We start from the raw sequence: 72089 nt of genomic DNA, 5'->3' as shown, positions 1-72089 counted from the left end.
AGGGGCTATAGCCCATGTTCAAAAATGATGAAAAATGAGGATAACATTTTTTTCAAAAATTAAAAAAACGATGGGCTATAACCCATGTTTTTTGAAATTTTGAATTTTCTTCAAATCCTCAAAAATGATGAAAAACGGCGTGCTATAGTATGCCGTACGGTAGGGGCTATAGCCCATGTTCAAAAATGATGAAAAATGAGGATAACATTTTTTTCAAAAATTCAAAAAACGATGGGCTATAACCCATGTTTTTTGAAATTTTGAATTTTCTTCAAATCCTCAAAAATGATGAAAAACGGCGTGCTATAGTATGCCGTACGGTAGGGGCTATAGCCCATGTTCAAAAATGATGAAAAATGAGGATAACATTTTTTTCAAAAATTCAAAAAACGATGGGCTATAACCCATGTTTTTTGAAATTTTGAATTTTCTTCAAATCCTCAAAAATGATGAAAAACGGCGTGCTATAGTATGCCGTACGGTAGGGGCTATAGCCCATGTTCAAAAATGATGAAAAATGAGGATAACATTTTTTTCAAAAATTAAAAAAACGATGGGCTATAACCCATGTTTTTTGAAATTTTGAATTTTCTTCAAATCCTCAAAAATGATGAAAAACGGCGTGCTATAGTATGCCGTACGGTAGGGGCTATAGCCCATGTTCAAAAATGATGAAAAATAAGGATAACATTTTTTTCAAAAATTCAAAAAACGATGGGCTATAACCCATGTTTTTTGAAATTTTGAATTTTCTTCAAATCCTCAAAAATGATGAAAAACGGCGTGCTATAGTATGCCGTACGGTAGGGGCTATAGCCCATGTTCAAAAATGATGAAAAATGAGGATAACATTTTTTTCAAAAATTCAAAAAACAATGGGCTATAACCCATGTTTTTTGAAATTTTGAATTTTCTTCAAATCCTCAAAAATGATGAAAAACGGCGTGCTATAGTATGCCGTACGGTAGGGGCTATAGCCCATGTTCAAAAATGATGAAAAATGAGGATAACATTTTTTTCAAAAATTCAAAAAACGATGGGCTATAACCCATGTTTTTTGAAATTTTGAATTTTCTTCAAATCCTCAAAAATGATGAAAAACGGCGTGCTATAGTATGCCGTACGGTAGGGGCTATAGCCCATAATCAAAAATGATGAAAAATGAGGATAACATTTTTTTCAAAAATTCAAAAAACGATGGGCTATAACCCATGTTTTTTGAAATTTTGAATTTTCTTCAAATCCTCAAAAATGATGAAAAACGGCGTGCTATAGTATGCCGTACGGTAGGGGCTATAGCCCATGTTCAAAAATGATGAAAAATGAGGATAACATTTTTTCAAAAATTCAAAAAACGATGGGCTATAACCCATGTTTTTTGAAATTTTGAATTTTCTTCAAATCCTCAAAATTGATGAAAAACGGCGTGCTATAGTATGCCGTACGGTAGGGGCTATAGCCCATGTTCAAAAATGATGAAAAATGAGGATAACATTTTTTTCAAAAATTCAAAAAACGATGGGCTATAACCCATGTTTTTTGAAATTTTGAATTTTCTTCAAATCCTCAAAAATGATGAAAAACGGCGTGCTATAGTATGCCGTACGGTAGGGGCTATAGCCCATGTTCAAAAATGATGAAAAATGAGGATAACATTTTTTTCAAAAATTCAAAAAACGATGGGCTATAACCCATGTTTTTTGAAATTTTGAATTTTCTTCAAATCCTCAAAAATGATGAAAAACGGCGTGCTATAGTATGCCGTACGGTAGGGGCTATAGCCCATGTTCAAAAATGATGAAAAATGAGGATAACATTTTTTTCAAAAATTCAAAAAACGATGGGCTATAACCCATGTTTTTTGAAATTTGGAATTTTCTTCAAATCCTCAAAAATGATGAAAAACGGCGTGCTATAGTATGCCGTACGGTAGGGGCTATAGCCCATGTTCAAAAATGATGAAAAATGAGGATAACATTTTTTTCAAAAATTCAAAAAACGATGGGCTATAACCCATGTTTTTTGAAATTTTGAATTTTCTTCAAATCCTCAAAAATGATGAAAAACGGCGTGCTATAGTATGCCGTACGGTAGGGGCTATAGCCCATGTTCAAAAATGATGAAAAATGAGGATAACATTTTTTTCAAAAATTAAAAAAACGATGGGCTATAACCCATGTTTTTTGAAATTTTGAATTTTCTTCAAATCCTCAAAAATGATGAAAAACGGCGTGCTATAGTATGCCGTACGGTAGGGGCTATAGCCCATGTTCAAAAATGATGAAAAATGAGGATAACATTTTTTTCAAAAATTAAAAAAACGATGGGCTATAACCCATGTTTTTTGAAATTTTGAATTTTCTTCAAATCCTCAAAAATGATGAAAAACGGCGTGCTATAGTATGCCGTACGGTAGGGGCTATAGCCCATGTTCAAAAATGATGAAAAATAAGGATAACATTTTTTTCAAAAATTCAAAAAACGATGGGCTATAACCCATGTTTTTTGAAATTTTGAATTTTCTTCAAATCCTCAAAAATGATGAAAAACGGCGTGCTATAGTATGCCGTACGGTAGGGGCTATAGCCCATGTTCAAAAATGATGAAAAATGAGGATAACATTTTTTTCAAAAATTCAAAAAACAATGGGCTATAACCCATGTTTTTTGAAATTTTGAATTTTCTTCAAATCCTCAAAAATGATGAAAAACGGCGTTCTATAGTATGCCGTACGGTAGGGGCTATAGCCCATGTTCAAAAATGATGAAAAATGAGGATAACATTTTTTTCAAAAATTCAAAAAACGATGGGCTATAACCCATGTTTTTTGAAATTTTGAATTTTCTTCAAATCCTCAAAAATGATGAAAAACGGCGTGCTATAGTATGCCGTACGGTAGGGGCTATAGCCCATAATCAAAAATGATGAAAAATGAGGATAACATTTTTTTCAAAAATTCAAAAAACGATGGGCTATAACCCATGTTTTTTGAAATTTTGAATTTTCTTCAAATCCTCAAAAATGATGAAAAACGGCGTGCTATAGTATGCCGTACGGTAGGGGCTATAGCCCATGTTCAAAAATGATGAAAAATGAGGATAACATTTTTTCAAAAATTCAAAAAACGATGGGCTATAACCCATGTTTTTTGAAATTTTGAATTTTCTTCAAATCCTCAAAATTGATGAAAAACGGCGTGCTATAGTATGCCGTACGGTAGGGGCTATAGCCCATGTTCAAAAATGATGAAAAATGAGGATAACATTTTTTTCAAAAATTCAAAAAACGATGGGCTATAACCCATGTTTTTTGAAATTTTGAATTTTCTTCAAATCCTCAAAAATGATGAAAAACGGCGTGCTATAGTATGCCGTACGGTAGGGGCTATAGCCCATGTTCAAAAATGATGAAAAATGAGGATAACATTTTTTTCAAAAATTCAAAAAACGATGGGCTATAACCCATGTTTTTTGAAATTTAGAATTTTCTTCAAATCCTCAAAAATGATGAAAAACGGCGTGCTATAGTATGCCGTACGGTAGGGGCTATAGCCCATGTTCAAAAATGATGAAAAATGAGGATAACATTTTTTTCAAAAATTCAAAAAACGATGGGCTATAACCCATGTTTTTTGAAATTTTGAATTTTCTTCAAATCCTCAAAAATGATGAAAAACGGCGTGCTATAGTATGCCGTACGGTAGGGGCTATAGCCCATGTTCAAAAATGATGAAAAATGAGGATAACATTTTTTTCAAAAATTCAAAAAACAATGGGCTATAACCCATGTTTTTTGAAATTTTGAATTTTCTTCAAATCCTCAAAAATGATGAAAAACGGCGTGCTATAGTATGCCGTACGGTAGGGGCTATAGCCCATGTTCAAAAATGATGAAAAATGAGGATAACATTTTTTTCAAAATTTCAAAAAACAATGGGCTATAACCCATGTTTTTTGAAATTTTGAATTTTCTTCAAATCCTCAAAAATGATGAAAAACGGCGTGCTATAGTATGCCGTACGGTAGGGGCTATAGCCCATGTTCAAAAATGATGAAAAATGAGGATAACATTTTTTTCAAAAATTCAAAAAACGATGGGCTATAACCCATGTTTTTTGAAATTTTGAATTTTCTTCAAATCCTCAAAAATGATGAAAAACGGCGTGCTATAGTATGGCATGAATTGAACAAAGGGCATTGTTCAATTCATCAAAACATTTAGAGACAAACAAATAGACACTTATATGTAGTTAAAGCAACAGAGTTAAGCAACAGAAACAAACAACAATGGATTATACAGTGTAAAGACACCAATTTAATTATAAATGTCAATAAAGTTGAATATCTAATAATATCAATTTAAAATGTATTATCCAATACAAATTTCCTTACCATTTTTAATGTTTTAGTTTTGTATTGCTATTTTTATTTGCTAATTGTAGATTGACCTACTTTTTGTTTCTGGCATTCCGCTGCTTGTTATTTTTTATTTTATTTTCATGTGAAGTACTTTGAGTTGCATTTTATGTATGACATGTGCTATATAAATAAAGTTTAATATGTGAAGTACTTTAGTTGTCAAGGATGCAGACAGAGTTGAACCCAGGAGCAAAGTCACAACAAACTAGAGTATAATAATAAAGTATTTAATAAAGAATTACGAGATATCTTACACAGGGGAATGCAGGTAGGAATCAGGCATGAATCAGAATGACATCAAAGTCAACACATGAACAGGCAGGACATCTGTGACACAGGTTATGAACTGACAATGAGTGTTTGTACTGAGTCCAGTTTTATAGTGAGCAGGTTGATTGGAGAAGTGTTCACTGCTGGGCTGATTAGGTAGTTGACAGGTGTATAAATGGAACTGGGTGTGCTGGAATGGGATATGGGAGGCCAGTGTGGAGACTGAGGGAGAGACAGAATGTGACAGAGTTGCATTTTATGTATGAAATGTGCTATATAAATAAAGTTTACACCACTGACTGTCCCTCCATATAAAATAAAGGCGAAAGTCACAAAAGAAAATTGATCAGTTATAATTCCAGACTATGAAGAATCATTTAATAAAGGAATACTTCCAGATTCAGTTAAAGATTAGCTACAATAATTGTGATATTAAAAGTTAAATGCTCGTCATATGACATAACAGAGAGGAATGGGCCGGACCCTGCGCGCAAGGGGACAATTTACAATTTTACAATTTAGGCATTTAGCAGACGCTCTTAATCCAGAGCGACTTACATTAAGCAAGAACAAAAGCATGGGAATACATCACATAAAAGCATTTATCATGAAGTGGAAAACAGGAAACAAGAAATGGGTAATACATTTTAAATTGATATTGTAATCACAGACTATCTTCTTGGTGTCTTTGAACTATAATTTGACATTTGATTTAAACATACAAAAGGACAAAAGTGTCATCAAAGCAGGTTATTGAGCAATGCAGGGCCTCGCACCCCATATAGGTCAGCAGAAGCTGGCTAATAGTACTATTACCATCGCTTTTCGTGTTGCTTTGCTTTGTGACACTTGAGTTCATTGCATGTGAATAGGCCTAGACAGTTAAATAAATAAAACAAGAAAAATACTAAAATAGCCAATCTACAATCTGGCTCATATTACATAATTTTCACTTTTTGTGCCCATATATGGAGCTGAGTGGACCTGGCCCCTTTTGTGGCCATATATGGAGCTGAGTGATTGCTGATGCAACACACTCCATATTTGGATAGCGGGACAGACACACACAGACAGACAGACAGACAGACATGATCTGCTAGGTCTCATAGTAAGTGCTCACTGGGTTCGCAATCACTGCGTTCGCAATAATGAGAAGAACCCATTGCAGCTAATGCTAACATATGCTGCAATGTCCATGTCTATGCCAAAATGAACCAAAAATGTTCCAAATTAAAGTCGATTCCTTGGTGAGACCTGGTTGACGCCACGGTGCCTTTCACTAATTTCCAAACGCCTTGTACGATTTAATAAAAAAATATGAAATATTCACACATAATAAGAAGAACCCATCATCATCATCATCATCCAGCAGCTAGCTAACATGCTAACAGATACTATACATGTCCATAACTAAGCCAAAAATGGACAGAAATGTTCCAAATTAAAATCGTTCCCTTATTGGCCCCTGGAGAAAGCCCTGCTGCCTTTAAATATTTTCCAAACGCCTTGTACGATTTAATAAAAAAATATGAAATATTCACACATAATATTAAGAACCCATCATCATCATCATCATCCAGCAGCTAGCTAACATGCTAACAGATACTACATGTCCATAACTAAGCCAAAAATGGACAGAAATTTTCCAAATTAAAATCGTTCCCTTATTGGCCCCTGGAGAAAGCCCTGCTGCCTTTAAATATTTTCCAAACACCTTGTACGATTTATTAAAATTATGAATACCTCCATCCATCCACCGCACACTGTAACAAGATGGCCGCCGCCGTGCTGTTTTGGAATTACTGAGAGGTAGGGGCGGGACCATGCTCCCATTGGCTCCTGGGTTGGAACCCCAGTTGGAACCAGCCAATGGTAGCCTGCACGATCCGGGCACCGGCCAATCGGTGGCCCGGAAGTTGCAACATTGTTGAAACACTTGGAACAAAAAAAGGACGAAGATGGAACTCGACCAAGCGCGCAGTTAGCTCAGTGTGATGAGTGGCTGTACTTGTCATCCACAGGTCCACGGTTCAAATCCCACATTATTCATGTGTCTCTGTGATGCTTTGCTTTGCACACTGACTTTCAGAAGGACAACTTTAAAGCAGCACAGAAATTCCCCATGATTGTGTGCCTCAGTGGGCCAACGGATAAGTCAAATGATATCCGTAGTATACCTAGTAGAAGTGTGCCGGTTCGAACCCCGACATACTCAAATCTTTACTGACACTTTGCATTCCACACTAACATCAACTAGCACAGAAAATCTGTGTTATAGTAACCAGCAGTTAGCTCAGTGTGATGAGTGGCTGTACTTGTCATCCACAGGTCCACGGTTCAAATCCCACATTATTCATGTGTCTCTGTGATGCTTTGCTTTGCACACTGACTTTCAGAAGGACAACTTTAAAGCAGCACAGAAATTCCCCATGATTGTGTGCCTCAGTGGGCCAACGGATAAGTCAAATGATATCCGTAGTATACCTAGTAGAAGTGTGCCGGTTCGAACCCCGACATACTCAAATCTTTACTGACACTTTGCATTCCACACTAACATCAACTAGCACAGAAAATCTGTGTGTAGTAACCAGCAGTTAGCTCACTGTGATGAGTGGCTGTACTTGTCATCCACAGGTCCACGGTTCAAATCCCACATTATTCATGTGTCTCTGTGATGCTTTGCTTTGCACACTGACTTTCAGAAGGACAACTTTAAAGCAGCACAGAAATTCCCCATGATTGTGTGCCTCAGTGGGCCAACGGATAAGTCAAATGATATCCGTAGTATACCTAGTAGAAGTGTGCCGGTTCGAACCCCGACATACTCAAATCTTTACTGACACTTTGCATTCCACACTAACATCAACTAGCACAGAAAATCTGTGTTGTAGTAACCAGCAGTTAGCTCAGTGTGATGAGTGGCTGTACTTGTCATCCACAGGTCCACGGTTCAAATCCCACATTATTCATGTGTCTCTGTGATGCTTTGCTTTGCACACTGACTTTCAGAAGGACAACTTTAAAGCAGCACAGAAATTCCCCATGATTGTGTGCCTCAGTGGGCCAACGGATAAGTCAAATGATATCCGTAGTATACCTAGTAGAAGTGTGCCGGTTCGAACCCCGACATACTCAAATCTTTACTGACACTTTGCATTCCACACTAACATCAACTAGCACAGAAAATCTGTGTTGTAGTAACCAGCAGTTAGCTCAGTGTGATGAGTGGCTGTACTTGTCATCCACAGGTCCACGGTTCAAATCCCACATTATTCATGTGTCTCTGTGATGCTTTGCTTTGCACACTGACTTTCAGAAGGACAACTTTAAAGCAGCACAGAAATTCCCCATGATCGTGTGCCTCAGTGGGCCAACGGATAAGTCAAATGATATCCGTAGTATACCTAGTAGAAGTGTGCCGGTTCGAACCCCGACATACTCAAATCTTTACTGACACTTTGCATTCTACACTAACATCAACTAGCACAGAAAATCTGTGTTGTAGTAACCAGCAGTTAGCTCAGTGTGATGAGTGGCTGTACTTGTCATCCACAGGTCCACGGTTCAAATCCCACATTATTCATGTGTCTCTGTGATGCTTTGCTTTGCACACTGACTTTCTTGAATAAAAAATAAAAACTCAAAAGCACCAGGAGACATCTGCTGAATGCCCCAAGGTGCCTTGGCTCAATGGTGTGGAGCGCTTGACCCGTTGCCTCTGCTACAGACAGTTGGCCGGTTCAAGTCCCATGTCATGACATCAAGGTGCTGGGAAGGACCATCGGGAGACGGTGCTCTCTCCCCCTGTTTCCTGAAAAGTAACAGTTGGGGGTTATGTCTGAAAGAACCCTGTCCACCTAAAATTTTACACATAAGAATTAGGTCAAACGTTTAAAAATAAAATATTAATGCATTTTTTTTTAAAAGTGAAAATGATGAAAAAACGACATTGCGGAAATTGCGGAAATGGTAATTGCGGAAATTGCGGAAATTGCGGAATTGTGGAAATGGTAATTGCGGAAATTGCGGAAATTGCGTAATTGCGGAAATGGTAATTGCGGAAATTGCGGAATTGCGGAAATTGCGGAAATGGAAATTGCGGAAATTGCAGAAATTGCGGAAATGGTAATAAAAAATGTGAAAATGATGAAAAAACTACATACTATAGTTCAAAAGGTTAGCTGGACAGGGTTCTTTCAGACATAAGCCCCAACCGTTACATCTCAGGAAACAGGGGGAGAGAGCACCGTCTCCCGATGGTCCTTCCCAGCACCTTGATGTCATGACATGGGACTTGAACCGGCCAACTGTCTGTAGCAGAGGCAACGGGTCAAGCGCTCCACACCATTGAGCCAAGGCACCTTGGGGCATTCAGCAGATGTCTCCTGGTGCTTTTGAGTTTTTATTTTTTATTCAAGAAAGTCAGTGTGCAAAGCAAAGCATCACAGAGACACATGAATAATGTGGGATTTGAACCGTGGACCTGTGGATGACAAGTACAGCCACTCATCACACTGAGCTAACTGCTGGTTACTACAACACAGATTTTCTGTGCTAGTTGATGTTAGTGTGGAATGCAAAGTGTCAGTAAAGATTTTAGTATGTCGGGGTTCGAACCGGCACACTTCTACTAGGTATACTACGGATATCATTTGACTTATCCGTTGGCCCACTGAGGCACACAATCATGGGGAATTTCTGTGCTGCTTTAAAGTTGTCCTTCTGAAAGTCAGTGTGCAAAGCAAAGCATCACAGAGACACATGAATAATGTGTGATTTGAACAGTGGACCTGTGGATGACAAGTACAGCCACTCATCACACTGAGCTAACTGCTGGTTAATAGAACACAGATTTTCTGTGCTAGTTGATGTTAGTGTGGAATGCAAAGTGTCAGTAAAGATTTGAGTATGTAAGGGTTCGAACCGGCACACTTCTACTAGGTATACTACGGATATCATTTGACTTATCCATTGGCCCACTGAGGCACACAATCATGAGGAATTTCTGTGCTGCTTTAAAGTTGTCCTTCTGAAAGTCAGTGTGCAAAGCAAAGCATCACAGAGACACATGAATAATGTGGGATTTGAACCGTGGACCTGTGGATGACAAGTACAGCCACTCATCACACTGAGCTAACTGCTGGTTACTACAACACAGATTTTCTGTGCTAGTTGATGTTAGTGTGGAATGCAAAGTGTCAGTAAAGATTTGAGTATGTCGGGGTTCGAACCGGCACACTTCTACTAGGTATACTACGGATATCATTTGACTTATCCGTTGGCCCACTGAGGCACACAATCATGGGGAATTTCTGTGCTGCTTTAAAGTTGTCCTTCTGAAAGTCAGTGTGCAAAGCAAAGCATCACAGAGATACATGAATAATGTGGGATTTGAACCGTGGACCTGTGGATGACAAGTACAGCCACTCATCACACTTAGCTAACTGCTGGTTACTACAACACAGATTTTCTGTGCTAGTTGATGTTAGTGTGGAATGCAAAGTGTCGGTAAAGATTTGAGTATGTCAGGGTTCGAACCGGCACACTTCTACTAGGTATACTACGGATATCATTTGACTTATCCGTTGGCCCACTGAGGCACACAATCATGGGGAATTTCTGTGCTGCTTTAAAGTTGTCCTTCTGAAAGTCAGTGTGCAAAGCAAAGCATCACAGAGACACAACCGTGGACCTGTGGATCAAGATGAGAAACGAGGCTAACTTTTATTTTCAAAATTTCCAAAAACATGGGCTATAACCCATCGTTTTTTTTTTTTTTTCATTTTTGTCAAATCATCAAAAATGACGAAAAACGGCGCGCTATAGTATGCCGTACGATATGGGCTATAGCCCACGGTCCAAAATGATGAGAAACGAGGATAACTTTTTTTTTTTTCAAATTTTCAAAAAACATGGGCTATAACCCATCGTTTTTTTCATTTTTTCATTTTTGTCAAATCATCAAAAATGACGAAAAACGGCGCGCTATAGTATGCCGTACGATATGGGCTATAGCCCACGGTCCAAAATGATGAGAAACGAGGATAACTTTTTTTTCAAAATTTCAAAAAACAAGGGCTATAACCCATAGTTTTTTTCATTTTTTCATTTTTTTCAAATCCTCAAAAATGATGAAAAACGGCGTGCTATAGTATGCCGTACGATATGGGCTATATTTAACAAGGGTTTCTTATTTATAGGCTACAGATTTAAAGACAAATTAAAGGTTGACTTTGCACTAGGCACTGGGCTAAACAAAACAAAACATAACTTACGGCATAATGAACAAGAACAAACGAAAACAATAATAAGGCAGGCACAAGAGAGGACTAGAGGGATCGAGTCTCTGCTGCTGAATGCTGTCGTCCCCTGCTGAAGGCCAAGTTCAACTGAGCTTTTATACAGAGACAGGAAGAGTGCCCAGCCAACAGGAAACTGGTGTTGTCGGGGAGAACCAATAAGGAACAGAGGGGCAGGTCCAATCAGGGACCTGTCACTCAGAGCCATGTCTGTCAATTCACTTGAGTACTGTAGCAGAAGAAGTACAACTTGTTACCATAAAACATAATAACAAATACCAACTTATAATTATTATCCTAATTAAATAGCCACCATAAATAATAATTATAGTTAAACAAATAACAAATAATCAAAAGGACCGTGGTCCGTAACAGCCCATGGCCACATGATGAGAAACGAGGATAACTTTTTTTTTCAAAATTTCAAAAAACATGGGCTATAACCCATCGTTTTTTTCATTTTTTTCAAATCCTCAAAAATGATGAAAAACGGCGTGCTATAGTATGCCGTACGATATGGGCTATAGCCCATGGTCCAAAATGATGAAAAACGAGGATAAAAATATATATAAAAAATTAAAAAAAACATGGACTATAACCCATCGTTTTTTTTTCTTTTTTTCCAAATCCTCAAAAATGATGAAAAACGGCGTGCTATAGTATGCCGTACGATATGGGCTATAGCCCAAGGTCCAAAATGATGAAGAACGAGGATTCAATCTGACATTATTAAATTATCATTACCGAAACAGACGTTGCATGTGCGTGCGTCTGTGTGTGTGTGTGTGTGTGTGTGTGTGTGTGTGTGTGTGTGTGTGTGTGTGTGTGTGTGTGTGTGTGTGTGTGTGTGTGTGAATGTGTGTGTGTGTGTGTGTGTGTGTGTGTGTGTGTGTATGAGAGGGGGGTGAGGCGGTCAGCAAGGCAAGGAAGGCTTGACTTGATGTAACTATGGTTTCCAAGATCGTACTGCAGTTGTTCATGTCGCAAAAACGAGGGCGAGGCTTGATTTCATAGGGCGTGCCAGATAGATTTCAGCCGTCACATTTATTAACGTCGGAACGAAATGAAGGAAGGATATCAGCTGTTTGCGATCACTTTATAAATGCCGTGGCGACGTGGGTGTACTACGAAACCTACACTCGAATCTGTGGCAGATTTTACACTCAATTGATAAATGAGGGCCTTGGTCTTTTTAAGACAAGGAGTCTAGGATCAGGTGACCTCCCTGCTCCCTCCTCGCGCCCTCTTTTGGGTCTGGTAGGAGAGGGAAGAGTCTGGATGAAGCCTGCCTCCAGGGGAGGAGTTTAAGACATTTGCATATTAGGCACATATTTATTTGATATTATTTCAAGTGTGATTTGATGAATGATTATTTGTTTATTGAGGCTATTGAGTTTGTTTTTCTTTTAGATGATCAGTTTGTTTTGGAGTTTTGAACCTACAACCTTCTGTATTAGAACCCTGGTTTTATATTTTGAGCCACGTTGGCATGGAAGATACAATCGAGAATGTAATACTTGACCACCATTTAGAATTACAATTAACAGTGAAAATGTTCTTTCGGAGCTATGACAGAAAGACTTTTGATACGAGTCAAGTGGAGAATATGTAAATTATTATGATTATTTAACGTTTTCCGGAACCTTCAAGAACTCACTGTGTTCCCCTGTATGTCAAACCATACCCATCTGCTATAGCACACATTGTAATAAAAAACATTATTTGCATGTGCGGTTTTGACCCGTGAAGGCTGAAGTAAGAGCATGTCTTCGCTCTTCCGTTTACCAGCACTCTCTTGCCTAATGAGGCAAAACTTTACCTTCTGGGCACTCCAGGCATCTCAAAACAAATACTGAGAAATATTTCCACATCTCATTTAACCATGGACTGTCTTGAATATAGGGAAGTTTGGATCGCCCCATCCCACTTTCTGGTATTCAGTGTATTGATTAATGTGGGGAAAACTCCGAAAACCCATCCTTCAGGCACGTCAAGTATTCTCCCCCAAAAAACTGTTTGAATGCTGTCTGACAGTCAGTCAGTCAGTCAGTCAGTCAGTCAGTCAGTCAGTCAGTCAGTCAGTCAGTCAGTCAGTCTGTCTGTCTGTCTGGCCTCCTTTCTTTATGCAGAGCTCATGGATACTGTCAGACCAGCCTCTGCTCCCTGCTGCTTCCATCCATTCCCATTTAAGGAACATCTGTTCCATTCTCCCCAGTCTTTTCCCTAATAGCTGGATTAAAGGGGTGACGAGGGAGGCTGGGGTCGTTGAGAGTCATCTCTGAGCTGTTCTGACACATACATCCTACCCCATGATGTGTGATGATCATACAGGAAAAATGTCTTTCTAGGAGGTCATGGCTTCAGCTAATAGCCACCTCCTATTGGATGATTCAAACAGGGGTGGAGGGCACGGCGAGTTTACGATGAGTAGCCCCCTTTGACCGTTCAATGGAGGCATCCTCCTTTAGATGAGTAGCCCCCTTTGACCGTTCAATGGAGGCATCCTCCTTTGACCGTTCAATGGAGGCATCCTCCTTTAGATGAGTAGCCCCCTTTGACCGTTCAATGGAGGCATCCTCCTTTGACCGTTCAATGGAGGCATCCTCCTTTAGATGAGTAGCCCCCTTTGACCGTTCAATGGAGGCATCCTCCTTTACGATGAGTAGCCCCCTTTGACCGTTCAATGGAGGCATCCTCCTTTGACCGTTCAATGGAGGCATCCTCCTTTGACCGTTCAATGGAGGCATCCTCCTTTGAACGGTCAATGGAGGCATCCTCCTTTGACCGTTCAATGGAGGCATCCTCCTTTGACCGTTCAATGGAGGCATCCTCCTTTGACCGTTCAATGGAGGCATCCTCCTTTGACCGTTCAATGGAGGCATCCTCCTTTGACCGTTCAATGGAGGCATCCTCCTTTGACCGTTCAATGGAGGCATCCTCCTTTAGATGAGTAGCCCCCTTTGACCGTTCAATGGAGGCATCCTCCTTTTTGGATGTTGAGGGGAAGTCCATAAAAGGTCATTAGACCGTGTGTGGTGAAAGTACAACTCATCTTCAAACTATACAAATATATAAGTATTTGTATTTGTATTTGTTTCATGATCAAAGGTATTTGCAGTGGCAGTAGTACATGATCCATGCTCCAGCCACAAAACACATCAATATTGTTAAATTATTTCAGTTGTTGCGACCAAAGGTCGCAGTTAAATATGGAATAGAGCATTTCCCGTCAGTTAGTGTGTCGGGCACCATATATGGTGTCTAGGTCTCGTGACACCATGTGACATCATCAGGGATGGAGTTGTGGAGACCCTGATATCATAATAAATAGGACCTGCTGTTGCAGTTAAGCCCATATACAGTATGGAGATCCTTGATGTCATCACTTTTGGCCAGCAACTCTACATCTGACCTCAAACCCTTAGATCTCCATATATGGATATATTTCAGAACCTGATCTGACATTCCATATGTTGATCCTTTCCCATCCATCCTCCTCTTCGATGTCTCCCTTTTGACATATACCCGTCCATTCAAATTTCGAACTCTAGACGGGCCTGCCCCAAAGTTATTAGTGCAGCCACACCCGGCAGCCAGCGAAAACTAGGGTTTCTCAACAGGCCTGAAGGCCTGGCCCTACCTGGGCCCTCATCAAACCCTGTACACTGTCCCCACTACCACCCTTAGATCTCCATATACTGTATGGAGCTGACCTGTTCTGACATTCCATATGTTGATCTGACCTTATCAAACCCTGTACACTCAAGACATGCTCCTTATATGGCCAGTACAGAATTCATTCCATGTTGATCTGACCCCCCACACCAAAGCACCAGCACCAGGTCGAGGTCTCAGGCGTCTTACTGGTACTTGTTAATGTACAGTAGGTCTATCTGTCCTGTCTAGTCTACATACCATTACATCTCAATGTAGGCATTGAGCTGGTGTTTCAAGTGTTTCATTCCAGCCAAACACTAGATCGGGTGCTGTCACTGATTCGCACATAAAAGAGATATGATAACTAATTATGTAAATCACACCCAGAATATCACTATGATGTAATACTTATCTTCCTACACTTACTGTATGGCACATTTACAGGTACTGTACAACAGCAATACTAAACTATGTGTATGCAACATTACATTTACATTAGCTTTTATACAGACTGTGAGTGCTGCAGAAGAATAAGCTATGCATTTCTGGAGGCAAAGGAAAGGCCAGGGTAGAAACATGATAAGACTGTGTGTGCTGTATGAATTACAGTACATCAACCCTTAGACCGCAAATCTAGTCGGTAACAACCCCCACTGTGTACATACTTCAGCATTATCACTATCCAAATATTTAAAAAGACTTGTTTGAAATGTGAGACTCACTATCACAAACAGATGAAATCACACTAAGGCTGGAGGCAAAATAAAACCTGTATATGAGTAGCTCCATATGAATATATGAATACATACACACTTGTGACACTTGTGTGGTTGTGCTGGATTATAAGGAGAAAAGAAAGCCATTGCTTAGCTCATTTCAATCTTGGAAGTGCAGCTGCCCAGTGGCTACATGGGTAATTAAGTGGCATGGGGACTATGTTTCCTTTCTTCTTCGTAGATATAAACAGATTTCTCATAGATGCAGTCTGGATGAATGTTGGTCATATACTGTACAGTATGGTGGGTGTATTCATTCATATATACGCCTGTGAATGGTTTGACGTATAGTACTGTAAATAGATCTGAGGTATTGTTTGCCAGTTTCATGAAAAAACAAATTATACATCCTGCAAGTCAGTTCCCAAACAAACACAATAGCAGGGTATTAAAATAAAATCCAATGAATCCAACTTAATCCAAGATCACAATGTAAACAAAGCTGGTATCGGTGCACCAGTGTTGCAGTAACAGGTCAGGGCGTTCAAAAGGTGAAAAACAAAAACACAGACAAGAAAGAAAAGACGAAGGGTGCATCCACAGGTCACTTGTAATTGGGGAGATAAGGAAGTAACAGGCTCGATTTGAGTGCTACTTTAACTGGAAAAGAATGTGATTTTTGTTTTTTTGGCAATCCTTTGCAAATGGGGTTAGATTCAAAGGCAGCATTGTCGACTTTATTTGCCATGAAATTAGGAGTCATTACGGTGGGGAGAGAAAATGGTTCCACATGTGAAAGCTGTCTTCCATCTCACATCAAGGTAAACAACATGGAACGACAGCTCTCTCCAAACTATCTTACGTGCTCTATATTCCTCCCTCTGTCTTTCTACCTTTCTGATTCTTTCCCTGTGTCTCGCCCTCTCCTTCCCATGCTGACAATTCTACTTTTATGATTGGAGTTCATGTTCATGCATTCTCATGATTGCTATTATTAAATATATTTTGAACAAATCTGTCTTCCTTTGATCTACACCTCAATGAGAATGTGTATCAGAATTTTCAGTATATATTTGTTTGTGAAATTCATGCTTCATGTACCCTACAGTAGTTGTGCGATAGTCACACAAAGATGACCACCCACCCAGGTTTTCAACTAGAGATGGCACATGACTGAATACCAATGGCTGAGAGAGGTACCGATGTGGAATTTGAAACAGAGCTGTGAACCTTAGCTGGTTCCGCCTAGACGGGGGACTCATTCTGCCCATCCTCCATGTTGCATGTGTCCAGCAGGTGAACTACTATACGCAATGGTCAGATAGGTGTGAACAGGAAGTTCCCGGTACCCTGCAGAAGATGTAGAATTGTGGCAAGATTCGACAATGTTAATTGTCAGGAGACTGTTTTGGGTGTATATGTTATAGTAAGAAATCAGTATGATTGAGAAATGAGGAGTTTTTCGGTGTAAAACAACAATGAAAACGAACTGGTGGGACTACAAAAAAAGAAAAAAGAAAATGCTTCAAACATCTTAACTAAACACCAAAAAAGGTGCAGCTACAGATATCGTGATCACACACACCTTCTTTTATCCCCATTGATATTACCTTATTCCCAATTGGATGGATAATATCCATCGACAAGCACAGCTAGAAAACTCCTCACTCTCACTGAGCAAAAGATGGATGCACCTGGGAATCTTGGGGTCTCCTCCAGACGGAACCTTTCAGCCATCTTCACCGTACCTCGCGGATGATGCATGGCACCCGGCCACCTTTAGCGCTTCAGCCCACCAACTCAATTTGGTAAAGAATTCACATATGATTCAGAATAACATTATTCAGCACAAGTGAAACATGTACTGTAGGTCTACTGCCAGTGGACACCTGAGTAAAACAAATTCAACTTAATATGTAGTATGTAGTCTATATGACATTATCCACAAATCATATACCAGAGTACATATGCACTTTTAGATAGACACAATAGATAATAGATATGGTTAGAACTGATAAATACAAGAGCGAGCACTATGACCACCGCTAAACCCCTTATCCCGGCCTAAACTTCTTTGCCTTTTTCTTTTACTATTTTGAAAAACATTTTTTAATAATTCAACTAGCCAATCTACATTGACACCGTGAGCTTGTAGACTGGCCATTTTAACTATTCAAAAATGTTTTGCAAAATAGTAAAAAGTAAAGTAAAGTTTAGGGATAAGAAAATGGAGCCCCTATATGTCCAGGTTAGTTCCAGTAGTGCAGAGTAAAATGGCTTGAAATTCCCTTTTCATTATGGAACTATCTACCTGCAGAACTAAGTAAAGTACAACACATGTGGGTAAACATGTAGATTGTTTTAAATTAGTCTGCTTGTTTTTAGGTGATTTTGGTGAATTGGTATTATTTTAAGTGACAACTACTAGATGAAATCAGTCAATGAAATCAAATCTATCAATTATTTATGTGAAAAGGCCTGGTTAGCTTTAGCTTACAGTACAGGTATGTATTGTGAACTTAAAACCACCAGGCAACATATCTTTTACCACATGAACAAACAAACAATAATGAAATGTAATATTGACCGTGGTATTCCACAATCATGTGAATTATTCCTATAATAAAATGTGTTCCAAATAAAATAAAACAAAATAAAGAAATACATGGGGTGAAAATGGTACTGTGTTGGCATGCTTCTTGGGGCTAATTTGAAATCATCAAGGAAAGTATTGCTTGTACTCACAGTTGCTTTGAAAACTTTAGAAAGCCACTGCAACCAGTTTCCAAACAAGATGAGTGGAGTGCTGGAGAACCCAGCAGCACACCTGTCTGTCTGTCTGTTAAATGTGTGTGCACCTGGTCCTGAGTGAGCACCGGACAGCTTTGATAGCAGGGAGGGACCTGAAGCACACTATCCAAAACACCACCACAACACTATACGGTCGGTAAACGTCCTATCCTTCAACTATAAATATCCATGTCATTACATTTCTCAGATGGCATCCATTCCCGCTCAGAAACTTGTTGAAATATCTCACACACTCTTCCAGGCTAGCAAGCGTGTTAGTTGACCCACCTTAGTTATTAATGTCAGCTGGTTATGTCAGAAATACTGAGTGAAACCCAGCCATGCTCCAAACACACCAACCTTCTTGTTATGAACTGGTGTACACAGTGTGTAGCCTACACTGATATATCCTCACCCCATGGCTTTTATTTTGGTGACAACATAACATTTACCAGATTATTTAACTTAAACATCAATGTTTTCACATGTTTTCTCACTCTCAGACTGTCTCTCTTCCTCATTGTCTAGTCCCGCCCCCTCTAGTGCAAGTAGGGTACTACTGTGCTGCTTGTAATATCAGAGATCTGGGTTCATACTTGCATGTCTTTGATCTTTGACGCTAGTTTAAACACCTAAAAACAGTAACTAAAACAGTTAACGTTAGGTTAAGTTAATATGTATTTCACTCATTTGTGATCATTTATTGTCTCCAACAGGCCGGACGACAAAGGCCCAAGCCAAGACTATTATGCTTTCGCCCCTGTTGGTCCGTCCGTCCATCTGTCCGTGTGTGTCCCTCCATGTTTGTGAGCATGTACACTTGTTTTTGCTATCATACAAATCGCTAGACATTATCTCTATACTATAGTGAGATGATCAAGTCACATTTATCATATTTCATCCTTATTGGATATGATTGGCTTTTTGCACAAAATGTCTCAAATTACGCACCGTCCAATTGCTGTGAAACAAACTTTACGTGCAAATTCCGACTAGGCCAAGGAAGAACCTCCAAATTGCTCAAATCAGCCTTATGGTGATTGATATTTTCTTTCATTCTGTGTTCTCTCTTTTTGTAATTTTCTTAAACTGCCAATCTATCTATCTATCTATCTATCTATCTATCTATCTATCTATCTATCTATCTATCTATCACACAGTTTATGCTATTACTCCAATAGATTGTGTCCAAAACTCACACACATCACTATATCTCTGTGGTCATCTGATCTGTCATGTCTGATTTTTCAGATTCCATCCTCTTGGTTATGACTGCCTGCCAAAGTGTGCATGCAGGCCCTGGCAGGGACCTCTGTTCTGAGGAGCACACGTTTCTAGACGTCCCTGCATTGTTTAACCGGAGCTGTGCACCTCTGGCCTCTATTTGCAGATGCAGAAAAGGCAGCGCACATAAAAGAGTCCTTGACCTTTCTGGTCAAGGTTTTGTCATCATATGGGATGCATTACACTTACATTTACATTTCTAGCTATTTAGGCGAGCCTCTTATCCTGAATGTCTTTAGAGTAAACAACAGCGGAAAAGAAACGATTAAATTCCTAGATTACCATCACAGCACACAACCAATTGCAAAGGTCAAAGTCACAGCGACCAGTCGGACCAGACAGTAAATGGAACAAACATTCCTGTGTGTGTAACACTGGGGTAGGGCTATGCGAAGAAATACGAACCAGTGAGAAAAGGTAATGGGCTTTCAGGTGTAAATATACTGTAATAGGGAAGCACGTGGTTTTGATATGGGCCGGGCGTTGGGGGGCATACTGTACATTCCTTATCACTCTGTGGATTCACCCAGCTCTTTCCTTAACCAAGGTTAGTAGTTGCATAATGGCCTGAGCTCTAATATGAACATCCAGAAACATGGGCTTATATGCATGAGCCGGCAAGCTTAACACAAAGCTCTTCTGCCTCCTGAACGTTACACTGTTTTTCCGCGCACTCCTCACTGAAACCGGGGTCTCCCGTTTCTGTCACTGAGCAGCTCACCGTGTGATGGATGGACTGTATGAGAGATTAAACGCTACTCAGCGTGCCGTGACAGGTGTGTCCAGGGGGCTGTCTGTGAGCCGGAGGCCTCATTTCTCTCTCTCTCTCTCTCTCTCGACGCTGAACTACTGTAAAAATACCCCATTCTGTCTGCATTGTTTGGTGGGATCAATATGAAACATGTAGAAAGAGCTGCCTGTTGGATCAGCAACGTATGACACAATTTAGTGCTGTACATTTGGATGACCGTGTTTGTGATTGATTAGTGATTATTATCGTTTTGATTGTAATTCATTTGACTTATAGGGTGATCAGTCATATAAGGTCTCAGTCATATCAGCGAGAGGCAGAGTTTGATTGCCTCACACCTGTGAACTCATGCAGAAGGGGTGGAGTATTATATTTAAGATCATGTTGAGTGTTTAATAAACGTCTACTCTACAGGTTCTTTCTTCCTGAATGGTCAGTTGATACTGATGTGCTCTTATAAAAATTATAGTCTTTTGACATGAAATTTACTTTAAATAAATAAAGGGTGTGTTTATATAGCACCTTTATCCAAGGTGCTTTACAGAGATTGTGCATTACATTCACACTGACACACATTCATACACCCATGGCAGAAGAAACCATGCAAGGCACCAACCAGCACATCAGGAGCAATTAGGGGTTCAGTGTCTTGCTCAAGGAGTCAAGGACACTTTGAAACAAACTCTGGGGGAGGCCGGGTTTGAGCTGGCAACCAGCCACTCTACCCCTGAGCCACCACTGTCCACTGCCCCCTACTTTGATTTTAGTTTTCCATTGTAATCACATCATAGAAAGATAAGGATTATACAATATACGTCACAGAATCGCTTCCTTTTAAGTTGAGCCGTGAAGTAATGAGGCCTGCGTACTGTATGTATCTCACTCTGTCAGTGCCGCACATGGCCATGAAACTTCATATTATATCTATGTATTCATCATAGACTATTCATTAGAGACTAAATGCAATTGAGCCACATGGCCCAAGGGCAACTACGCCTTTAGTTTGCTCTTTTAGTCAAAAGGTTACATTGTGAATATCATTTATTTTATGTACAGTGATATTATAGTGCAATATGTATACAGTAGATGTTTTATACTGTATGAAAATCAAGTCTCTTTGACATACACAAAACTGCAATGAAACGATTGATTGATTGATTGATTGATTACTTTATGTTAATGTAAAAAAAATACATACAATAGAGTACATACATAATACATTACAGATTGGTAAACGACAGCAATGGGAGAACAAATTATATTCACCGGTGGGCGTGTGGGGCAGAGGATGCTGCTCTCTCCTGCTCTACCCCGGATTTGAACCCTGTCCTCTTGCACTTTTCACCATTGAGCTAATAGAGCCTGCTTGTTTGCTCAGGGGAGAAATATATGTCAAGCCAGAAGCAAGATCGTTTCGTTTCAAAGGTCATGTTAAACCAGACATAGGATCCAAATGTCTCGTATCGACATACTACCATACAGATTGGACAAAATACCATTTGAAGGTGCTGTGTTGAAAAACCAACAAACAATTACAAGAACCTAATATTAGAGGTTTCTTTATGGTTACCACAGTGTATTGAGCATTTTACATGTGTGCAAGTAAACAACTCACCCCCCACACGCTTTGTTTTCCATATTATATTAAAAAAACAACACTGTTTTCACTCATCAAGCATCACACAGTGAGTGAGCGCAAGCAGCCCAGCCAGCCAGCACTGACCTCCTCTCGGCCAGCCAACCAGCAGCTCCACCACTGGCCTGTCTGGCTGTGTTTTGGGTCAAACCCAAGAGGGTCCAGCAGCCCTCCGCTGGGACCTTGTCAAAGGACTGGCGCGGGAGGAGGGTCCGGTTCTGGCGGCTGGTGTCCCTCTCCAAGACAACAGCTTGACAGGGACAGAGGGGCCCATCAGGGCCTCAGCCGGCGCTGGTCAATAGTATCCATTCAGAAGGAACTTCCTGGAGGCCAGCGGCACAGAGAGAAAGGAAGAGGCGAGAAAAGGAAAGAAGGGGGGAGGAGAGGACGAGCGAGGAGAGGAGAGCAAGAGGGTGGAAGTAGGGGGAGCAACTGAGCAAGGCATTGAGCACAAAGGGAGAAGGGGGAGTAAGGAGGAGGAGAGAAGGAGTGAAGTGAGGCAAATGGGGAGAGGAAGAGAGGGAGAGAAGACAAGAGGAAGATGTAGAGGCTGCACAATAAGAATAGAAGAGTAGACAATGATGATGGGAAGGGAAAGTGGTAAAGGAGAAGAGGAAAAGACAAGAGAACAGGATACGAGGGCATGAAGGTGAAGAAAAGTGCAGGAAAGCAGATGATGATGATAAGGAGGAGAAACAAAGGAAGGAGAAGAAGGAAGAGAGAGAAGCTTTGAAGAGAAGAAGACACATGCAAGTTTCAGAAGAGGAGGCGAAGAGATGGACACTGCAAACAAGAATACGAGAAGAGAGGAGTAACTACAGGAGGATATAGAAAGGTGAGAAGCGAGGCAAGGTGCATGGAGAAGGGAGAGAAGAAGAAAGGAGAGGAGAAGAAGAGAGAGAATGGCTGAAAGAGGAAAGTGTTGAGGATGTTGGAGTGAAGAGTTGTAACAGTAGAACACCGCCCCCCCACTTGCTCTGTCTTTGCCAACTGTGTAATTCACTCACAAAGCCTTCTCTTCCTCCCATCACTCACCCCCTCATCTTCTTTTCCCCCTGTCTTTTTTCCCCCTCTGTGTCCGGCCTGATGGGCTCCCATACTGTAGGTCTTTGACTGTGAACAATTAGCACATGTGGAACGTTCTCTTTGACCCGCCTCCCCCCTGCCCCTCCCCCACCGCTCCCATATCCACAAACACCTGCTCAAACTTCAGCCTGAGCAGACGCCACCTCACAGACATTGCTCTGGCATCTGGAATCTGTCAACGGCCCACTGACTCACGCTCACATAGTGCACAGTGAAAAGTCCTGAGTGATAATTTAACCCTGAGAGTGACCCATGAAAAGGACCCATAGCGTGTGTATGTAGGCTATGTACAGCATTATAGCTTGGAAAAGTAAGGTCAAAGGTCAAAGCAGTTCAAAGGGGAGAAGGTTATGTTGAAGAGTATATGATGAACGGATAAGTGTATTAATGGACGAATAGACGGACAGATAAGTATTAAATAAATAAGTTGCTGTGAATCCCACAGAGGGGGGGGGGGGGGTGAATGGTTTGTTAGCACATGCACAGACACACAGTGTCTCTCCCAAAATCATATCCATCACTGGCTAACCAGCCACAATCCATTCAAGCCTGTTGCTTCAACATTTCACTTTACAGAGTGAACTAGTGGGCAGAGGTTGTGGTATTTTCAATAGGTGCTTACTCTGTGAAAAGACCCCTGTCCCCACTGTTTGGACTGAATTGCTTTTTGAATAATTCCATGCCTGATTTCTCATGGCTATTAGCACCTCGCTGTTCTTCTCTATGGAAAGAGAAAGAGACAGAAAGAGAACTCCCATGCCCAGCCCCGCATGGTTATCCAAAGTGCTAAACCTGTCTACACCGGCCCCCACCACCCCACACACACCCCATCGTACCGACCAAAGAGGTATTTGCGCTAACACAGCGCTAACCATGTTCCCCATTCCTCGTTCCATGGCAGAAAGACTATACCCTCATCCCAGAGGTAATAAAAATGTCTTTGCTAAGCAGAATACCAGGTTAGTTTTTCAGGGGCATGTGTGAAAAGATGAAAAAAGAATAGAAGGGGAGTGGGCAAGGAAGGAGAAGTAGAGGAGGGAGGGAATGAGAGAGAAAGTGTTGCTTAGCAACCGGCGGGTCTGTCTGACAGGTGCTTTGTGGTATGAGATGTTGAACTGAACTCATCCTGTTGTCTCTGGCTCTTTTTTCACTACCGCTTTCTCTCTCTCTCTCTCTCTCTCTCTCTCTCTCTCTCTCTCTCTCTCTCTCTCTCTCTCTCTCTCTCTCTCTCTCTCTCTCTCTCTCTCTCTCTCTCTCTCTCTCTCTCTCTCTCTCTTTCTCTCTCTTAAAAATGAATCTGCATTTATTTAGGCTTGCATCCGGGTGGTGCAGCTTGTGCGTGGAGTTGGAATCCTCCACAGTGCATCTGGCTTGGCTGGGGCGTCACAACAAACACAATTAGCCGTGTACGCGTGGGAGGGAAGCCAGGTGGGGATGGTGGTCTACTCTGTCAATGCATTATTATCCTTCAGGTTGGAGTCTCTGCCAAGCCTGATACACTGCGGTGCTTTTTAACCCTTGTTCTAACCAACCCAACCCAATCGCCAAAGGAAATGTACATTTCTGCAGAAGCATTTAACATCAACCTTTCTGGTCCGCCCCTAAAAAAAACTATTGCAACTACTGTTGCATTTCAACGTTTAGGTGTATGGTTAGGTTTAGGGTTGTTTGGACATAGTTTTTCGTGAGGTTACGGTTAGCATTATAGGGTTAGGTTTAGGGTTGGTTCTTGCGCTTGATTTTACATATTATGTAAAATCAAGGATTGACTCAACGTGGTCCCCTTGCTCACACACTTTTTTTTGGGATTAAAAAAAAACATCACTGTACATTACTGTACCACGTACAGTTACGTTTTCTCTGGCTGTCTAAACCCCCTGAGGCTGGGATACAAGAGGAGGGGTGGGGGACAAGCTACTCATGTCTCCTGCAGTCCTGGGGTTAGGGTAGGGGGCTGGGTGGTGGAGGGAAGGAGCACTGGTGCTGGTTAGTGGGGGCCCAGGCTGCCCCGTGGAGCACACAGGGGGTGGGTGGTCGGATCTGTTGAAAAACAGGTCCATTATATAACAGCATATTATGTTTAATATAATAAGGAATATATAATGATGGCTCTGTTTCATTGTCTTGTTCTGGTTGACTGGGTAGTTATTTAATGGTCTACCACAGCGAAGCATATAGGGCAAATGTCCATGTGAGGGTAATAGACCTTTCAGACAGCCCTTTCTTTGGACATTCGGAGTGTGTGCATAGTAAAATTGTAATCTAGTATAAATATACTATTATTATACTCTTTGTTTAAAAAGCCATACGCTTACACAATAAACACTGCTGAGGCATACAGTATACGTGCATGTCTGAGAGCTTTTGCTAGAGATCACTAAATTTGAAAACGTTCCATTGAATTAAAAGGAAATATAATGGGATGCACATGCACGTATGGTCATATGTTTCCCCAGCTCGTCAGAGGTGGTACAGAGATGGTATAGAGACTATGGTATACTACAGAGAATATATGGTGCTGATAGAGCAAATAAGAAGAAACTAATTGGTAAGACTAAGAATCTTTTGTAAGATTTGGTGCATGGAAGAGAGGAGAACAGTTCAGGCAGTGAGAGAAGAGGAGAGGGGGGTGTTCAGGTGAAAAAGGGGAGAGAGCTGAACAGAGGAGGTGCGCCCAGAGGTCGACTTGACTGCCAACATGCCGCCTTTCATGCTCGCTCTCTGCCTTTCATCTACCCGAGCGTCACTGCCCCGGGAATGAGGGCAGAGAGAGTGAGTGAGACTCACCCCAAGTAGTAAGGGTGAGAAAGTGAAAGAGAGACTTCCCTGAATAAGGAGGGAGAGAGAGAGAGCAGTTGAGAGGGAGAGCTACCGAGAGAGTGACTGATTGTGCTCAAAGTGAAAGGCGGGAAGGTTTGTCTGAAAGCGATAAAGTGTTTTTTTTTTACTCATGCTGAGCTCAATAATATCACATTTGCATCTTTTAATTTTACCAGTATGCAATACGCGCGCACACTCACACACGCATGCGCGCGCGCACACACACACACACACACACACACACACACACACACACACACACACACACACACACACACACACACACACACCTGACAGATAAGAAGAAAAAAGCTCCTTTCATTACGGGGAGCAACACAGTAAGCTTCTGGCACTGCTGTGTGCAACTCTGCTGTGATGCGGACTGCTGAGGCTTGGGGTAAAGGGTGGGGGGTGAGGGGCAGTTGGGGGTGGCGGCCGGGTGCTCAGGCCTGAGGCTGGGTGGGGGTGAGGTTGGAGGGGTGGCAGTGCAGTGGTGTTTAGGGGTCGACAAGGGCCACAGCTGGGCAGCTGTTGGAGAGTAGTGTAGGTCCCTGAAGTCCTTTTAAAAAGGCCTTTTCATACAACACCCACTCCAAGTCCTCTCAGGGAGGAAGAGAGGGAAGGGGAGCAGGAGGACGACAGAGTGTAGCCCACCGCAAACAAAGTTCGACACATCAACACGGTTCCAGCGTGTTTGTTGAGGAAACAGATAGCCCTAAACAAGTGTTGTGGGAGAAAAGCAGACTATTGTTCTGTGTCCTGTGGCACAACAATCATCTCTGTCTCAACATTGTGTTGGTCTCAGATGTACCACAAAGCAAAACAACAAAACCAACAAACATCAACGTTATTTAATCACTCATCAATATTGGAAAGAGACGTCTTAAGAAGAAGGCCTGCCAAAAATAATAAAAAAAAAAAAAAAAAAAATCATTCAAAACAAGCCCATGAGAAACATGAAATCAGACCCCACAAACCTGATGACATGTCTGAAAAACACATGTACATGAGCCAACGAGAGGGGCGAGCAAAGATGAGAAGGTGAAATCGAGGGAAAGAGGAAGAGAAAAGGAAGTGGAGATTATGTTTATGAAGTGCCCTCATTATGTAACCTTATAGTCGCACATTACAATCACGGCCATTCCAGGAATTTTCGCATGGATTCGCCTCCAAGGGAAAATGGACTCCGTTGTCTTTGGCCCTGGCAGCTGTCATCCTGGCCCGCCCTGCGGTCACTGTGGACCGTGGCCCCCGATGAGGCACGACATTGTTGAGGGAGCATAAGTGCGGCAAAATGCAATACCCCAAGAATGTAACCCCCCCCACCCCCACCCCAAAACCCCAAACCCTAACCACCACCCCACCCCTACTCCTCTTGGTCATAATGTTATCGCATTCCCTTGCTCATCCCATAGTTCTGTGTTGGGCTTTACTCAAGTTCACTCTAGTAGGCTACAATGGAAATAATAAGAGCCATGCAGTGTTGAGACAGTGCTGAGTGTAAAGAATGTATTGGTGTAAAATGATAAACCACCTATTCAGGTTTGAAAGTTATCAATGCATATCTGCTTCATTGAATAGTAAAGCACCTATTAAGAGAGATGGCAATTAAACAACCAATAAGGTCCTGAATAGGTCTTTAAGAATTTAAGAATATTTAGTATTCTTTCAGCTAATCTTTCTTATTTAGGTAGGTAGTCTCATTGAGATGAATAATACATTTTTCCATGGAATACCTAGCCAAGGCGACAGCATCAAGACAATTCATGAAAGTTGCAGAAAATCTGTAAACAAACAAATCGTGAAAGAGAAAAGAAAAGAGTACATTTCATCTGTGAAAGGATAGAATATTGTCTATTCACAACTTCAGACATAAATCTACCTCGTAGTCATTAAATCATTATAATACTGAATCATTTAGTTATCATTAGTTAAACTCATTCATGAATTAATCTCTTCTCCAGGGACTAGATTCCAATTAGACTTTTCAAATCAATTTGCACTTTAAAAGGCAATACAATAACTTTGACAGAAAAATGTACAACACACTATGTTCTATAGTAATATATATCAAATATGCAAGGTATGGTGAATCTGAACTGTGTATTTCAGAAAAGCTCTGACAGAGTGATGATTGAATGAAGTCACACAATCCTAAAAAAATTAGTGTTATTTGTCCATTTGTAACTCTGACAGAGTACAAATGCATGTGTACTCTTTGAGTTATGAACACTGAGGATGTTACAGTGTGCAAAGCATAAATGATGCCCAAAGATCTCTGTTGCAATCATTCCACCACTGAGGCAAACTCATACCATTTACTCCCGACTTGAGTCTACTGAGTGATCCATGACTCAACGCAGCCCACATTTATAAGAGAATGAAGTATTGAGGCTTCTGTGTGAGAGAGGTTGAGTGCTCCACGCTACCGGTGCAAATATTTACTCTGCCTGTTCATTTATCACCCGCATACATACTTTTAACTGTCTAATTTGTCCTTCATGACTTCTCTAAACCTGCTTTCATTGGTTCTGTTTACCCAGCATCCCCCAGCTGTAATGAATGGCAGGCTTATATTCCCCACCGTTCGGAATATACACAAGAGGGTAGATTCTGTTCTGTTCCTGGGGACCCAGAATGCAATGGGGGGTGGGGGGGGGGTGGCGTCTTGCATGCGTGAGTGTTCAGAATGGGATTGTGTGTGTGTGTGTGTGTGTGTGCGTGTGTCTGTGTCTGTGCGTGCGTGTCTGCATGCATGTTTACTGTATGTATGTACAGTATGTGACTGCGTCTGTCTATATGTCCTGTGTATACGTATGCATGCATGCGTGAGTTCATGCGTGTGTGTGTGTGTGTGTGTGTGTAGATGTGCGTAAGATGGATGGGGGTGATGGATGGCACAGATGATCCCATGTTTGCACTGCAGGATGCCATAGCTAACCCTGGCAAGCTGTACATGAGGCCCAGATATCTGCTGCGCCCCTCGACTGCCCCGGCCCGTCTCCCCTGCCCCGCTCCTCTCCGCTGCCCCACTGAAAGTCACAGCTAATCCTGCCCCTGCGGCCCCTGTCAGCTGCCTGCTCCCCCCCTCCAGCTGTCTCCCTAATGATATAGCTAATGAGACATCTGGGAGGTCTCTTTCTCTCACACACTATGGACAGTATGAGAACTGTAGCTGAGGGGGCGTACAGGAGGATGGAATATGGAGGGGAGGATAGCAGTATGTGTGTATGCGTATGCGTGCATGGTGGAAGTGGGTGGGGGGAGGTGTTGGAAAGAGAACATCTCTCCCATGTGTATAGGATACATGTCCTGGTGTCTCAGACAGTTATAGTGCACCATGCCACATGGTGCATACATGTGGAATCTGACTTACATGTCACACCCTTCCCCGTCATTCCTTCCTGTGTATAGCTCTAATCTAATGCAAGCCCAAATTCCATAAAAAAAAGCTTTGTCTCTGCATCCTATATGGGTGGTGAAGTTTTGCCATTAGTGGCAGACAGTACTGTAAATAGTGGTAGAGGAGGCTGAAAAAAACAGCCAAAAAAGAACACGCACATCTAAATACCTTATAGGCTGGGTGCTGGCTCAAATACAGTCATAAAGCAAGAAAAGAAAGAAATTAATCCACACAGCATTTTCTGCATTTATTTCTTTACTGAAGTGGTAACGTTTCGGGCCGCAGCCCTTCCTCAGACCTTCAAGGAATGAGTAGACAATAGTTAGTGTGACATGCCACACCTGTCGCCCATCAACCATCAGTCCCAATCATTGTCACCCGTCAGGTGACATTGACAAGTGATAAGTACAGTATTAAGTCTTAATGTACAGTATAAAGAAATATATGGGGAGAGAGGAGCAGAAAATGATGTGAGGATTTCTTTCTTTTCTTACAATACTGTAAAAAAAAAATTGCGAATGACCAAATAATTGACAAATCTGATATAGCCTTCGAAAAATAGACAGAAAAACAAAGAGTTTGACTCATGGTGTGAGTCACTCACAAGTCACCCTTCTTCTCTCTAAACATGTCCTAAACGTCATTCTTCGCCATGAATCAGAAATGTCTCGTAGTGGTTTTTCACATGTGGTCCTGGTAGTCCAGCCAGCTACTGTTCATGCCACACCGCCAGCACAGCTGTCCTTACCACGTCATGGGATTCAGTCCGACTCATCACCTGACTGTGGGACAAGCCCTCGTCTCTCTTTCCTGCCATTCTTCACTCTCTACTTAACTTGACAATAAAAGTGGAAATGCCTGGAATATAGTCTCAACAACGATAATAGAAACTGTTAAATATGTGTCATGACTTGTATTGTAACTCATCTATTCACTCTAGCCTCCCTTTCCTGTCATTCTACACTGGATACAATAAAACCAGAAATGACAGAACAATTCATGTCATACAGGTTTCCCATGCGTGGGAGAATCACAGTGGCTGGCTTACCAGTAGTTAATTGGTTAGGTTAGTTTAACTTTATTAACCCCCCAGAGACACATGCATTACTGAGTGACATGTCCATCATTTCCTTGACCCCTTTTTTTTCTAGCCTCTGCTTTACTGGTGTGGCATAATTATTTTATCATTCAGCAACTTTGATAGAACTGCTTTTATTATATGTTTGGGTCACACAGGGTATCAGCACCACAGTAATACACAAAGTTCTCTTCTGTGCTAAGATTTTACATGCAGTAAGCTATGTATAGGACATGAACTGTGATCCATGTTCAGTTTTTTAAATGGTTTTTATTCTATTAATCTTTTTATGGATCCCTGTAGTTTTTAGGACTTATTTATACTTAGTATTGTCTTGCACTGATAATTTATTATTGTATGAGCCTGTGCTGTCTTTTAACTAGGAGAAACGTAATTTCGTTTTTTTCTGCTGCTACAGTTGGAAATTATGACAAAATAAAGCAATCTTGAATCTTGTGTTATCTTTCACTCACAATAAATGACTCTTCATGTGACCACCGCACTCTGACTGTAGGTGTGCAACCCGTCAAAACGTTTCGGCTATGCAGCCTTCATCACTGATGAAGGCTGGATAGCCGAAACGTTTGTTCCTATTAAAAAATTAAATAAATGTTTTGAACTGAAGTCTTGGTGTGTGCGACCCACTACCGTTATTTTGATATCTTTCACTCACACAAATACACACATAAAATACGTCCATTCCCCAGACATTATCTTGCAAGGTAGAGAAAGTTATTAGTTATTATACTGTATAGTGATAAATTAGTGCATAATGATTGTTGGTGCTGCATAAATTTAGTTGTCATGTTTTAGTCATCTGAAATGTTTTAGTTTTAGTCGAAGTTTTAGTTGACTAAATATCATAAGATTTTAGTCAACTGAGTTGATTTAGTCCACTAAAATGTATTTTGGTGGGGGCATAATTGCATCGTAATGCTTAATTTATTAGGTTGACTGCCGAAAATAGCTAATCTACAAACTTGTATAGATTGGCAATTTTCGGAACATGACACCTGCACAGTGCACACAACCAAGCATAAAATAACTTTAGTTCTACTTTTTTTTTGTCATCATCGCTTTGTTTTCGTCTGTGAAAAACACTGGTACCACAAAGGAGCTGGTTTACAAAACAGTGCTCCGGTTGGAATCCAGCTTCAAGTCTTTGGCTACCAGCCCCGCTGTCACACAGTGCATGGCTGTGCGGTGAGCTAAGAAAACACGCACAGCCTCATCACGGTACGTGTCAAAGTTATACACGTCTCTGAAGAGAGGACGTGTGAACTTCATCCTCCCTTGATCTGTGGCCATCTTCAGTGCCGATGGGACCATGTCCTCCCACTTGGACCTCACACACAGTCGCAGCCACCTGAAACGGATCTCTGCATTCATGTAGGCGTTGAGTTTGTACACCTCCTGCATCTTCTGCACGTTGCTCAGTGGGAGGGGCTCCTCTTGTAGAAGGAGAGACAGGAACTCGATGAGCTGGTGGGAAGAGAAGGTCCTCAGGTCTGCTTCTTTGAAACCCCCAAGGTCTCCCTCTTTGGCCTGCACCCATCTCTGACACAGTGCAATGCAGGCATCAGCGAGTGTGGTGTCGTATTGTGGTTGGACAGGGGGCATCCCAGGAGTGTGGATCCAAGCATTCCAGTCCACCTTGTTGAGAATGTCAGCCTTGTCTTTGAAGTAGGTAAACAGGTAGTTCTTCCATTCCTCTGTAGTGACGCTGCTGTGGGAAAACAGTTGGATGTAGGACTTGACAAAACCCATGAACACCTCTGGGCCACCCATGAGCTGTTCCAGATGGTAGAGCAGAGCAAAGCCCTTCTCATAGGGTACAGATGAGAAGGCATCTTCAGGGTCCACTTCATGCAGGCATGGTACTAGATTGGTCAGAGGGTTGTTGGCCCCGAAGGTATTAACTGAATCCTGCAGGTCCTTCCAGCCTCCCATGGCTTTAAATTGTCTGAATTGCTCACTTACCATACACCTGCCAATCATCCTCTCCAAATAAACTGTGTGTCCCTCATTTAACCAGAAGTGCTCCCAGGTCTTATTTGTTACCAGGTTACCAGTCCAGCTGTGTGAGATCTCGTGGGCAATGACATTTGACAAGGACCTGTCTCCTGCCAGCAGGGTGGGTGTGGCGAAGGTGAGGCAGGGGTTCTCCATACCCCCATAAGGGAAAGATGGTGGCAGCACAAGGATGTCATAGTGGCCCCACACATATGGTCCTGCCAAGTCCTCTGCCGTCTTCAACATGGTCTCCGTCTCAGAGAACTCAAAAGCTGCCTTGTCTACAAGCTCCTTCTCGGACCACACACGAGACCTCGGCCCAATCTCTCTGCTCTCCAGAGCTCCCACCGCAATGGCAATGAGATAAGAGGGCATGGGTACTGGCTGTCTGAAACGGTAGATGATCCGGCTGCTGCCCTGTGGGTCAGGCTCCTGTCCTTCTCGCAAGGCACTCATCACTGCCACCAACTCGTTGGGGACAGAGATCTGAGCATAGTATGTGTGCTTCACAGAGGGGCTGTCCTGGCATGGGACCATGCTCCTGCAATGGTGAGGCTGGCATTGGCTGAAGAGGTAAGGGCTCTTCCTCCCAGCGGTCTGTTCAGGACTGAGCCACTGCAGCGCAGTTGAATTCGGAGAAGTTTCATAGCATACCTCCATGATTGCATGCTGTCCCCTGGAGAGGTCAAAGGGTATCGTAATCTCCAGAGGGGTCCCCTTGAAGTGGTGCTTTGGTCCCATAGTGAACTTGGCCTCCTGTCCATTTGCTGTCACGCTGAAGATCTTCAAATCTCTGGTGTCTAGGGTCAAAGACGAGAAATGATCCTCCAGGACTTCAATGGTAAGCGCAACTTTCCCTTTGATGATATAACTGTCAAAATCCACATGACAGGTAAGATTCAGATGCTTCGTGACGCATTTAGTGAGAGAGGAGAAAGAGCACGGATCCAAAATCGAGGCCATGGTGGATCCAGAACATGTCAGGGGGCGGTCAGTCTACAGGGGTTTAAAAACTGCCTGCTGCTAACGTCAGCCATTCCCAAATATGGAAATGGCTGACGGATGGAAATGGCATTACACATTGTACTCATCGTCAGATTGAGTACACAGACTGTCTGTCTGTCTGTCTGTGGCCCTTTTATGCCCTTATATGGCGATCTCTGTAATCCCTGTCTGTCTGTCTGTCTGTCTGTCTGTCCCTCAGGTTGTCTGTACGCCTGTATATAGCATGTGTTAGTTTGTTGACATGGAGATGTTCAGGCTGTGAAGATTCATAGAAGTGTCTGCACTACTTTAGAATAAAATAGTTTCCATAAGGGCATGCTATGTTTGTTGTTTATATGAGCATGCATTTGTGTAGTCCATGGTCCACCCACAAGGCAACTTTTAATATATAAATGAAAAATATATATATAAAAAGTCACACTCGTGTGAACTTTGTGAAGTGAGGGGAGCTCTTATCATACATCATCTCATTCTGGACAATCACAATTTGCGTGCTCACTTTTGTCTTCAATGTTTATGTTATGCAATATTTGTTTACACAAACACTCAAAATTGTCCATTCATTGTCAATGGCATTTAATGTTTTTGTTAGGACATAATTTGGGTTACACACACCAAAAGATGAACATAGGAGGTAGGTAGGTCAAAAATACATGGAGATACTTCCATGGTCTATAAATTTACCCCAGACTCACACACAATCAACATTTAACAACATTTTACAGTGAAATAAAGACACACATCCTAATCACAACATAAAAACAGCAATAAGGACACAACAGAGATGCTATGTTTGACGCATTGTTAGATGGCCCCTTCGAATGGATGACATGGGGGAAGGCCTATAACTCTATGGGGAGGGCATAGCTGAACGGGTAGAGGCCGTGTCCCCCCCCTCCCCCCCAAATCCCACCATGGTTTATGTGTCCCTGAGCAAGACACTTAACCCCTAACTGCTCCCCTGTGTATTAATAGCATCCACTGCTCGTAACAGTTGGGATGGGTAAACCTTAACCCTAACCCAAAGGAGTAGGAGTAAATTATTATAATTATTATAGATGTGCACCTCTTTGCCAGGAACGCAGCATGACTGCTGTATGTCCCCTGTTATTTATGCTGCCATCCTTTACTGTAATACTGCTCCAATAAAGCTGAAACATCATTTTAAAAAGCTCTTTCCCATGGGTGCTGCAGCCCACTCGGCAAAACGTTCTTTCCTGGAATTTCATCAACTGCTTTCTCAATGGGTTTATTCTTTGACCTGCAGTGAATTCTGCTTCAATTCGACAGGGAGAGACAGACAGCCGAGCGTGACGTAAGGTTACAGTCTCAGGGTTTGCAGGGGAGCCGTGAAATCGGCCAATATTTGAAATTCATAAATGCCAACGTAGCTTGAAAGGATAAACGTAAGTCAATCAACCCCATCAGTTCCCATAGGAGACCTGCGTGTCTGTCATGGTGAATGAGTTAAGCTTTGGGGCTTTAATTCCTATTTCAGATTAAATCTTTGGAGATTTTACAGCATAGGGTACACAGTACCTGTACACTGAAAATGAACTGAAGAACCAGTAGAGAACCTCTAAAGAACGTTGCAGGTTTTTTGTCCTCGACATGTGAGCTTGTAAATCGACTATTTTCGGAACACAACACTGTCGTACATCAAATTATGAATCAGGATTTAGAGTGTGTCAAGAGTGTCAGAGTTAAATGAACTGTGTAGATCTTTACAGTACACACTGACACAAATAGCCCAGGGACCACATCAACTCACACACAAATACACACTGTACTGTCAGCCGAGTGATTACCATGCTTCAGAAATAGCCACATCTGGAAAAACGGCTGTAAAATAACTTCTAACCGCCCGACTCCATCCATGTACAAACAACAATGCTCTTCAGAATAAGTTCTGAAGAGCATTGTTGTTTGTACATGGATGGAACATCCTTCTACGGAGGGTAGCTCCATCAAACAATCTCCAAACATCCTGCCACCGCCAATCCTGCCATCTCCAACACTCAACCAAACACACTCAGGCAATGAGCTGGGGCTATACCACAGACCCGGGGGAAGGGTAATGTAGACAAATGTTGATGGCCGGAGAAAAGGGGAAGTGGTTCAAATGGATTATCTCAGTCTGACCTATAGGGCTGGGCAATAAGGTCAATTACAATTTAGGCATTTAGCAGACGTTCTTATCCAGAGCGACAATAAGAGAATCGCATACATAGATAGAATGCAGAGAGACAGTGTAGACTAGAGCCTCAAGAAACTATATGATCCCTGCAGGGAAACCAAGAATCTGGCATAAGTCTAAAAATCACACCTGTGTGTAGTTGCCACTACTTTATCCTACCGGCTCACCTGCCAGTGAGGGGCCCCCACCAGGAGGACATGCAGTAGAACCTCCATCCTATACTCCTCCTACCCAACACTCTCTGCTGACAGGTGCCGCCCCAGCCCGTATGCAGTGACAAATATCACCCTCCCCGGCTGGCTTCCCACGAACAATTGCGTTCACATACGACATTTAACCCCATTATGCGATATTACACACAATATTATGATATCCAAAATAGTCTCATATCACAATATGGATAATTATATCCATAGCCTAGCCCCCTCTTACACACATGCACTGTGCAGCAGAGGGAGGCCCTATACATTCATTCCCCACATGCTTGAAGTCACAGGATCCCTATAGACTCAATGAGCCCATGTCCTGTGATTGGTCAGTTCATGTGAACATGTCACTTATATATGTGCAGATAAACCACTCGGCTGATAGACAGACATTCAGAGTTGAACACGGCGTTGTTATCGCCCCGGAAAATCTCAAGTGCATACAAATGACTCGGCAGCACATCGTTTATAACAGCTGTTCTGAAGCAATGCTTATTTGTAAAACAAACTAATATAAAAAAAACACTCTTCGGAGTGAAACTAACACTGAGGATTTTACTGTGTAAAAGTGACATGCTGAGATCTATATGCAGAGAAATGTGAAGCAGGACCCCGCTACTCTCTCTCCAACCAGTGAAGTGGTTTTGGGCCCGGTAATGAAAATAAATGGTGATGCAGCATGGCTGCAGGCGCACCACCCACAGCCTCATCTATCCCCATCTGAATAAGATCCATTCACTAGCACACACAGAGAGGCCTCACACTTGGATCTTAAGCCCTGTACCCTCAAACTATAGATATTAAATCAAAACCAGAGATTTAATTGAATGAAGGCTTTTTAAAAACACATTAAACAAATTAAATTAGCTCCTTATTGGGCACGAGGAAGTGAAATGTTGATGAGTGTAGCAAGGAGTGGGTGGAATGGGGGGTCTGACTCCTATTGCTATACCATCATGTAAAGAAGGCAAGACAGGCCTGCCCAGTGCCCAAACACACATTAATAATGGGCATTCTTGCCCTGATGAAGACATGAAACAAGGCAGTTGCCTTTTTAATTTAATAAAGGCGTTCCTCTTTTTGATTTGAATAATGATAATGACGGATGTGAATAACGATTTATAATACGACATAAGACACATGTCAAAACAAACGTACTTGAAGTCCACGCTAGCTTGACTGAATGTTACCCACCTGCTACCATCAGTGGAGCCATTCCATCCGACTACACACAGCCTGAGGATGTGGATAAATTGATTCATTTGTAGTCCGTACTGTGGACTAAGCTTGGACCTAAAATCATCAATCCGCTGCCTGCCAAATCCAAATGGAAAAATATATGTACGTTCTCAAACAGATAAATTAAAATAATGTGATAAATATGAATGTGTCATGATGGTGTCTTTCTTCTGAAGTGCTTTGGTATTGTGAGGGCATCCCCTAGTAATAACACAGTATTGGTACATTATCATGCTGAACGAGGGATCAGCTTGAACCCTCAACGAACAACAGAGTAAGCAGTCAAGTAAAACGCCAAATAATAATAATAATAAAATACAAACTTAAGTAGGCTACTATAAGTAGCTAGCAATCAAACAATATCTAATCTAAGCTTGTTATTTATCTTTATATTTTACTTTTTCCAGTGCCTCTCCTGTGTTCATTCTATTTTCTTAAACCTACAGTAGCCTGGACAAGCAAACATAATGTACAAGTGAACTACTACACGACATTCTGTTCATCTTGATGATGTAGTGACTAGCTTATAAATAGACCAAACTGATATTAGAAGTAATACTAATAATATAGTAATAAGGTGTGCTATAGGGGCTGAGGTGGAGTCTGGCTGAAGGAGTGTGTTTTCAGACTGCGGCGGAATGGGGAGTGAGTCTGTCAGTCCTGACTCCTGACTGAGGGAGAGAGGTCATTACACAGCCTGGGACCCAGGAGGGCAGGAGGGAGAAGAGTCTAGGTTGCTAAGTGACCAGCCTGGGACCCAGGAGGGCAGGAGGGAGGAGAGTCTAGGTTGCTAAGTGACCAGCCTGGGACCCAGGAGGGCAGGAGGGAGAAGAGTCTAGGTTGCTAGGTGACCAGCCTGGGACCCAGGAGGGCAGGAGGGAGGAGAGTCTAGGTTGCTAGGTGACCAGCCTGGGACCCAGGAGGGCAGGAGGGAGGAGAGTCTAGGTTGCTAAGTGACCAGCCTGGGACCCAGGAGGGCAGAAGGGAGAAGAGTCTAGGTTGCTAGGTGACCAGCCTGGGACCCAGGAGGGCAGGAGGGAGGAGAGTCTAGGTTGCTAAGTGACCAGCCTGGGACCCAGGAGGGCAGAAGGGAGAAGAGTCTAGGTTGCTAGGTGACCAGCCTGGGACCCAGGAGGGCAGGAGGGAGGAGAGTCTAGGTTGCTAAGTGACCAGCCTGGGACCCAGGAGGGCAGGAGGGAGAAGAGTCTAGGTTGCTAGGTGACCAGCCTGGGACCCAGGAGGGCAGGAGGGAGGAGAGTCTAGGTTGCTAAGTGACCAGCCTGGGACCCAGGAGGGCAGGAGGGAGGAGAGTCTAGGTTGGTACGTGACCAGCCTAGGTAATCGTAGGAATCAATTCCGTGATATAATCGATCCCCATTCCTACATGTAGGTCATCACCAGTGTTTTTAATTGGATATGAGTGAGCATAGAAATGAGGAGACGTGGACATTTTGGAAGGTTGAAGACAAGACATTTCGGATCAGTTGTAGGAGTTTGAGAGAGCATGCAGGCAGCCCAGCAGGGAGAGAAAGTTGCAGTAAAGCCTTGAGATTACAGCATCTTGGATAAGGAACTGTGCGGACTCCTTGGTGAGGGAGGGTCTAATCCTCTGGATGTTGTAAAGTACAAATCTACAGGAGTGACTGCTACAACGAGGGAGGGAAAGAGAAAAACAGTTGTCTGTCTGTAGCAGTGATAGGAGGATTTGTGAGCATGAATAACAGGGCCAAGGAATCCAGAGCAGAGAGAAAAGAGGAGGGCACCCTATAGAAACCTGGTGGTGGGTCCAACCGATCAGGTCGTTGGAGAATCATTTAACCCTGTGGTCCCCCAGGGGTCTATACTTGGTCTCCTCCTTTCCCCCTCTACACCAAATAACTTTAACGGAATTAGCCTATAGATATCTACATGCTTACAATGCATTGCGTCGTGTCTGGTTTGTAAATCTACAATTTTCACCAAATGTTCACCTGTTTTCACTGAATGCTGTTATGGCATGTCCAACAGGGACACTGGTGTTCAACTGTTCAGTTAAGTGCAGTCCCTGTAATACGTTCAACTAAGCAAGTTAAACTTACCAACGACGACATGAGAGCCAAAGCTACTTAAAACAATCCCAAAACTAAACTCACCAGGTAACTTTCCCAACACAAATTCTTTCTGTCACTGTCAAATGTTTGGTCTAGCCGCTCAAGGGAAATGTTTGTCCTCGAGGATATAAGGGATTATAAGTGTTCAGCTGAAGCTTGTGGTTGACTGTATCAAATGCTACAGTAAAGATAGATAAAAAAGGATGAGGATGGGGGCTTTTGAGTGTGGTTTCACTAGATTCAGCCGTTTTGAATTCCGATACCAAAGGGAATACTGTGAGAGGTGGAAAGAGAGCTTTAGAAATGGTTTGTTCAAGTGGTTTGGAAAGCAAGGAAAAGGGGAGTTGGAGGGGTCAAGAGTTGGTTTCTTGAGGAATGGAGTAACTCAGGCTGACTTGAAGGCAGACAGGACACAGCCAGAGGTTATGGATAAGTTGATGATAGTGTTATAGGAGCTCAGCTCAGAGGCAATGGTCTGTAAGCTTGATGAGGCGATGGGGTGGAGGTGTTCCACTACTTTCATTTTTGGTGGCACCAGTGTTTCATGTCCTTGAATGGATCCACTGAGTAATGGCCGTAATCATGTCTCCAGTTTGAGCCTGGTTCATGTTATCTGTCCTTTCTGCCCCTGCTTTCCTGTCATTATTCACTTTGCTATATAATAAAATACAATACAATACAATTATATAGAAGATTATAGATTATATAGTTCATACAACATCCATATAATTTCCAGAGGATTACCTTTACCTTGCCTTACAGACATGATTTTAACGTTCCATTTTTCTTATTCGTTTGCATGCATTTCATTAACTAAAGCCTAGAACTAAACAATCTTAAATTGCCAGATTATGCTGACAAATCCTGATCAAAAAGAACAAGATTCCTTTTGTTTTTCAAATGGACTACATAAACAAAAAAAATCTTATCATAAGAAATCTGATTCCTTTGTTAAAACCTGCAAACAAAGAAGGGTGCTGGTAGCTGTGGGTGGGGATAGGAACAGGTTGAGGACTGCTTCAGTTCCCTACAAAGACTCTCTCTCTCTCTCTCTCTCTCTCTCTCTCTCTCTCTAACAGCTACCTGGCAGTCTTCCACAGAAGGGGGAAGGGAGGCGGCGGGGAATGTCCTTCAAACACACTGGACTCGGCAATATAAATGAAAACGCAGTTAGACACAGAGAGAGGGAGAGAGAGCTCCACCTGTTCTCTCTTTCGCCCTCTCCTCCCATCCTCCTGTACACTCTGCCAGACTGTTAGTGGGGGTTGGTTGGTTTGTTTGATGGTTTTGGACGGGGTTAGGATTGTAGTGGTAGGGGGTGTGAGGTGGGGTGGCAGGGAGGGGCACCAGAGCCCAAGGTGAACGCCACCTGCCACCATTCACCCACCCTCCCACCAACCCCTCAACATCCACCCCTCCTGGTCTGTAAACTCTACCATTCACCCACCCTCCCACCAACCCCTCAACATCCACCCCTCCTGGTCTGTAAACTCTACCATTCACCCACCCTCCCACCAACCCCTCAACATCCACCCCTCCTGGTCTGTAAACTCTACCATTCACCCACCCTCCCACCAACCCCTCAACATCCACCCCTCCTGGTCTGTAAACTCTACCATTCACCCACCCTCCCACCAACCCCTCAACATCCACCCCTCCTGGTCTGTAAACTCTACCATTCACCCACCCTCCCACCAACCCCTCAACATCCACCCCTCCTGGTCTGTAAACTCTACCATTCACCCACCCTCCCACCAACCCCTCAACATCCACCCCTCCTGGTCTGTAAACTCTACCATTCACCCACCCTCCCACCAACCCCTCAACATCCACCCCTCCTGGTCTGTAAACTCTACCATTCACCCACCCTCCCACCAACCCCTCAACATCCACCCCTCCTGGTCTGTAAACTCTACCATTCACCCACCCTCCCACCAACCCCTCAACATCCACCCCTCCTGGTCTGTAAACTCTACCATTCACCCACCCTCCCACCAACCCCTCAACATCCACCCCTCCTGGTCTGTAAACTCTACCATTCACCCACCCTCCCACCAACCCCTCAACATCCACCCCTCCTGGTCTGTAAACTCTACCATTCACCCACCCTCCCACCAACCCCTCAACATCCACCCCTCCTGGTCTGTTGGTCTGTAAACTCTACCATTCACCCACCCTCCCACCAACCCCTCAACATCCACCCCTCCTGGTCTGTTGGTCTGTAAACTCTACCATTCACCCACCCTCCCACCAACCCCTCAACATCCACCATTCATCCACCCTCCCACCAACATGCACCCCTCCTGGTCTGTTGGTCTGTAAACTCTATAGTCAAAGGAGGCCGGGCAGGAGGATTAAATTAGGAGGGGTCACATCTGTCCGAGGTAGCCTGCACTTGCACCCTCCTCTTCCTCAATAACTTGTTTCAGGACACAATGCCAGACTGTTTCACAGAGTCAACATGGGAGAGTGACAGGTGGAGGGGGTTGTTTTGGGAGAGTGAAAGTGTGTGCGTGTGCGTGTGTGTGTGTGTGTGGGGGGGGGGGGGGGGGGGGGGGTGAGGGGGGATTCTGTGTGAGAACAGGTTTGGGGTGACAAGTGAGGTTGAGCTCTGAGAGAGAGAGAGAGAGAGAGAGAGAGAGAGAGAGAGAGAGAGAGAGAGAGAGAGAGAAAGAGAGAGAGAGACAGAGTAGTGAGTGGGGTGAGTCGGTAGCAGCCACAGTAGCGAGGAGGGTGGATGGCTGAGGCGGGGGACCACCTCAGTCCAAGGTGAGAGCTCCGCTCTCAGAAGGGTCCCGTCTGTTCCTGTGCCAACATGGCAGCGGGTTGCCCCACAACGACAGCTCTGCCAGGTCTGCCACTACCCACAGCCAACCCCCAGCCTCGAAAATACTCTCAAATTAAAAAGTGTCTCTGTCCCCGTGTGGTTGGCTGCCTGCAGGGGCAGAGACTGGACTCTTTCAGCGATAAAAAAAAGAAGTTTTCTTTTACATAAAGGGTGCACACAAATACACAGAACACTCCGTCAGCGCCACTGGAAGGCTGCTAACAGTTATAATGTGCCACTGACAATTCAAAGTAATGGTTTGTGGGGTTGAAGTCCAAAATGCTATTTTAAATAGAATGATTCTTCATCCTTGCTATAGGCAATATTTAAAAATGCAGATTACTGGGGTATGTGCAACACTACTGGACAAAGTAAAGTAGGCCTACTGAATACGTTTGAAAAGTTATAATCCAGAAAGATGTATCAGGTATGTTACGTATATGTGTATACTGTGTTTGTGTATATGTTTATGCGCGCATGCACTCGCGCGCACACACACACACACACACACACACACACACACACACACACACACACACACACGTGGCCCAATTGATCTCCTAACCCTATAAGTCTCACTGACCTATACCCATTGGACTGTGAAAATCATTTAGAAAAGCATTATTGAACAGTTTGGATGGGAACTGTCCCAAGTGGATAAATCCTTTCAAGTCCAAATCTTGACAAACTGCACACTCACTCACATTCATTAGTTTGATTCACCTCTAGATACAGAACAGCCTTGCATTCATTCCCTGCATTTCTACATCACTTGCGTCTAAATTCTCACTCTTGCTTTTTTGAGGCGACCGCTCTCTAATTTCAAAGCGATCTTTTAAAAAGGGGACGGGGGAACGGCTTCTCTTTTTCTCGCCCGTCGTCATCGGCGGAGCCGCACACATCAATCACACATTTGTTTTTCATTTAACAGAGACGCTTAAAAAAAAAACAAAGATGGAAATATCCTCTTGGCAGCTTGCTGGGTTCTTCCTCTTATTTAACTGCCTTTATTTTCCTCCATCCATCCCACAGTATACCACATCTGTACTGTGGTCTGGACTGGAGCGAGGGGTGGATGGAGGGAGCGAGGGAGGGAGAGATGAAGGGGTGAAGGGTGGGTTGCAGAGACTGAGATGGAGGGAGGGGAAGTGGGTGGAGAATGATGTGTGTGTGTGTGTGTGTGTGTGTGTGTGTGTGTGTGTGTGTGTAAGAGAGAGAGAGAGAGAGAGAGAGAGAGAGAGAGAGAGAGAGAGAGAGAGAGAGAGAGAGAGAGATAATGAATAGAATAGAATCATCTTCATTGTCACATCACAGTTTTACAAGTAAAATAAGTGCATGGGTGAAATTTGTTTTTATGCTTAGGTAAAGAAGTAGGATGGAGGGAGGGACATATGAAGGGTTAATGGCAGATAGGAGAGGGGCAGAGAGAGGGGGGGAGGGTATACAGGAGAAGGGGGAGTTAAGCTAAGAGAGAGATGAGAGAGATGGGCTGGAGTGAGAGAGAGAGGGGGGGGGGGTATACAGGAGAAGGGGGAGTTAAGCTAAGAGAGAGATGAGAGAGATGGGCTGGAGTGAGAGAGAGAGGGGGGGGGTATACAGGAGAAGGGGGAGTTAAGCTAAGAGAGAGATGAGAGAGATGGGCTGGAGTGAGAGAGAGAGGGGGGGGGTATACAGGAGAAGGGGGAGTTAAGCTAAGAGAGAGATGAGAGAGATGGGCTGGAGTGAGAGAGAGAGGGGGGGGGTATACAGGAGAAGGGGGAGTTAAGCTAAGAGAGAGATGAGAGAGATGGGCTGGAGTGAGAGAGAGAGGGGGGGGGTATACAGGAGAAGGGGGAGTTAAGCTAAGAGAGAGATGAGAGAGATGGGCTGGAGTGAGAGAGCATGACGACGCGGTGAAGGAGAGATGGAGGAGAGTACGGATGTGGATCTGAAAGGATGGAGAAAGGTTGACATGAGGGGAAAAGACAGAGGGAAAGCAGGGAGAGGAGAAAGAGGGAGATGAAGAAAAAAGCATTGGTGGAATAAAGTACTGACATGTTTTAAAGTATCAATACTGCAGTAAAGTACTCACTATGCAGAATGTCCCATTTCAAGTTTTAAAATGTATTAAAATATTTTCAAATGGCTGAAATGTATATAGGGCAGAAGTGGTAAATGTATGTTTTGTAATAATAATAAAAATCTACAAAGTAACTAAAGTTTTCAAATAAATTTAATATTTGCCTCTGAAGTTTAGTGGTGTAAAAGTAAAAGCACTGACATTTTGAAATACTCCAGTAAAGTAGAAGTACCTCAAATTTGTACTCGAGTAGAATACTTAAGTAAATGTACTTAGTTACTTTCCACCACTGGAAATAAGAGAGCTAGATAGAAAGCTGTGTAAAATGTACAATGTAAAATCCTCTGAGTTAATTTATCCATTTGTAACTCAGAGTGTACCATGCAGTGCAGCTGGTTACATATAAAGAATATAAATTAACACTAAAATACAGCATATCAATACCGTACCATTAGGAGGGAGTTTTGGTAACTCGCAATCTAGACTACTGAACTCGACCTTCAATACAACGCAGCACAAAGCGTTGGATTTGCAAGATATGTTGAAGTAAGCAAAGCAAATAGCAAAGCTATAGTAAGCTAAGAGCCACCTACTTACTTTCTGTGTGTGTCTGGAATTCTGTGTGTGTGTGTGTGTGTGTGTGTGTGTGTGTGTGTGTGTGTGTGTGTCTGTGTGTGCATGTGTGCCTGGTGTTCTGTGTCCAAATGACTTTCCACGCACCCCTTGTGTGTGTGTCCGCCTGTCTATTCTCCGCCAATCTGTCTGGTTGCGTCATGGCAACTTCTCTCTGTCTTATTGACATTATTCAGCATCAGAGCTAGGGATGACTCACTGTTCTCACAGGGATGCCCAGAGCTGCCACTGGGCCAACAGCATCGAATGGAGGGAGAGAGAGAGAGAGAGACAGAGAGAAGGGGTGAGAGGTAGCCCGTCAGCCACACCATCCACGCAGGAAGAATGTGCTTATTAAACACAAACTTGGATCAGGAACGGGACGTGAATTCTCACACTTTACCTGCAGTGCCTGCGTGCAGGCTATGGTTGCTATAGCTGGCGGGGTCAGTATTTATGAACACTGACTTTCTCTCTTCCTATTTGCTTAGGACATATAAGTGCTGTGAGCTGGGGGTGGTGGGGTGGTGGTTAGTTTTCCATTCTGAGCTGCTTTGCGAATTGGCTCTAATGGTGATAAAATGTTGATGATGGCCCTTAAAAGGCCCTCAGCCAGAGAGCTGCCAATTAGACAGAGGGTGCTGATGGACAGCGAATAATGCAGCTTTTTACACGACTGGTTTACAGAGAGTGCCAATTTATTCACTCAGCGCGCGCGCACACACACACACACACACACAAGTACCCAACAGTAAAACATACACCCACATTTTTGTTTCCCAGAAATCAAACACACAAATACAGATTCACAATTTCAGTGCAGTTAGTATCCAACACACACACACATTTTACCCACTCGTAACAAACACGCACACACACAAATGTGGCGCTCCACAGCACTTAGCTGGCTGCACACCTGCATCAGTTCACAGCCTCTATAGTGCTGCAGTTATCATCTCTGTTTCACACACACACACTTTCCTTAAACAGCACACGCATCCACCCTTCAATGTCCAATACACATTACAGTACAGAGTACACACATCTCTCTCTCTCTCACACACACACACACACACACACACACACACACACACACACACACAGTTACCAGTGCCTCTGCAGCCTGTGTCGTCAGCTGTATATCACTGCTGTGTATGGCAGTATGTTAGTAGCAGTGATGGCCACCAGACCCCAAGAGCCCACTGGAACCATTAATGAGTCTCTGAGGAGCGGCCAGCTGCCTGGCAGCCAGGAAATCCCATTTTAAACTGTGTCTACACCCCCTCCTCTCCTCCAGTCTTCCTCCTGCCTGCCTTGTTCGCCCACTTCCCCTTCCACGCATGCCAACGCTGCAACCTGCATCAGTCCCTACCACCTGCTAAACAATGCTGCATTCTCTCTCCGTCTGTCTCATGCACTAAATCACAAATCGTCTCTGTCAGCCTGGTGGAAACCTGTCCAAAACTGTGAGTTTACAGGATTAAAATTCAAATGTAGCAGATCTACAAGCTCAAAATACGTCGCTTCCTGCCGCGTTTGTAGATCTGTTACTTTTGATACTTTGTGACACTGGCACTGATCAAGTAGTAGGGCATTCATATAAAAAAAATCACACCCGTGTGAAGTGAGCGGTGCCAGTTTTATCACAATAATGATATCTGATACAACACATGATGTCCAATCATATGGACACATTCTGTGCTCAAACGGATAAACAGATGTACACACAAAGCTGTGCATTGGAGCGGCTGCACCGCTCAAAAACATTACAATATGGAGATTCTGTCCGACAGCAACAGAATCCACACCCACCCAGTGAACAGTAGGCTTAGAGCCTTCTCTGAAACAAGACAGGGCCTAAAAACTCTTGGGCAGCCTATGACATCACATACACGTAGGCCCGTCTCTATAATCTATAAAAAGGTATGTTTTTATAGATGTTTGAGCATGGTTGCAACCTGATCTAACTGCCATTGACTTCCATAATTAAGTAAAGAGTTCAATATTTCAAAAATATATCTAAAACAACAACAGATGTGGCGCCAATTGGTCCAGTGTTTTGTGAGATTAGCCCAGGACGCACGCGCACACACCACACAACACCCCCCCACACCAATTACTAAAAACAAAGTTGATGAGTCATTATGAGTGGAGACGCTGTGGGTTTTTCATTAGAGGGGGATTTGCATGCGAGGGAGTTACCGAGGACGTAATCATTTTATGTTGCGGTGGCAGAATTTCATCATCAATGTTTCAACATGAATATTGTCTTTTCTGCTTTTCTCATTTCGCCGTTCATTCGCTCTCGTTACAATATTAATTAGGAGAGGATTAAGCCTGATTTATACTCTGTTGTACAACGTGTCAGCCACAACATTTGTGCTTATAGATCTGCTATTTTCAGCATGCAACAGTACATTATTGGGCATTATAATGGGGAGACAGGTGGCCACAATACAGAGCACAATGGGAGCGGGCCAGACTGGGACAATATCATCACGATTGTTCTGTAAACAGCACTGTTGTTACCAAGTTAGCTTTTCAGGAAGTTAAAATGGCTCTTGTTGGATTGTGTAACTTTGTGGACTTATTCCACTGGTTTTGCATGATGACATTTGACTTGTGTAATGCAATACATTATTTATGTTTCAAGGCCTTACAATGAGAGACAGGACAGAGAGCTGAGGCATAATGTGTGTACACTGTGTGATGATAATTTGTATCTCAGAGACAGTACAGATTTAAAAGGTAACGGAAATTTGGTCTTAACTCTCAGTATCCTCTGTAATATTGTTAAGATTGGTGGCCTAATATTGTCAATAAACACAATACAACAAAAAAGTAGGCTACATTCGGAAGAAGAAAATGGTTGCAGTATTTATATCTGTGCATAATTTTTTTACCTGACACATACAAATTATTCCTTGAATAAAGGTGCACATGGATATTTGTTTTTCTGCACATGAACACTCAAGTTTAGCATCTGGCTTTGCGGCTGTGACATCACTGATGACTTTATTCCTGCTCAATGTGTTTTTGAAGTCATCAAACAAATCGAACCGGCGACAGAGCAAATGTTCATCTTTGAAGCTGTATGGTTTATGTGACTTGATGATGACTTAATATGAGATCACAGAACAGTGCCATTTTGGATGCTAGACTCAATGAAGATGTCTTCTCTGAAAGCTAGGAATTTTCATTTGAGCGCTTTACAGGGTGAATTTGAAAACAATCTCTAATAGGCTAGTTAGAACTTCAACAAAATGTGAATGCTCATGTGTTTTTCATATTATAGGCCTACAATGAACAAACTCCTGTTTTTGACTGCAGGGTAAACATATTAAAGAGTAAATATAGGTCAGTGTTGAACTCAATGAACTGGCCTCTACAGACCATGCCCTAATAATAGTGCCATGATAGTACCCGTTTATCCTCAGGTGTCAAAAGGTTACACAGTTACTATTACACCCCCATTGGCATGTGGCCAGGAAAGTTAGGAAACCTAATTGAAAGTTCCAATGTGTATAGGCCAGTGCAGCACTAGCTAACCGCAGCATGTACTGTAGTTACTCTTATAAAGCAATGTATGTTTGGGATAAGATAACATAAGGGGTTACATAACAGTGTAGGTATGTCATTCAGACTATCAAATCAGGCTAAACTCTCTCAGCATTGGTAGCATTTTATTATGAGCATCATCCATCCATTCATCTTCAACCGCTTATCCGGAGTCGGGTGGCAGGGGCAACAGCTCTCTAGAGCACTCTAGACTTCCCTCTCCAGAGCAACATTATAGTAACAATCCATTCATCTGGCCCTTGGTCTGCCCGGGGGATTCCGTCCATTGGGACGTGCAACGATAAGGACCTCCCTATAGGGAGACGCTCGGGAGGCATCCTTACTAGATGCCCGAACCACCTAAGCTGGCTCCTTTCCAAGCGAAGAGCCAATTATATCAAGATAATTGAAAATGGACGAAGTGCTCCTTTAGCAATACAGCTACTGTTCTATCCTACCAGGTAGGTGATTGCACCGACCCGCTGTCTGTCGCAACTAACAGTGTTTAGACAGCTACAGTAGGATGAGAACCAGCCATACCCCCAGGTCTCCAGGAGTGAGGCTGAGAACCACTACTGTAAAAACTGCTGCCTGGCTGCCTTCGTCTAATACGGATTCCTGTGAGGGAGCGAGTGGGTAAGAGTGTGAGTGAGTGGGTGACCACAGTGACTGGGTGGCCGTGGGTGATGTGCCAGGGTGTTTATGGACACCAGAGTGAAGGTTAGACTGACGCCAGATAGCAGAGGTCAGCGTCAGACCCCAAAAGACTCAGATGGATGTGTGTTTGGTCTGGAAGAGAGACAGGCCTTCATGCAACGGCTCACCCCCAACCCACCGCTCTCTCTCTCTCTCTGACAGAGAGGCCCTCAGTGCAGCTCATATACTCTCACACGCACAAACCCTCAATGGGCAATATACAGAGAAACCACTTTCTCTCAATATCCTGGTCTAAATAGTTCTACGTAGCCTTAAAAATATGATATGTATGACTTGGACCACAAGTTCCCATAAATCTGAGTTGTAATTCACATGATTGTAACTCTCTGAGATATACACATACAGGTATAGTATATCCATCTTGCATATTAAATTGATATTATAATCCACCATTAATGATCTTGGCACTGATTTTTAATCGAGGTGCATCACATAGACACATTGTAAATCGTTTTTCTGGCTTGTTTTACTCTAGGCCTATACTTCAGTGTCAGTTGGCTGGGGGTTACCAAACAAGACAAGTTTGAATGCTACAGTAGAAAGTTTAGACATTCGCAGAGGTGATGACATAATATAATGTATTACTTCTGTGATTCAATTATCTGACAATGTGAATAAAACACATACTGTAACACAAAATAGTTACCACTAACATGTCATGCAAGTTTGCTCATAAGTGACACAAAGTAGTAGTCACTCACTGTTGGACAGCGGGAGGCTGCATCATTGCAAGCCTGTGTCATACTGCCACCTAGTGGTAAAGTAGGCGATACTACTGAACTACTTCGAGATTACCGAATAGGGCAACAACAGCGAAGTGAGCGAACCTCTTCATCTCAACTCCCTTCCAGTTGCACTTGAGCAAGGAAGGCACTTAAAACTCTAGAGATCACAACCACAATCCACTGTTCAGTAGATGTTGGTTTCACTGGGCTGCACCAGGTGCAGTGCACCTACAGGATAAGTGTGAAGTCAATGCTGAAAACTGGGATTGATGCAGTCATCCTGCCCTGTGTCAAGGTTTACAAAATGCACTTTTATAATTTTATGGTCATAAATACATACTTCAATAATGTGTTAATGCTCTTATGTTCTTTTCACAACCATAGAATAAGCTTTCCTTATACCAGCAATAACCACATTAACCCTAGTGTCCCCATTCTGGGCATGTCATAACAACAACAAATATTTTTGCCAAATAGCTATAGGTTTTGTGTAGGAGGGGGAAAAGGAGGGGACCGAGTATAGACACCTCCCCCAGGTGTCTACCCACCTGGCATACTGTACATCTAGGGTTGAAGTGGTTAAAGGCAAAGCCATTCAATAGTAGGGAGTACAAGGTACTTAGGTGCCAAAGTTACATTCCTGTAACTGTACAAAGAACATGACATAACTTCTCCATTATCCATATAAATGCTAAGATATAGCCTACCATATTATAATGTCAACAGATAAAGTACATGTACTGTAGCACGAAGGAGCAATCCAAGCACAACTCAAAAATAGAAGCAAGAGAAAGTGATAGAAGATATATTTAATTGCAAGCGTTATGAGCATCAGCATGGTCACGCAATTCCATAAGAATCTCTGTCTATGATGTCTTCCACTAGAAGCTGAGAGCAGTTTACAGTACAAGAGACAAGTAAGCACAGAAACAGCATCATGTTCAAGGTAAGGAATTATTGTAGCACCAGCCATCAGCCAAAATGAAGTGCTGGCCAGTTTAAGAACCGACATTGAACATTGTGATATGTACAGTTTATTTCTATAATACTGTTCCACTCGTTATGTCATCGTGTTCTCATATTACTTTGTGTGTCCCTTATGTTTTTAACCACTTAAACCGTATACACTTGTAGAGCTGCAATCTTCACCAAATGTTTGCATGTTTCCACTGAATAATCCAGAATAGGGACACTAACTATGGATCATGTGGTTAATGGTTGCTTACTTGGAGTAAAGCAATACCAACTGTGATATTTAGACAATCTAGCAGAAACTTAAGCCTGGGTGTTCAGTATCTGACTGAGAATATTGCAAAATGCAATAAATGCTTCCCGTGGTTCAGAGGCCAACGTTTATGACTTGATTATAGCTTTCAACATAAAGCTGATGCATTTCAGTACCAACAATACTTTGGCTGGGTTCAAATAAATTATAATTGCACACTCGAGATGAGATGAGACGAGATGAGGTAGGCTAATAAATGTAAATTATTCTTCATAATTATCACAATATATATGAAAGGATGACCATTGATTGGCCTTCAATGACAGTGTAGTCCTGTGTGCATCAGGGTTACCGGTAATACTTCTACAGTACTTTTCCAGCCTTTTCATGACCATAAAAATATTTTATACTGTACATACAACAGTGCAGGAAAGAAACCCTTTTCAATGAGACTAAACATTCATCTGTCATTGGTGAAATGAAAGAACAATGGTTAGGCATAGCTGCGGGTATGATCCCTAAAGCCTTGCAATATCATGGAAGTTGACTCAACTTATAATGAAAATCATGCTAAAACTTTGTATTACAGTTTGGAAAAGGCTGAAGGTGAGTTGAAGGAGAATCAAAATTCACACAATCATGGAAACAAAAGAAAGATCCTAAATTATCCTCACCTCATGAATGAATAGAACTATAGTAACTATAAACACAACTATATATCTGCAAAGGAACAGATTCTTTCCAGTTAATTCCTGCAGGAATCTTAGGGTGGGGACGTGTAGACAAGACCTTCACATGAGTTACTCATTCCACACGAATGTAGCATTGGTGTGGTCCGACTCCAACTGCAGGGAAATTCTAGCTTAATTTGTAAAGTTCAAACCGTCTACATAATAAGCTTCTACACAAGCATCTCTACCCTCAGTGAATACAAACCAGTGTTCGACTGATCTCAGTGATTCATCTGTATTCCTTCAGCCATGATGCATGACCACCCGTTATACATAAAATATAAAATAACAGCATAATTTATCTTAATTTCTATGTATTCTCACCCCTCACAAAAAATGTAACCATCGTTTTTTAGAAAGAATGTGTTTACTGCACATACCAGGAATAGAAGAATGTTTTTAGCACTGCAGTAAACGCACCAAAAATAAATTGTCAAGACATATGTAGTGCCAAAACTAAAATGATCCTCAAAGCAGCCCTGTGACATAAAATCACAGAGGGAACAGGAAAAACAATTCTTGAGGGATTGTGGGAAACCGCCTCCCAGCTTTATGCGTGCAGATTTAGAAACATACAGTACATCAGCATGGAAGCACCTGCTACACAATAACTATGTGACAACCATTTTAGCTGAAACTATGGACAACAGCACACAATGTACCTTAGTAGTCAGTTGTGATGTAACCAAAGGTCCAACACTTGTTTTTATAAATTAGTTTGCGCACGCAATGCACATGCCCTTGCTTTGCTTTTATCAAGTGCCTTTGAGGTGAGTTTCTTCAGTTGGCTCACATAGACACAGAAGCAGTCAAGAGACCAGAATAAACAATATCAGTAGTGTTATACACTTTGTACGATCACATCAACAATATTATGACAGCAAGTTCAGTAGATTTAGGTTACTGTAGTAAAAAATACATTGATAAATCATGTTAATTTACTACTCAAAAGCAAAATAATTGTTCCCCTTACAGGAGTGATCGTCAGACCATCCACTTTTAGCTGAGACTAAAAATGGAAAAAGAATATCAACCTCAAAACGGAATAATACAAAATACGTATACATTCAGTAACATTTACAGACAACAGTTAATAAACTATAGCTGGGGCCCAAAATGTAACAATTGCTAACACTAGTGCTTAACTACTCTTTCCACTTTTTGAAAGTGTCATTATATATACAAACTCATAATTTAGGTTAATTTTACAGTGCATTATAACCTTTTTCATTCACATTTGAATGCACATAAACAATTTATATAATATATAACAATTAATAATTCTTCCTCCTTCCCCCTCCCTCTCTCATATTAAGTGATTCATGTATGTTAATGGCTTTGGTTTCATTCATGATACCAATGCATAAAACAAAACTACTCAATCAAAAGTATTTGAAGGCATTACTTTTCTGTCGGTCGGTCATAATACTGCATCTCAAAACCCAAACTACCCTGAAGCAGATAGCTTCATACTTCCTGAGATTCAATTTGCTCTCACACACACACACACACCGTTGCTGTGGACTGGGTCATTTTGAAACCGTTTTGTGAGAATTTCCGACTTCCCGTAACAACTCTCATATCTGAATTAAATCACATTTTGAAGGGCCTCCATCAACATCGCGCCAAAAGCAATTTCACCTAGACGCATAGGGGGTGCCACAAATGTCATCGTTTGTTACAAATATTCTTGGGAGTAATGTTGAATCACCAGCAAACAGGGTTTTGATATTCCATATGGCTTGCCTGGCAGAGATGTGCTCCATTCTAGTATTCCCTCTGTGCTTCAGAATCAGATATGTGCCACACAGGCTTGACGAGATAGCCATGAGAACAATGTACAAAGTATACTTTGCACACTTAAAGAGCTCAGTCAAGTGTTGGATGAAAGCCGACTTGAATTTATCTCTGTAATTTAACACTGTGCATTTCAACCAATAAGAACTTCAAGTACTGCAGACGCCATTGGAATAAAGTGTTGAAAGTTCAACGTCAAACCCAGTTCGAACTGCTACAGGGCAGTTGAAAAGCATACCTCTTGTGCCCGTGTGAAACCAGCCTGCATCCTGTGCATGTACGGCTTACGCACAGAGTTAAAATTGTCACTGGAAAAATATTTGTATGGTCGCATTCCCGTGGTGAAGTTCAGAGGTTTTGTGGGGAGCTGCAACGAGTGTGGTATGCCTGGTAAGGCCAGAGGAATGATGGTCTAGGGATGACAAATAATGGTTGTTGGTGTGTATAAAAAAGAAGAGCTTTTGGATGACAGATGATGGAGGTTGAATTAAAGTTTGGTAAGAAATAAATTAAGTAAATAGTTGTGGGGAAAAGAAGCATTGAGTGATTGGGTGGGTGGGACATGCATGGCAAAACACAAAAAACTAAATAAGGTACAGCACACTCAATTACTCAAGGATCCATTTATTCAACGTTTAATGTGCCACTTCTTTAAATATCCAGAATGTATTTTTTCATCATGAATACGAAGAGAAAAAAAACTTTTTCGATTTAGATATGATTTAAAACTAAAACCAAATCAACTACCTCGTCATTTGATCATTTACTGTTCCAGTTTAAAAAATATCAACTTGTGAAACATGATTTCATAAATAAATAACATGACTTTCATTATGTTTGCAAAAAGAAAGAAAAGAAAAACAACAATCTTCAGTAGTCTCTGCAGTAGTAGCTTGCATTGATCAGTGGCTGATATAACCAGTATTTAAGGAATATTATATCATAGACAATTTAGTCAAGTTATGAAGAGAATATACTGCAACGTTTTTCAAAATCTGGTCTGTTTCAAACTGTCAGTCCCACCGGTATTTGGCGTCTTCAGATACACACAATAGATATACAGTATACTGTACTAGTACAGTGCACGATCATTCTGAGCTATGTTTTTAGGTCTCTACGAGTAAGAGTACGAATAAGAGTCCTGCATCATGATCTCCCTGATGAGCTGAGCTCCATTGCTGCTCAATATGGACCAATCAATCACACACACACACACACACACACACACGCACGCTTCCATGTACAACCTAAATTTGAATAATCTACAAAAAAGTATCATCTCTAAGGCTATTGCTGTACACATTGTTCTGCTTTAAATAAAAATAGCTTCAAAACCTTTTAAGGTATAAAATGAAAGACATATTATTGCTTTACATATTAATACACAACTCTTCTCAACATCAGAGGACGGCTTGCATGGCAGTGCATAATGCACCTTTTTCAGGTCCTTGCCAACCAACAACTCCAAACGAGAGGTACCCCAATTCCACACATTAAAGAAGCAACTCATCACAAATGATACTAAAAAAAATATATAGTGCATTTTCGCTGTGATCATTGGTCATCCTTGACAGTCGGTTGTGAATACATTGAGGCGGTAAGATTTTTCAGGCTTTATCGTGTTCCTTGCTGAGCTGAGTTTTAAAAAGCAACACCAGCTAAGAATTGCCCAACCTAAGACCACTGTCAGAATGCCTTTGTCTATAAAACTACCCTCCCTTTCCATCTACCTCCTCAACATCAAGAGAAGCAGATACAAATTAGCAGCAAGAAGAAAGTAAAACCCTGTTGCGAGCCGCCAGCCGTGACCTGTGTGTAACACTCTACAGTGTGACCAATGAAGTGGCTCTGATGCAATGCTTTCGAGGCCTGTTGTTTTGGGCTTTTGTTATGCTTTGATAAATATATGATTATGTGTGCTGGAGCAGTTACTGTAGTGTTTTATTTCTTTTTTTAGCACGCAACATGATTATGTGCATCATGCTGCCAATAAACACATACTAGGGTGTGTTTTACAGGACTAGGGCTGAGTATCAGAAAGCAATACTTTCCAATTTATACTTGGTCAGACAGACAAGTCTTGTGTAGAGTGAGACTTTCTTGAAAATACATAGATTTTGCCTTTATTGGTACCAAAATAGTATTTTACTGGTATTAAATTAAGCAATAAGCCACGAGAGGTCTCAGGTTACAAAGGGAGTAGAAGACCCTCGGTTGCGCCTCGGGTCTGCCTACGCCCCCAGTCAGTGTAAAATACTTGGTAAGCTGGGGCCTCGAGTGGCTTATTGCTTTTCTAAAACGGTTACAAACATATAGCAATATTAACCTAATAAAACAATTTAATTCACAAAAGTAGCTAGGCTTTGCGCCACCAGAGCGAGCCACATCACTTCCTTGTTTTGCTTGGCAAGTAGCCCCAGTGATTGAAGGAGTGGGTTATGGTGGAATTTACACCGGTCACGTGACGGTAACCAGCCAATCAAGTATTGGGACTACCCGTTTTAGAATTAGCCTTTACTGGTATGAAATTGGCCTTTGCCAGTGCCCAACTCCTTTCTGTTATCAATAGAGAAACAAAACAAAGGGCATCGAAACAGCTCATCTAATGTTTTGTGGGTATGAAATTACAATTGCTGTACTGATCAGTACTGATATATATATTTCCAACGACACCTTGCCTTATCCTACCCTTGACCCCGTCATGTTCATGAGCAGTGGCACTCTGCTACCAATCTAACCCCCCCCCCCCCCCCCCTCCCAGAACAAACCTGTCAGGTATCTGAAACGCACACACCACTTTCTCTCACTTACTACCATGGTGGAAACATTGTGTGTGTGTGTGAGAGAAAGACAGCAAGTGAAAGTTTGTGTGTGTGTGTGTGCCAAGGGGGAGAGAGGGGTTGTCGCGACGTTCCTCTCCACACATAACGACATGTTTACACGGGGGCGATGATTAATGCGGCTGAGAGCGGTGCCACGTACTGACAGAGAACTCCTAACCTAAACAGAGGCCTCCAGTGTGGCTGGCTGTGGCCCATGTATGGGCCGACTGTTTACCCTGCCGCCTATCACTATGACTGGGGCCAGGCCAAGCAGAGCCCCTTGGTCCTGTCAAAGGGAGAGAGAGCCGTGTCTGTCTGACCGACCTGGGTACTGTTGCTGGTAGAGAACAGACAAGACTCCTTAATCATTTTAACGGATGACAGTGCATTCCAGAGCAAAGAGTGAACACTCCATGTTATCTAGAGGGCCACTTTGTCGTTGTGCATTTGCAGATATGCATATCCCCCGCCCCGGTTGACATGTGCATTTGACAAGGGTCTGATAATCATTACCGTCTATCGGATTTCAACGAGGACACTTCCTGAAAATAATTTTAACAAGTTAATGTGTATTCCAGGTACAGTAGGCAAAGAGAACGCGAAGTGTCCACTCAACGTTATCTCAAGTACCACTTTATACAGGACAGAAATAAAAACGGCCAGAGTCATGCATCGACAGTGTGTTTGAGCTATTAATCCAACACCAGTTAACAACCAATAAACTTCCGCAATCAAAGTGCAAGGAGTCTCCTAATACAAAAGACACAATATAGCTACAGTACACTACATTTCTGCTAGCTTATATTATGGATTGTATAATCCATGGTCAAGACAAGGCCACTTTGCATAATATAACCAGGGAGCAAGGTTACTGTACTCTTCATGTTCGACATATACAAGCACAAATGGTCCAAAATCATTAGGGTAATACGCCAACTGTTTTGTCTATAGGCCACAGTCTAACAAATTCATCTGCAATTTTCACTATCCTACCAACCAAGAAGACTAATGGAATAGCAGTAGAAAAAACACTGGCAGAGGACCAATATAACACTCAAACCAATACATTCACCATTGTTTTGTCTTATGGTTGGTATTTCTCACTCTGCTAATGATCTTAATTCCAGAGAAAAATTCTGTCAGTCATCATTGGTTGACCGCAAATATTTTAAGTCAAAGTCTCTACATAACCAGATGTGCCACCATTAAACCTTCGGGTTTCAAGAGAGAACGGCGGTGATGGTATAGGAATACAGCAGGGAGAATTGTTTCACAATGACAAATTTAACAATGTTAAACATCTTTAGACTAGACCCTGTATGTCTTAGAAAATTGAAGTAGTGATTCATTCTCTATATGAATTTAAGGACTTTGCAATTAAATGATATAATATTATGAACTAGTCGAGGGATTTGAATATTCAATCTACGCCTAAATATGTCTTTGGTTAGAATGATTACAACCAACACCTTAAGCCTCAAGCGGCACACTTGCTAAGACCGTCTTACATTCAGATGTGAACAATAAATAGCACTTTCACTACTTGTATAAAAACATGCAATATAAACCAAATAAAATCAAAAGCAGAAATTAATATTAATAAGGATAACAAAGTGAGTGGAATGACGCTGGTGAAAGTGGATTATTTTGTGTGCATTTCTTTCATGAAATGGCAGCATGAGTGAAATGAAAGGAGAGAGGGTCACCTCAATCCTAAATATCAGGGTTATTTATTTATTTGACTAAATTTTTTGTAATTTCTCCAGATTCCTTTTAGTTTGCTGGGAGGTCTAAACTTTCATACTTGTGTATAAATAAATCAAATCACATGAAAATCAATATAATTTCGTATATATAATTAGTCCAAAAGAGTTCAATAAAGTGGCGATTGAAATTCCCTTCTTAAAGTTGTGCGTACATTTACTTCTAAATCTTGGAAAGGGATACCTTTGATAAGGCAATTCGCCTTTTTTGTTTTTCTTTGACAAAATAAAATAGTTAGAGCCCAAATTATAATATAACAATATCTGAAGAAGGTAGCCGTTACCTCATGACATTACCTCGACTCTGATGATGATTTTGTTCAGTGTGGTCGGGTGTCCAGAGCTTTCGAGGATTCGGGTTACATCTCAAAGAGTCTCACTTAAACGAGGGCCCACCTTTTAAGTTAGCGGTTCAATTTAGCTGCCTGCTCCTTCTCAGCCTTCTCTTTGGCCTTCTCCTTCTCAATCAGCTTCTCTTCCTTCTGCAGCATTGCCATGATGTCTGCCACCTGGTTAGTAGAGATGTCTATATCTTCCTTGTCGATCAGTTCCACTACCTGGATAGGATGGAGGGAATGTCAAATTAGTACCGTAATCAATTAGTCTAATCTCAGGGTCTTAGTGGTCCATGCCACAGACCTAAAGCAGGAGCTCTGCGAAAAAGCCCTTTCACCTTAAGCATTATCTAAATTAAAGCCTTGTAGTGCAACAGGCCAATGTCCTTATTGATAATGATCATTAGATATTAGTGTTGTATATATCAGTGTCTTTGTCGCTGCCAGTTGGGAGGATCGGGTATGGGAGTTCGTTCAAATCAGTGGTAAATGGCAGCAGGTGTCAAGGCTTAATTGAATGTGGCACTTGATGGCCGCATCCAGACAGTAGATGCCAAATGCCGCGAGCGGCAGGAGTCTCTTCCTGATTTTTAGACAGCTGGTGGATGGAAAATGAAGCTCGCACGCGTTTCCAGTTTTCTGACCGACGCTGCAAATTGCAGCGTGGGTGGAGCTTAATTTCCATCCACCAGCTGTTTAAAAACCAGGAAGAGACGCCTGCCGCTCGCGGCATTTGGCATCTTCGAATCCACTGTCTGGATGCAGTCTATGTGTGACTCTTCCTTCTTATTGTCATCTTGTTTTTCCTGAGTCTGCAATCTCTTTTCCTTCCTTACTCATTCTCAGTCTGGCAGAGATGCTAGGGACTGGTTGAGGTTGGAACTGCATTAGCACTTTAAGTTTATATTTCATTGATTGTAATGTAAATCCATGATAAGAAACTAGAAAAATGTGCTCTGCAGAGCATAGGTATCGGGCAGGTATCGTATTGTGGGCCAGCAACGTTGCACTGCAATCTGAACACTGTGGGGCAGAGGTTCTGCTCTGGCTTCCAGGAGTGCATGTGCACAGTTTCAAGCCGATCGGTCCAACCGTGCCGGACATTAAGTGCTCACAGACAGACGGACGGAAAAATGAACCCAAACATGAAACAACACATTCAAAGCATACTTTGATGACATCATCAATGTCAATCTTTCCATCTTTGTTGTCGTCCAGTGCATCGGCGAGGCTCTGCAGCTTGTGCTCTGGAATGTTCTGGATCTGCCTCATGATGTTGATCAGCTCGTCAATGCTGACCAGGTTCTCCCTGAAGGTGTAGAAGAGACTGGATAAAGGAAACGATTACTTTTACACTGACATAATGGTGGCTGAGTTCAGGGAGAGGAGGGCCGGAGGTCAGGAGAGTCTATTCACGGGGAAACGTCAAGGGGCTTTCAACTGTGTGTTGGATTCAAGGTTCCCCGACCACAAAAAAATGGGTATGAATTAGATTTTGCCATCGTCTCTATACTGGGTGCATCCAGATCAAAAGGTGCTGAAATGTGATGTTTACATCGAAAGGTTCTAATTGGAAAGCAAATTACTAATTCAATTAACAATTAATAAATGCTCCAAAAAAGTTGAAATGCAATTAAGTGTACCAATCTACTGTACAATGAGATTAATATTTGTTAACGAGAGTTATTCACCATCTCTTGTTAACAAACCAAATGTTATCCGTTAGCTTTCAATGTTTCACATCTTTCAAATTATGCAGTTTCAATCGAAATAATTTGATTGAACAGTTGCTGTTATTCATCCATGTTGAAGATTAAAAGACGGATGATGCCATAAGTAACGTGAGTGTACAACAACCCAATGGAAACAGAAATTTAAGCCAGCTAAAACTTTATTCCGCAGTAGATGTATGACTGTATGTCACGTTGTGACATACAGTAGAGTGCAATTACCATTGGGGGCTAAACTACAGCGAAAGCAAAATGAATAGCTGTTCCTTTTTTGTGTTATTTTGTCGCTTTGAAGGTTGATTCATGATGAAATGTTAGCATTTACCAAGCAAGAAAATGGGAGGCATTTTGACCACATTTCTTACCTGTTGGTGCCAATATATTTCTCAAAGAATAATCTGTAAAATTATATGTGGATTAGGGACTGGTCCTAAAAATGTGGAATACTTTGCTGTAAGCTTTGTAGTATTCTATAATATTATATGCATACTTATTTCTGGTAAACCCTTCGTCCCCCCTCTTTAATAATCCCTCCACCACCATTCAAGTTAGTAATGATGCTGAGCAGTAATCATGAGTTGTTCCGATACCAATATCGGAAAAGCTGCAGATACTGCCTAAAATGCTGGTATCGGTGAGTATACCAGTCTATGCCAATCCGATACCACATCATTTATCACATAGTGATGTTTAATTTACAGTAAACAATTATTATTTATGTTGCAGTACTGTTTAATGTACTGTTACTGCAGCATTGACATTGTGGTTTTACAACTTGTGGCTGTACTTTTTTGACAATTTTAATGGAATTATTATTTATTCCTAGATGTTTATGTATTCATATTGGATCAGTACTCAGTATCGACTGATACACAAGTTGCGGGTATCGGAATCAGATAGGGAAGGAAAAAATGACATCGGAACATCTCTAATGATGATGATATTAGGTACAGCTTAAACAATACTACGGTATATATGTTGTCATGATGAAATCTAGTCACAGAGGTATTGAACACACATACAATATGTGAATAAGTGAATTTCACAGCAAAGACAAAAACAACTGTTCTAGGTCAAAGTGGTCTAAATCTCAACATTCAACAGCAGCAGCTCTCACAATTTCAATCAGACAATAAGGGTATTCATGAAATGCAGATTTAATGCATTTGCATTGTTGCCCAACTTGCCCATGTTCAAAAGTTGACTTTACACCACAGCAATAGAGGGTATGCACTATGCGCATGCATAAAGTGAGTGGCAAAGTGAGTTTAACGTTGTTTAATGCAGTTAGATAGTACTTTTCGGTATGGACGTAAGGGCTGTCAAGGCCAGAAAGTAGTTTTTTGCCACTCCGTCGGCGTATCCGCATAACTTCCGGTTATGATGATGTCACACGCATACCCTCTATTGAAAAGTTCCATGTCCCAAAGAGAACCCGTGCCACACACACACACACACACACACACACACACTGATGATCAGACCTGAATTTCATGAACTTCCATGCATCATCAAGTTATAGGTATAAGACATTGCTGTCCAATTAGTTTAGCCCAAAACCTGCTTAAAAGAGGTTTGACAGTACCACCGAAAATGGTGATGTTCCTAAGACTTACCCGACAGGCGAACTACTTCCAGTGTCCATCTGTCCGTCCAGTACCACCTTGTCCTTCTCTAGCTCCCCGATGATCTTGCCGATGCGTCCAATCATATGGTTGACCCTCTTGGACAGCAGCTGGCTTGCCTTAGACTCCTCTAGGGCCTTCTCCTGGCCGTTCTTAGACAGTTCCTTCCTTATCTCCTTCAGATCCTATGAACACACATGAAATATATTGTAGTAAAAACCTCTGAGACAATGATTGTCCACACACACACACACACACACACACACACACACACACACACACAATCAGTGTGAGTCAGGTCACCTCGCTATATTCTTGCACATCATCCTTCAAGTCCTCCAGTTCCTCCTTCTCCAGAGTCAACAGCTTCCTCTGCTCCTTCAGTTTAGAACAGGCATCACCCAACGTATCAATCTCCTCCTTGGTAATCTCCTCTCCCTGGAATTGAAATACACATTACACAATCAATACAAACTTATGTTGTTTCGTGCCCTCTTCTAAAATGGCCAATACACAGTAAAGAACCTCAGTAAAGAAAAATTACAGATTTTCCACCCGAATCCCATTGTTCTGATTTGAAGAGATCAGTACTGTCAAAACATACCGTCTGCTGTGTATTTCTCCACAAAATGTCGCATAAACTAGGATGTCAAACATGTAATTTTAATATATGGGGTTTTAGTATTATTGATCTCATCCCATCCAAAGAAAATGGGATTCATGTTGAAAATTGGCAAACTTTCCATTGAATTCATCAGAAGTTTTAATCAAGAAGAGTATATAAATTGTGACACAAATCACATACTGGGCAGTGGGTGTGTTACAAATGTGGAAAATATATCCATCAATTACTTTGCAATCACATACTGTAAACTTCCTAAAATGATATACCGGTAAATATAAAAACAAATGTCAAGTAAGATACACAGATAAATACGGTAACCCACAAGCCCACAAAAAGTGTAGAAAAAGGTGTTTGAAGAACCTAGCGGGTGTGTCTATAACATATACAAACCAATTTACTTATAGAACGAAAAGGTTGATATTTAGGGAAGAAAAGGGTTTAATACAGGGTCTGACTCCAGGAGTGGCAAGGATAAAGGAGAGGTAGGTCCATAAAAACCTGGTTCAAATAGCATTTTCAAATAATACAATATACTGTATAGTGTTTATTTTATCCAACATGGAGCAACCGATATGTGACATTTGGTAAATTAAATGCTATGGCCTATTGTATGCTAAGCAAATATAGTTGGCTGTAAAACAGGGACATCGGCAGTTGCTGTGCATTTTGGCAAAGTAGGAACACTAGGCGAATGACAAAAAAGTACTGTATACTATAACAAATCACATTCAATGAATCATTGCACTGCCAAATGCTGGGGTAATCGGGTATGGATGCATCTTATGCCTTGATTAAACCAAATCCCCCATTTGTAACACTGTAAAATACGGTAATAAATATGTGGCAAACTCCACCCATCTAACAGTCCAAGAAGTATAAAACAAACACTTTGCAGCCTTTGAAAATACTTTTCGATCTAGGTGAGGGTCCCCGGTTATCTAGGGAGAAACCAGACACATGCAGGGCTAAACTGGTTTGGATGAGAGACAGCTGTCAATCTAACCTGGAAACGCAGGAACTTCTGCCAGTGTTCAAACTGTATGGCAGAGAGCAGCAGGGTGATTGGTAAAAACATTACATCAAACAAGTGATGGACAACAGGTACAACATGACCGATCAAGATGTAAGCACTTCTAAAACATACAGGTAGAGTACACATTGCATCACTCCATTTGTACATTTGGTTACCATTTAATCAATTTTCAATCATTCTAGTCTAAAGGCGCACCAACAGAACATCACAGTTGCGATTACAGTAGAAAGGAAAACAATAACACAATCCACTACAGTCAACAAGCGTTCAACAAAAGCTATAAAGTGGGAAATCCTGCAATCACATCTACATGTAATAAAGATCTTACAGTATGGGTCTAAAGTCCACGTTCAACAAACTGGTGTACTGAGTGAGTGCTGACAGACATTACCTTGATTGTGTCCAGGACAGGTGCAGTGTCTCTGAGTATCTCAGAGTCTTTGGCCACATCAGCACTAGACCAGACTGGTTCTGTATCAACCAGGACCTGCTTGGCTCTTTCTGCTTCCAGATCCTCCTCCTCCTCCCATGGACGACACAGATCAATAACAATTAGCTACAAAAAAAACTAACTAACTCACAGTAGTAATATAGAAATTATGAAATAGCTAAAGATTCACAAGACTTCATCTCTATCTTGCCATTAATAGTTTCATATCTAAAACAAAAAATAAAATAAATAAAGTCTCCGTTATCAGCCAATGTCCTCCATACTCAATTTCCTCCATACTCAATTTCTACAGTAAATATATCAATTGGGAGCAAAGCACTTAAATGACGGCTATATATTACACTCTTCATAGACGGACATCTATTTAATATGAATCATAATGGCCTGGGAGACAAAACTATTTTATTTTGCATGTTTATTTTTTTATTTTATTATAAACAATAAGAAAGATTACAGTATAAAAATGTATCAATATAATTGGCTTTAGATAAGACAGCTGGTCGGTCCCTTACTTTGGCAGCTTTCTCTGCAGCGTCGGCCAGCCTCTCCATCTCTCTGTCCTTATTGTCCTGGCGTATGGCTTTCTCTTCTTGCAGTGTGGCCTCCAACTTGGCCTTATTGTCCACCTTAGACAGCTCCATCTCAGCTACAATCACCTGGGCCTCCTTCGTCTGGGCAGTGAGGGGTGCATTGAGAAAATTATGACGATTGATCATATATTGATAAAAGAGACAATTCTGAGAAAATACACTTTAATTATACCCACTCCTTGCTGACCGGGTTCCCCCAGTGGGCTGTACTTGGCCCCTTCCCTTTTCCCTCAACACCAAATCTCTCTTCCATAAATAGCCAATGTACTGTACAAGCTCACGTGGCTCATTTCAATGCATTGTGACCTTGCCTAAACATTAATAAAGCATTATTAAAAAGAAAAAGAAAAGGATGTACTGAAGATGGCTGAAGCTGTAAATAGACACTGACATATTGATGCCTGTATGGTCCTTAAACTCACTTGAATAACTGGCCATCGCCCCACCTTCACTTACACGTAACAGATTCCTATTAAACATTAAAATAGAGACACAGCCACGCTAGCGTACCACGATCTCAGGCAGGGTCTGCAGAGTGCTCTTGAGCTGGTCAGCAGGTGACAGGGTGTCAGGAAGGTACATGGCTCTGGACAGTAGCAGCAGGGAAGTGGGGATGTGCTGGTTTAGATGGAGCTCCAACCACTACAGAGAGACGAGCAGAAGTTGATGATGTTGTTTTGTCGTCAAATTAGGTCAAGTAAAACACACACACACACACACACACACACACACACACACACACATTACCTGGCTGAGCTGCTCTCTCAGTCGGTCTTCTGTGACTCCTAGAGCCCTCATCCCTCTGACTCGGCACGCAGCCTGGACCTCATTCACATTCAGAGTCTCCACTCCCTCCTCTGCTATCAGCTAGAAGAATGGACAGGACATCTTTTAGATTTGAAGACAGCCCTCGGCGCATTTTAGGATAGAAATCAGCTCGTACCAAACTGAGGTCAGAAACATTAGTGTCAAAAATAGCAAGATCTACAAGCAACATGTGGCAACGTTTGTAGATCTATGCTTTCTATTTGTCGTACAACAAAGTATATGTATAGAGCATAACACTTAAACCCTATATAACCTCCAGCGCTCTATTACTTGGTCTGCTTCTTTTTATCTTTACATAAAATCTATTTTCCCCAGCATGGACTCCAGGATTCATGATGTGGTTGAAGGGACATTCATTCTACAATGTCACAGTGGTTCTCAAAGTGGGGTCCCGGCAGGGACCCTCTGGGTTCCTTGAAGGGGTTCCAAATGGACCCTTGGAGGTCTATAACTCTGAGTGCATACAAATTGACCCACAAGGGTCTATTTGGTTCCATTTGTACACTCTCAGAGTTACAGTTTGAGAACCACTGCTCAGTTATATATTGTTACCTTGTCGTCGGCGCGGATGGCTCGGAGCTTCATGATGAGCTGGAAGCGCAGGAAGTTGTTGGTGCCGATGGACTGCAGCTCCAGCAGGCGACACAGCGCCACCAGCTGGGGTCTGGTCAGGTTATCCAGGGTCAACTCATCCTCAAACAGCTTGGAGAAACGGATGATCTGCTCGTTGCTGGGACGCTCCCCAGAGTTTCGGATCTAAGAGGAATGCAGACGGGGTGGACAATTAACCACAAATAAATAAACAGGTACGTCAAACAAGACATTTAGGGCTCTATTTTCGTCCATGCTAAAGTAAACCCCTTATGCCTAAACTACTTTGCCATTTTTGAATAGTTAAAATAGCCTCTACAAGCTCACAACGTGTCAATGTAGATTGGCTATTTTAACTACCGTATTCAAAAATGTTTTTCAAAATAGTAAAGAAAAAAAGGTAGTACGTAGTTTAGGCATAAGGGGTTTATAATGGATGAAGATATAGCCATTCGAACTAATTACCCTCATAAGTTAATCAATTAATGAATTAAGAAGCAATGTGATATACTATATATAGTGGCATCAACAAAATAGAGATGGAATAAATTCTAATAGATTTATTTTATAATCTTCAAAATCAAATAGTCTGTTTAATCAGTTAAGGCCTGTATTGTGCAGTACCTCGTTGTGCAATGGTGGTGAAAACATCCTATCTATAAGCTCACAGTGCATTCTGAGCTTGTGGCTCTGATATTTTCACTACTACTAAAAAGTAACAAGTTCATTAATTGTAATCGAGGCAACGATTTGAAATAATCGTGATTTGAGGTCACATATAATCCCTATAATGCAGTATGAGTGGATGTGGTCTATAGTGAAACACTTGACGAGGAGACTGGAAGAGATTGAGACGATGGACCCTATACTGTACTCACAGGGTACATTTGTACACCCTCTCTCGAATCTCAGGTAGGACATGATGGTTAAGGATTGTAGCTCTAAATGAACGCTGTATATCTCATACTGGAGACCAACCTTCTGGAAGAAGGTGGAGAACTCCTCTGTGACATTGTCCTTGACAACCTTGTTCCTCAGAGCGATCTCCTCCACCGTGTCCTGAAGGAACTTAGCCATCTCCAGTTTGACCCGCAGCTCCTTCTTCAACCTCTCCTCCTGAAACGATTAAAAACCCATTAAACACTCCTCCTGACAATGCCACACTTTAGACCAGCGATTAAACTTATTCATGCCAAGGACCCCTAAATTGATACACATTAGGCCCCCATAAGAGAAGATTACTATTAGATTACATAACTGCGGGCTGGAGAGAGTGAAACCTATGATCTGAATAGTAGTAAAATTAAACTATTCTTCATTTTGCTGAGGGCCTGCTGGAATCCCCTCAAAAAATAGAATATTAGTTTCACACTTATTTACTAAAAGTCACTAAAACAGGGACAATAAAAGATTAAAAACAAGGTTGCAGGTTGAGGTCAAAAAGCCAGCTACTGTATGGTTAAGGATTACAAGTCAAATGGGATTAAGGCTAGACCGCACTGTGGGTAAATTTAACCCTCATTAAGACTAGCTCATTAGAACTCTGTGGGAAAGTTTCAACTGTAGGTGAAAGGTCATGCTATACTGCAGTGCTTCTCAACCTGTGGGTCAGGACCCCCCCAAGGAGTTCCCCAGATGATTAGTTTAATGTGCAACTCACCAGTAAATTAAACAACATATAGTTTAAGTGTATCTGCACATTTGTTTGTTTTTTGCAATAATCTAATAATAAAATAATCTGATTACTAAAGAGCTGGACTAGGACAGTAGGACATCCCAGTTATTGAACAAAATGCACGATTGCTATGGGAATATACCGTAGAGCCATTTAACACTTAACAAAAAGGAAATCATTCAGAGAACCTTTAATTTAACTTGAGATTTGTACAGTCTCGGAGTTATAAATGGACGGATAAATGAACACTAAGGATTCTGTGTACTGGCCGCACAGTACAGGGATTTTTGGCAGATGTCAGTGATTGCTGGGGATGAAAATGAAGACTACCTTCTTGGACTGAGTCTCGAAGGTGGACGGCAACATGTTGGGGAAGAGTTTCAATGCGACAGGAAGTAAGAACTCCATGAAGGGCACAATGATGAACACCAGGAAGGGGAGGAGCCTAAACACATCAGCACACGTCCTCAGGAACTGGGGAGAAAAGACTCGTTTAAAATATTGGTTGACGGAGCACATTATATTATATTATTATTATTATATATTATACACAGAATCATTTAAATATATTATACACAGAATCACTTATATTATACACAGAGCACATATTATACACAGAATTAGTCATTTAGTCATTAAATTAGTCATTTTAAATTGTTGACGACAAGCAGGAAAGAGAAGCCTTCAGATGTCTTCATGTGCTCAGAACTGCATAGGAAAACTTCAATAAACATATATTCGTAACAGAAAAAAACAGGGCGAGAAGACATGAAAGACTTGACGATGTACTTAACATGCTTTTTGCAGTTAGTAATTTGTTAAGAATGAGGAAAAGGGGAAGTGTCTAAATTATCTGTTGCAATCAACTCAAGTTCATGAAATGAGAATTCCGCCAGTCATGATTTTTCAATAGAACATAATGCTTAAAATACCAAAAGGGGTTCCCATTCAGAATGGATTAAACGTGTATGGTCTAACCGCTACACTAGGGCATCTTTTTATGAAATGGAAATATACTAAATCACTAATGGGCCATTTCATACATATTCTTTTAATTATTTGTGACATTGCACACAATAGACCAGAGCCTAGCTAGCAATCTCAATGACATCCACCATTGCAGTTCTACTGAGTTCCACCAGGCTGTAGATTGTCCATGTGTCCAGCAGAGGACAGTGGTGAGCAAAGAGCAGCTACCAGAGAGATCTGTGAATAATGTTCAGCTCATTTCCTTTTGTCTTCTCCTACAATAACGCCACCCAACCCTCTTAATAGCAGCTTCGGCAGTCAGCACTCAGCACTTTTGACCCAATGACCTTACATCACTGTGGCAACAGAATCCTCCTAATTCACTAGTTTGCTATTTGTTCAGGAGCTGAAGACTGTAGTGAACGTTCTGATTGTACCACTCTGTACCAGTCTTGTGTTATCTGTCTGAATGATATTGGAAATATAATGTAATACTGCACTCTTAGCATCTCCTGCCAACATGTTAACCATTTTAAATGATAGCGTACTGTACATTCCACATTAAATCAATTGTTTCTGTACATGGTCAACACACCAGTATTGAATAACTGCTGAAAATATAATCATGATAAGAAATCATTACACGTCAACTGTCCAGCTAATCAAATCCAACTTATCAAGTCTCTGACAATAGCCAATCTACAAACTCAAAACTTGCTCGCAACATGTTGGGAGCTTGTAGAAGGGGTATTTTCGGGAGTCCTCTCTCTGTCCACCTGCATGTCAGAGAAGCAGGGAGGAGTGAGGGATTTAGGCAGAGAGTGAAAAGGCCTTTGTCCTCAGCACCATTGACATGTATGCCACCTCACAGAGCTTCACTTAAGAAAAGAGGGATGTGGGTGGATGGGGGGGGGGGGGGAGAGAGAGAGAGAGAGAGAGAGAGAGAGAGAGAGAGAGAGAGCACTTCTGATCTACAGCTCAAATGTAATATAGATGAAACAGGAGTTCGAGTGACTGGGTGGGTGAATACCAGAGAAATCCATAAGTTGCAGCTTGTAGTATGTACATATACAAAGGAGAAGGGGGAGGTGGAAGAGAGAATGAGATGAAAGGAGGACATGTTTGAGGAAGAGAACAGAGGGGTGAGCTATACTGCACTGCTACAGAATAAAACCTAGAGAGATCGGTAGGAATGTGTTCTAATAATCAGATAGTCTTAGCGGGGGGGCAGTGGAAGGACATGGCGAGGGGAGAGGAGGAGAGAGATGGCAGGCTGGATGAATGAAGGGAAAGAAGGATTTCCATCCATCTATATATTGTTCCATTCCAAGTTCTCACAACGTTCCAAAATCGTACACTACACATCACATATAAATTATATATCTCATGAAGACAGGAAGGGAGAGCACTGCATGCGCGCGTGTGTGTGTGTTTGAAAGATTAAACATTGAAAGACCCTGCAGGCTGAGGCCTGTGTGAGTGAGTGAATATGAAAAGAGAAGAGATTAACAAGCCAGAGTTGAATGGAGGAAGTCTATGGGTCGGGGAGTGCACCTCCCAAGGAGTGAGCTGCATTTGAAAAGGTGTAGATGGGGTGTGATGAGGGCCCGGTGGGGGCCAGGGGCACAAGCCCCACGATTACCATGGGGTTTGATGAGAGGGCCCAATGGGGCCAGGGCCACAAGCCCCACGATTACCATGGGGTTTGATGAGAGGGCCCAATGGGGCCAGGGCCACAAGCCCCACGATTACCATGGGGTTTGATGAGAGGGCCCAATGGGGCCAGGGACACAAGTCCCAGGATTAACACCGTTTTTTGTGGAGATCACCTACTACTGTAGGGGCTTGGAGCCTTTTGCCACACAATCTCCCCAGTTTACATGGGGAGTTTGTGTGTCAAAAGGCTCCAAGTGCAATAGTTGTGTAGCATGTGGTGCTGAAATGTTGGCAGTTACACTAGGACTAGGTCAATCTCAATGTCCTTGCTATTTATAAATGACCATATTACAGTGTTGAGAAGGGTGACTATATTTTGAAACACCCAAACTGTTACCCTAACGTGCATGTTTTGTTTTTGCATGCAAATTGATGATGCACTTTAACGTGTACACACACACTATGCAGCTTAGACATTTTATTCAGGAGTGCTGAAAACAACTATTCAACTAAAATCAGGACAACTTCATTGTAAATGTTGAAAAGTCAGACAATTGGTATGTATAATAATGTTTTTTTTATCATGTATAATTTCAGCATTTAGGCCTCTTCTCCAGGGTGACTTGACTAGGTCGGACTGCAAGGTCGGATTAAGTGCCATAAACAAAATGTCACAATGATTAAAACCGTTAACTGCATAAGATATAGATCAGCTATTTTTGCTAAATGTTCAACCTAGGAGAGAGATGCTATGGTTGATCAACATACATTATTCGAGTAGTAGAATTTCCAAGGATTTCCAGCACATCCCGTACAAACCCAAAGTACAAGGGCACGTTCTCCAACAAAGGTGTGAGAGTCCAGGGTGTAATCGCAGGAGCACACACAGCTGCTTAACAAGAATACTCAGGCCTTGCCAGTGATGTCTGCTATTTCTGCGTGACCAGTGAGTGAACTGAACTGCATGACCCGAGGTCAGCCTGCTCACCGTCCCTGTAAGGACATAGGGACAGGGGTAACCCCCCTTCCCAACACTGGCTTAATGCCTTTTGACATAATCCAATGCTGACCTTCTAAGAATATAACATGGCATGTTGCCTAGAGACAGTCATAATGTTATGACACAGGAAAATGTGAAGTGAAGGGACAGTGACATGACAGTCTGGTAACAATTAGGCTCATTTATGTCAATCAAAGTCACAGCAAAAATAAGGGCTGCACTGACTGGGAAAACCTGGGCCGATGCTGATGTTTACAATATCAGTTTGGTACAATTTTTCTGCAGCCATTTTCCTTTACAGTAACTGATCCAATTAGATTTGGGATTAGCCATAAAATATGTCTACACTCTCTTAACTAGCCTCGGAAACCCATACGTTTATGAACTGAATCACCACAATCTTTACGTACTGCTCTGTCAGATGCCCTGCTCATAACACCAATTTAGGACAGGAAATGTAGCTGTGATCAGCCACAGTCATTTGAACAAGTCCACTGAACAATATTTTGTATACAACTTAACATGTTCAGTTCAGATTTATCAGCAACTGGCTGATGTTTTGTGTTAAGTTCTCATCTTGCACTGCCAAATTATTATTTTATTTCATATTTTAAGTCATTGCTGCTCAGTATGTGATATTTTTGTGATGTGTAGAATTATCCCTAAAACCTTATAATGCAACAATAATTGCTTAGTTGGTTTGGTTACATATTGAAAGAGAATAAGTGAAACTGCCACTTGCAGTATTTTAATGGGCTACTGTAACTCCAAATATATCAAGTACCTGCAGCTGAATGAGCTGTCCAGCTTTAAAAAGGTCTTTTAAATTGCTTACTTTAAAACATATTTTTAGGGGGCGCCCGCTGGCCAAGTGGTCCAGGCACATGCCACATATAGGCTTTGGCCTGACGAGTCCCGTTCATGACGACCTTTGCTGCATGTCTCTCCCCTTCTCTCTCTCCCGCTTTCCTGTTATGTATTAAAAAAAAGCTAAAGTCCTTTCCGGAATTAAACATTTTAAATTTGTATTATTTTTTGCATTTTATACATCTGATGTGATCAAGTTATTCTTCTATTTTATGTATAAATAGATTAATTGAGTTAACCCCGTTTGTCTCTGTTAAACATAATCTTTGATCTTTATGGACCAGGCTTTTGATGACTTCTAAAGTGCAAAGAATACTTTT

At 41.9% G+C, this 72089-nt stretch overlaps 2 protein-coding genes across 8 annotated transcripts in view; both read right to left on the bottom strand.

Annotated features, from left to right (window-relative positions):
• Positions 1 to 31330: 31330 nt before the first annotated feature.
• Positions 31331 to 33184, bottom strand: LOC308329809 (leukotriene A-4 hydrolase-like; the record flags this gene model as incomplete). The annotated part of the gene is made up of 1 exon (XM_080784312.1): positions 31331 to 33184. The coding sequence occupies one exon, from the start codon at positions 33182 to 33184 to the stop codon at positions 31331 to 31333; it is 1854 nt and encodes a 617-aa protein (XP_080640438.1).
• Positions 33185 to 53817: 20633 nt separating this feature from the next.
• The window catches only part of letm1 (leucine zipper-EF-hand containing transmembrane protein 1), a 31664-nt gene continuing 13392 nt past the window's right edge, over positions 53818 to 72089 (bottom strand). The window contains exons 4-16 of one of the 7 annotated variants that reach the window (XR_013965416.1): positions 67608 to 67751; positions 66581 to 66718; positions 65564 to 65767; positions 64931 to 65050; positions 64694 to 64825; positions 64106 to 64264; positions 63534 to 63668; positions 63113 to 63145; positions 61788 to 61922; positions 61476 to 61669; positions 59300 to 59456; positions 55706 to 58351; positions 53818 to 55357 (exon numbers count right to left, since the gene is read on the bottom strand). Coding sequence is in view for 6 of the 7 variants with exons in the window: in XM_080784057.1 (XP_080640183.1) it covers positions 58199 to 58351; positions 59300 to 59456; positions 61476 to 61669; positions 61788 to 61922; positions 63113 to 63145; positions 63534 to 63668; positions 64106 to 64264; positions 64694 to 64825; positions 64931 to 65050; positions 65564 to 65767; positions 66581 to 66718; positions 67608 to 67751 (1704 nt within the window). In the remaining variant the exon portion in view is untranslated. Of the gene's footprint in view, positions 58352 to 59299; positions 59457 to 61475; positions 61670 to 61787; positions 61923 to 63112; positions 63146 to 63533; positions 63669 to 64105; positions 64265 to 64693; positions 64826 to 64930; positions 65051 to 65563; positions 65768 to 66580; positions 66719 to 67607; positions 67752 to 72089 lie in introns of all 7 variants that reach the window. The other 6 variants (XM_080784057.1, XM_080784060.1, XM_080784058.1 and 3 more) reach the window with 6 other exon arrangements.

This window comes from Protomyctophum bolini, assembly GCF_963924005.1.
Source record: "Protomyctophum bolini genome assembly, chromosome: 15".
Taxonomy (NCBI): Eukaryota; Metazoa; Chordata; class Actinopteri; order Myctophiformes; family Myctophidae; genus Protomyctophum; species Protomyctophum bolini.
This window is presented reverse-complemented; position numbering and strand designations above follow the sequence as displayed.